A 54,463-nucleotide genomic window follows, 5' to 3' on the forward strand; every position below is an offset into this window, starting at 1 on the left:
CTTTTAAATCGAAGAAGTAACATGCAGTACAATACTAAAGAATGTCTAATAGCTTGATGGAAAGAATTTGAAGTACATAAATTGTATTAAACATCAAGTTACATCCTTATGTTTTGAGTTACTTAGTTTTTACACTAATTAAAGTATGTAAAAATCATTGCTATTCTCACACACAAGTATGACGAATGCTTAGTTGGCTCCTAAATGCCTACAAGTGTACATTTCTGGTACTTTATGAGGGCTTACGGCCCAAATCGCATATAGCCAAACCCGATTAGGAGCATCGTATTATCACACACCAAACACTTTCATGCTAATTTAGGCTAGGCATATGCTATCAGACACAAGTGACGCAGTACAGAACAGAGAAGGCAAGACAGATATAGTCCGTGAGTATGCCAGAGCAGGACAGACAATCTGCTCTGCACTTACACCTGCGTCCCAGCATTTGCCTCACCTTTTCTTCTTCACATCTACAGAAACTACCCACAGACATCCAACCGCGCCATAAACCACCATAGACAACGCACCACAGACCGCAACCTACATAATAATCTGTGGCTCCGGCACTGACAGCGCAATACTCTTGTGCGGCAGCACCTGCCCGCCGTTGACGTAAAGCTCGTCCTTAACTATGACGTCCTCGCCGAGCACCGTACAGTTCTCCATGCGCACCCAGCGGCCGACCACGGAGCGCCAGCCCACGATGCAGCCCTCGAGCCATGCGTGCTGCCGGATGGTCGCGCCGCGGAGGATCGTGCACCGCTTTATGCACGCTCCTGGGGGTTGAAATGGGGAATATCATTAGTACATATATGTATTATGTTTAACATAGTATGGACCCTCGAGACATGTATATAGATAGTAAAGCTACATCTACTTTTATCAAGTGTTATGTTGGTCCTAATGTGATAGAAATTTTGCTCTAACTTATGTACTGTAAGGGGACATGTAAAAAGGTTCCACTCGAGACAGCCACGTACAGGAACTTAACCCCCTCTAAGTAGGTATGGTCACGGTATGGTAATCTGCTTGATAAGTTTGCACAATAAGGCAATAAAGATAACTGCTACCAATATAAGTTTTCACAGAGCCATTTAAACATTTATGCAGGTACTTTGATTTTATGTAAATCTTATATGGGCTATAATAATAATGATTGTAGACCTACCTACTTTACACTGTCGTATTTTTATAGCGATTACAAATATGATTAAAGGAAATCTGCAAAGATGATTAAAGGAAATCGCTCACTGCTATATTAATCATGCAACTGTTGTAAAAACTTTTGAATATACCATTTGGATCTTTTTACAAACTCAATACATATATTGTACATTAAACTCACCATCTTCAACAACTACATCCGGTCCGATAGTGACGTTGGGTCCTATCCGGCACCCCTTGCCGAGCTTGGCGCTGGGGTCCACAATGACGTTGCCGACGACACAGGTGCCCTCGAATAGCAGAGGAGAGTTCTTCTGACGGAGACTGTTCAGGTACAGGCACATACCTGGAAGAAGGTTGGAATAAGTAAGGGCATAGAGGAAAAAAACAAATTTAAAGTTTACTGGTATTTGTTGGCACACTTTGATCCGCATTAAGTACCTAGGGTCTATCTTTCCGAAGTGCGTGGAATTGAATAGAATTAGAGATATCTAAGCGCTTAAGTACAGAAAGTGATAGGCATACCAGTGGGGTCTCGACTTAATTGTTTTAGGTATTATTGTAGATATCAATACATACCTACACCTACTACAAGGAGTTATAACTATAAATTATAATAGAGATACAATGTATGAGCGTTAACATAATCTAATCGTAAACTCGTATCAGTAAGCATGTCATAAATTAACCAGTAAATACTTCGTAAATTGATTAGTGCATTTATGTTCATTCAAATGTGTTATGCAATTTCATAGAACATTAATTCTTTTTTTTTCTTTGCTACATTCGCACATTATTAACAAAGGGACCTTAGTTTGCATTTATTACAGCTGTTAGCACAAGAATTCTGCTACATAAATACCAAGGAATCACTTAGAATTCACTTGATAGGTATCCACCATACCACCTAATTAGGTATATCACAGCTAGAATCAATGTGTAGAAGTTACGTACATGTGCAGGTTTTCACATTTTACTCTACTATAAGAGTTACTGCTAAACTCTTAATAAATTAAAATAATAAAAAAATCAAAGACACACTTACCAGTAAGGAAGTCTTTAGGCTGGCCAACATCCATCCAAAACCCTTGCAGGTCCATGGCATATAGCTCGCCATCCTTGGCCATGAAGGGGAACACCTCCTTCTCTATGGACATAGGCCTCAACTCTATCCTCTTCAGAACTGATGGGTTCAGTATGTACATACCTGTAAAGTTACAAGTTGTAGATGTTAGTTGGCTGAGAATTCATAATTGCAGATATTACACTTGTAAATTTTAAGCGCTTGTTATGAAGGGAGGGCAGGTGAAAGTGTAATTAGAAGGTAATTAAAAGGCATTTATAATACATTATGTAACAGTAATCACACACAGTTACGAAATTTTGCCTGATGATTTTTTTTTGCCTTAACAGTATTTTTCATTTTTATTTAACTTTTTCTCTGTTTAGGATTTATAGGATTTAGTTGGCCACGAAAGCCAAGCTCAATGATTCCTCAACTATGGCAAATTAGTAGTTATAGTTAGGTAGTATTAGTAGTTAGGTAGTTACCAGCATTTATTTTATTTGATATGAACTCTTGTGGTTTCTCAACAAAGTTTTCAATTTGCCCATCCTCCTTGTATATCACTACTCCATATTTAGATGGCTCTTCCACTTTAGTGACCACTATTGTCCCTTCCTGAAATAAAATTCATGTAGCATATAACACAAATATAGCAGAGGTAATAGAATAGGACAGGGTATATAAGATAACATTAAATATTTTTACATAGGTTTTTATGCATTTAAGTACATATTTAAATAATCATATCATAGTGTATGTGTGTAATATAATTCAACTATTTCCAATGTATATTTGGTATAGACTCAATTTTGAACACAAGTAAAGATACTATAAAACTCCAGACCGTAAATAATACATAAACAATAAATCTGTTTATGATTTTATTTATGAGCAATTTTACTCAGAAGACCATAAAATATGCACTACATAATCCATAATAGTTATCTATGAGCATGTACTGGTTGCAATGCATGAGCCTTAGCAATAAATGACCTCATTGTATCTTATCAGTGTTATCACAAACTATTGCCTCATACCTACAGTTATTCATTTACTTCTATACAGTTAAGCCAAGTATTAATTTCATTATTTACCTTCCCATGACTCCTGTGGTACCTGGCAAGTTCTTTGAATGGAAAATCACAAATTACATCAGAGTTAAGCACAAAGAATGGCTCCGGGCTTGCACTCAGGAGGTCTTTGGCTAGAGCCAGAGGGCCGGCCGTGCCTAGTGGCTCAGTCTCATGGGAGAAGGTCAATGACACTCCCAACTTGGAAACCTGCTCTGTTAACTCCTTCTCCATGTCTTCGGCTCTGTATGATACAGCTAAGATCACCTGAAATTTGATTAAAATAGAGTTCAACTTAAGTGTATTTTTTAAGGTCATGTAATTTTTAAAATATGCTTTTAGAAGCTACCATTTGGACTACATATTATTAGTTTTGTGTTCTAATAAGATGTTCAAATAGATTTTACCTGAGTAACTCCAGCTTCAACCAAAGCTTCAATTTGATGCAATAGTATGGGTTTGTTGGCAAACTCCACAAGCGGCTTTGGTCTACTTAAAGTTAGAGGTCTGAGACGTGTTCCATAGCCGCCTACGAGGATGAGGGCCCGTATCTCCCCTAATTTCTTATCAGTTCCGCACATTTTGAACTGAACGTAGATTTATGTTTCACAAACCGACTGCACAAAAAGAAAAAAGCTAAAAGCAAGCAATATTATCTGTCTCCACTTCAATTATGCTGGAAACTGTGCGACACTTTTTCTACACTTAGATATACACACAAATCCTTAATAAACAGTGAGCCTTTAGAAAATAAACCCAGGAAAAACAACAAATTGCAAAATCCACGTCAGTCGAATGTTTTTTGTCAATTTGACATGATTATTGACAAATGAAATGATTGCGAATCTGTGGATTTCTGACACGGGCACTCCTTTCTACATGAAATAAGTTTTTGAACGCAGCATTACGTAATATTTGAACTGTCACTGTCAGTCACAAAATTTTACTTCGTCTCCCAAAAACTGTACGATGGCTGTCTCTGTTCGGATTTTCAATCGTTTTAAAGGTATTTGGCTCTTATTTACACAGCACTGCATTATTTTTATACCCGGAGTTTGTTGGTCTATCAATTCAATCAATATCAATTCATTCCCACTGACAAAAACGGCTTAATTCGGTTCGCTGTCTGACTCATTACATGATTTTAACCTCGCATTTTCTAGGAATTAAGCCAATAATAATGCGGCAAATAAGTTCTAATATGCTTAACACTGTTTACTCCGACTTCTATGAGGCTCCCGCTGTGCAAGTTGATCTTACAATGTCGTATTCATTAGTGGAAGCAAATGCCTAATATCACCGAGACCTTCATCTAAAAATACTTACCGTGAACATAACTATTCATAGTTTTTTTATCGAATCGAAACTGAAAAATGTAATGTCTCTAAACTTCTATTAAGCTATAAACAATTGTAATGAACTTTTTTACTACAAATTTTATTGTCCTTGAATCTCATACCTATATCTGAGTATTGAAGCCAAAACTAATTAATTAAACTGATTTAAAGCGTAGGTAATTCATAAAGGTTGTTTCTATTGTTCTCATCTGCAATAGATTCATTCAGTAGTAAGAGCTCAGTTGGAACAATGTCTGCCAACACTCAGTGAACTTTGACCAGTTAATGAATGCCTTGTTGTTATCTACTGTTATTGCCAACTGTTTGTTTTGATTGGGTATTTACATTAATGTTTTATCTCCAAATTTCTCTTAAATTACTTGTCCCCAACAACTTGTCACATAATATCCATTCTTGTATAATTTTCTTGTAAACTTCTCAAAAAATATCTAAGTAAAATTATCTTTACAGATGGTTTGAAGCTAACAAATGTTAGATATCAAAGCCAGTATGCAGAGACACGCAAGAATCTGGCCATCAATGCGGAGACGAAAGTGATAGTCCAGGGGTACACTGGCAAGCAGGGCACCTTCCACAGCCAGCAGGCCCTGGACTATGGCACTAAGGTATAGCTTCTTATCATGTCTATGACTAACTGGCTGATGAAATACTGGCCAGGTATGAGAGGACTTTTGGTCAAAGACTTTATAAAACAGCCTATCTAAATAGTAAATAGGATGTGCATCTAGGAGCTGGGAGGAAAATATCAATAACCAAGTTTTTATTAACATTATGCAAGTTTGTTTTAAACATTATACAAGATTTTTTAGTTTTAGCAAAAAGTGTCCTCATTTAGTATGCAGTTTCTGCAATCAAAGATTAGGCCTGCACCCAGCAGTAAGAAGTAAAAAAACTAAAGAAACAATATAAAAAAGTTTCATACCCCTTAAAAAAATGTTCATCTCCCAATAGCTCCTGTATATTTTTTGTAAAATAAGTAACTTCAGTTGGTAAGCTATCTTATCTTTGCAGGTTGTTGGTGGAGTATCTCCCAAGAAGGCGGGCACTGAGCACCTGGGCCACCCAGTGTTTGCCTCTGTGAGGGAAGCCAAGGACAAGACCGGTGCTACAGCGTCCGTCATCTACGTCCCCCCTCCCGGTGCTGCCGCTGCCATCCTCGAGGCTGTGGAGGCTGAGATGCCACTCATTGTGTGCATTACTGAGGGGATCCCACAGCATGTATGAATTGATTGTTTTATATTGAAATTTAGTTTGAGATGTCTATTGTAGATTTAATGCTGAATAGTATGTAAAAGAATTCCTATTTGTAGTGTTGCTAAAACTTTAGTAACAATAATATACCTTTAAGGTTTTTGATACAACCAATATAACAACTATCATTTGCTTGGATACATAGAGAACGTTTCTGTAGCTACCGTGTGATAGGTATCTAATCATGAATAACAATTGACAACTAAAATGTTTATAATACTACTGATTTGGGTTTTACCTGTTATGTTACCATGCATATCTGTATAAATAAAATCAATCATAGAGCCAGATTTTACCTACAATTCTTTGGCACATCCATTATTAAGCTGAACCAATTTCTTCACAGGACATGGTTCGGGTCAAACACGCGCTGCTCAGGCAGAACAAGTCTCGTCTGGTCGGGCCCAACTGCCCCGGCATCATCGCGCCGGAGCGCTGCAAGATCGGCATCATGCCCGGCGCCGTGCACAAGAAGGGGTGCATCGGAGTGGTCTCCAGGTCTGGCACGCTGACCTACGAGGCGTGCCACCAGACCACTACCGTGAGTTGCATTCGTATACTTAACTACTTTTTAAAATTCTGGATCATCATTATACAGTTACTCATGCAAGCACTTATTCCTATCCTGTCTGCGAAAGGAACAATAGAGAAATACTAAACTATGGTTTTCACCATGGTGACAGGGCAGTTAGATAACACATAAGTGTCACTGCTAGATAATTATAAGCCCCAGGAGGGGTAGAAAACCTTCCTTGGCCAACCACTACAGGCAGTTGGCAGGTTGAAGACCCTTGCTCTATGATGAAGCTTGATTTGGTTTATAACTGTATTGGTAACGCAAAGCGCCCCAAGTTTTAGATTGCGAAGTCGATATCATAAGGCCATAGACAAATTACATTTTACAACCCCTCTCTCAACAAAAACCCTCAATTTCCAGACCGGTCTCGGCCAGACGCTCTGCGTGGGAATCGGAGGGGACCCCTTCAACGGCACAGACTTCATCGACTGCCTGGAGGTGTTCCTGAAGGACCCGGAGACCAAGGGCATCATCCTCATCGGGGAGATCGGAGGAAACGCTGAGGAGCTCGCTTCGGAGTACCTCACGCAGTACAACACTGTGAGTATTCATCTGTCTCAGGGCGGTCACATGTACACATGATACGAAGTGGCACCGCTCTCTCGCTCACTCTCATTGAACATCTGCGAGAGGGTAGATGTTTTTCTTTCCTCCTTAATGACGGGGCCTTTGTGAAATGGTGGTAGATTATGACTTCTGACAAGTAATTCTAATATTCTACGTCGATAAAAATAAACGATTTCATTTCATTTCATTTAAGACGCGATGTCGTATCGTGTTTATGTGTGGGCACCCCTACATTGTAGCGCCGTCTGTGACGGGCTTAAGTTACTATGGCTCATTGCTATGGCCACTTTAGGCATCGTTCTATTAGAAGGCGACTTCGCGATCACCGGATAGCGTGCTTTCCAGTTCTACGAATCCTGATCATACGTACGGATAATGACCTTATCGGCATTCGCGTGATGCAGTCACGTGCTATGATCTGTACTCGCGTTCTATTAGGACGATGCCTTAGACATGAAGGAGCATATTATGTTTTTGCTAATTTTAATATTCTTTTATATGATAAATATGGTTCATTTGACGGGTATATTGTTACGTCTTCAGCTATTTAAAAGACTGTTAAAATTCTGCCCTTATATATGTCTGACCGTGTTTGCGCCTTTATTTCTATGTAGAACTACAACTAAGAAAATCACTTAAAATCACGTTTCTCATAAATCCTTGAACTTGATCTGGTAATGCCTGGTAGGTGTGGCATTGCGTATTGATGTCAAATTAATGCTAATAGATTGTTAGTGCAGCATAAACATTACGTACATTCGATAGATAGATAACGTAAGATTTGCCAGACCTTGAAAAATATGTTTAAATGAAAGTTATTTGCCTTTGGTTGGTTTTGTACCGCATTACGTCAGGTGTGTGTATCTAATCTTATTGAATCATGATATTATTCTGATTCATTTGATATAAAAAATGCGGCAAATTTATTTACTTTAGTTTTGTAGTGTGTGATTGTTTAAATGCATTTTCTTATGTATCGTAGGTACTTTTCTACATTTCTAGTAAAGGCGCAAGCGGGAGATATAGATTATATTATGTATATTTTATGTTGCTCAGCCTTATTATTTTTGTTTACTTAGGAACTGATTTTATTATTTATTTTTTCAACAGTGTAAGGTAAAGCAGCACTCCATCAAAGGTTGAAATCGTAAACTTATGCTTGATTTATATTTGAATTTTGTTAATAACTTAAAAATCATTATGTATGTTACGAACAATACTGCATAGATCATATCGTAATTTTACTTCTTGATTACATTTCATGGCAAACTCACTGTTCGGCTTGTAGATGAAATCAAGTAAATACTTACTATGTATTATTCAATATCAGATCATGTATCTTCACTTTAGTGCGCTGCAAACTTTGCTAGTATATTTATTATCCTGTCTTCGTCCTTCGAGATTTAATTCTTCACTATGTAGTAGCCCTGCTACGCGCTAAGCCTATCGCACAAGTTTAAGAGGTAGAAAGAAAAAATAAAACTAGGTACTTTTTCGATTAGTTAGTCTGGCCACACTAACAACAGTCTACCTGCCAAACCGCCACCCGTTTAAATTCATTCTTGTCCGTGCGCGCGCGGCGTTCGCACAGGTACTACAATATTTAAACATGTCAAAGCGAAGTCATGAAAGTGCTACGCAAGGTGAATCTCGTGAAGAGAGATGGCTAAGGAAGTTGAAGTTATATGAAGAAAAATTGAGTGCGAAAAGAAGTCGGCTTGCTGAAAATCAGCAGATATTACCTCCAGTTGAAGGAGAAGTACAAATTGAAGGTACCTACCTATAAATTTTTTACTAAATTTCCGTTGCATTCATCGGAAATGTTAATGTGATATTTATTTTTTTTGAATCCATTGAATTCTTTGGATAATCATTTGATAGTTATAACATCACCTAATGCATTCATGGGTGATGCCATTTTAATATTTCTAAATTCCCGTTGCATTCATCGGGTCATCATATTTGGGGGTATTTTTACCTTAAATCGTGTGGACAGATTTTCAAAATTCTTAATTATTTTGTTGTGCCTGTTGTATTCATCGGGCGGTAACGGTAACAAGTTATTTGAACCTACCCACCAATATTTTTTATTTGGGTTTTTATGGAAAAAAATATCTATTCGAGTTTTTTTTTTTCGTATTCCAGAACATCCCGAATATAATGAGGGTATATTGGCCGGATCTCAACAGCCCACCCATATAGAAGTTGTGTTACCAGCAGACACCGAAAGAACGGCGCCTATAGATACTGAGGCTGCTGAGTTTAGCGAAATGACGGAAACGACAGCATGTACGAGCCCTAACTGCACTACGTGCTACGTTATTGAGGAAAATATGGACGTCAGCGATTATGATCCCGATCTGTTACGAGAATTAGGAGATGAAGAAGCAGATCCCGCTGAATTCGGAGACGACTTGCAAGCGGATGTTGCCGCAAGATTCCAACGAATATTACAAGATGGTCTTAATAAAGAGGAAAAGGATGGCCTTATTAAGAAATGCTCTTATCCTAAAAATGTCCCATTAGCCAAAAGTCCAACTCTAAACCCGGAAATAAGCGTTAACTTAGCGGAGGCGTGTAAGTTAAGAGACAAGAGACTACTTTCAAAGCAAGATCAGCTTGGTAAAGCACTTTCAGCTTTGGGAAATGCATTCACAAATCTGTTAAAAAAAACACCAGATATTCCAGACGTCATACGTACTCTGAATGACGCTGGTAAATTACTGGCAGACTCACATTATGCCGAGACTGATACTCGGCGATCGGTCTTAATACCTTTGATTGACAAATCTCTGGCAGATCCATTTAAAGACAGAAAAAGAGATACTTTTCTTTTCGGAGAAAAACTTGGGGATTTAGTAAAAGACTCACAGGGCATAAAAAAGACAGGCCAGTTCATTCACCCCGCTCCATCAACGAGTTCAAATTTAAATGCAAGAGGCCCATTGTCCCGAGGAAACCGACAGCAGCGCGGCGGCCAGTCGTACCATCCACGAGCCGGTGGGCCGAGAAATGTGCCGATGGGCCCGCCATATCAGAACCGACGGCGAGCAGCTCAGTACACAGCGCAGCAACAGCCGCCCGCACGGCGCCATGTCGCGCCGCCGCCAGGCCCACCGGCGCCGGCGCGCCGTGCCCCTCCTCCACCATACCGCCCCTCGACGAGTCGTCGAGCTTAGTGGCTCAACCTCCGCAGGTACAGGTACATTCCGGACGTTTGAAATATTTTCTTCAACAGTGGCAATCTATTACAAATGATGCATTTATATTGAAAACTGTGACTGGTTATATAATCCCCTTTAGTGAAGTACCTCATCAAAATCCAATGGATTGTCCGCGACGATCTTTTGGTAGTAATGATTTGTCAGAAGTAAAAAATGAGATTATTCATTTATTAGACATTAAAGCCATAAGGAGATGTAAAGAAACATCTGGTCAATTTGTTTCAGATATTTTCTTAATACCGAAAAGCGATGGTAGTAAACGATTTATCTTGAATTTAAAAAAACTTAATAAGTATATTTACACTGAACATTTTAAGATGGAGGATGTGAGGACTGCTACCAAGCTTATGTGTAAGGACTGCTATATGATTAATATTGATATTAAAGAGGCATATTTTTTATTGCCTATACATAAGTCTCATACAAAATTTTTACGGTTTTATTTTGAAGGGAATCTATATGAGTTTCTTGCACTACCATTTGGTTTATGTTCTGCATCATATATTTTCACGAAAATTTTACAACCGGTCTTTGCCCACCTACGATCTAACGGTCTTTTATCCGTTCGTTTCTTAGATGATTTTTTGTGCTTAGGAAAGACTGCTGAAGATTGTCTTAAAAATGCTAATATTACTATACAGCTTTTGACTAGCTTAGGTTTTGTCATAAACTTTGAGAAAAGTAATTTGACTCCTCAAACTACCTGTAAATTTCTTGGTTTTTTGTTAAATTCTAACAAAATGATAATAGAATTACCAGCGTCAAAAAGACAAAAAATCTTGCAACTAATTATTACATTGACCGAGTCAACCAGAATTCGAATTCGTGATTTTGCTCGTATCCTAGGTTCTCTTACCGCAGCATGCCCCGCGATAGTTTATGGTTGGGCTCATACAAAGTCTTTAGAAAGAGCCAAATATATAGCTTTGCTGAAGAATCATGATAATTATGACGCTTTTATGACAGTTACAGATAATTTACGTGATGACCTCCATTGGTGGAAAAACAATATTTTAATTGCTGTCAATTCGATAAGAAATCAAAATTATGACATTGAAATTTATACAGACGCCTCCACAACTGGTTGGGGAGCAGCCTGTGATAAAGAGAAAACGGGTGGCCTCTGGACGACCACTGAAAGCACCAATCACATAAATTATCTGGAACTGCTTGCAGCTTATTTTGGGCTTAAATCTTTTGCGGGTCAGTACCGAAATTGTAATATTCTTTTACGAGTGGATAATACGACGGCTATTTCGTATATAAACCGAATGGGTGGTGTGCAGTATCCTCACTTAAATCAAATATCAAGAAAAATTTGGGATTGGTGCGAAGAACGCAGAATTTTTGTATTTGCATCATATATTCCTTCTTCGTTAAATACCGAGGCCGATGGCGAATCTAGAAAAAATAATGTTGACACAGAGTGGGAGTTAAGTTCTCAGGCATTTGCAAAAATTGTTCTACTATTCGGGGAACCATGTATTGATTTATTTGCTTCACGAATAAATACAAAATGTCCCTTATATGTATCTTGGAAAAAAGACCCGTTTGCATATAATATTGACGCCTTTACGGTCGATTGGTCGCAATATTACTTCTATGCTTTTCCACCTTTTGCTTTGATTTTAAAGACGTTAAATAAAATTGTTTCTGATAAAGCAACAGGGATTGTAGTTGTCCCTCTATGGCCATCTCAGCCATGGTATCCGTTTTACATGTCTTTGTGCATCAAAACAATTGAGGTATTTTCTCCTAGTAAGAATCTGTTATCATCTCCTTTCAGGTCAACACATCCGCTATCACGCCACCTTTCCCTGGTAGCGTGTGTGTTATCCGGGAAGGGTTCCGTAAACAAAACGTTCCAGAAGAAGCTTTAGAAATAATGCTTTCTTCGATATCGGATAATACTCGATCTCAATATACTACAAGTCTTAAATTATGGTGGATATATTGTCATAAAAATAATGTAGATTTTTTTAATTTTGATTTATCATTTTTATTGAAATTTCTTTCGGATTGTTTTGAAAACGGTTCATCATATGGAACTTTAAATAACCATCGCTCTGCGATATCTTTAATATCGACTACTAGTATAAGTGATGAACCGAGACTAAAGCGATTCTTTAAGGGAATATTTAGGCGAAAACCGATATTTCCACGTTATGATTACACATGGAACCCTAGCATTGTCTTAGATTATTTGGATACTTTGAATAATGATTCAATCAGTTTAGAAAAGTTAACAAGAAAACTAGTTATGTTATTAGCATTGTCAACATGCATGCAAACTTTATCTTATATAAAAATATCGAATATGAAAACTTTTGAAGATCGCATTATCATTACGATTAAAGACATGATTAAGACTTCCAGAGTTGGGAAAGCTCAACCAGTTTTGAATTTGCCTTTCTTCCATCCTCGCCCGGGTATTTGTCCAGCCTCTACGCTGCAGAAGTATTGCTCGGTTACTGCCTCCATACGCTCAAGCTCTGAGGATCACCTAATCCTAACATATAAGAAACCTTACAGACCAGCTACTTCGCAAAGCATGGGGCGCTGGATAAAGCAGACCTTAAGCGATAGTGGTAAAGATACCTCAATTTTTAAAGCTCATAGCACAAGGCACGCATCAACATCTGCTGCTTCTAGAGCTGGCTTAAGTATTGACGTGATTAGAAAGACAGCTGGTTGGTCTGCGCAGTCAGCTGTCTTTGCTAATTTTTATAATAGACCGATTATTGATTCAAATACCAGTATACTTGATTGTTGTACCATTAATGATAATATGTGATGATTTTGTAAATAAATCTAGATTAAGATTAACCTTTTGGTTTTTTTTCTTTATCTTTTTTGCAACATTGATTATGACTTCTCTGAACATCTACATAGTGAAGAATTAAATCTCGAAGGACGAAGACAGGATAATTGAATGATCAAACGAACTTACCTAAGTGAAGTTCGATCTTAATTATCCTGTCTTCGTCGGAGAGATTTAAAGTCCCACCCTAACCCAAGGTTCAGTGATAACCCACTTTTATTCCCTTATATAATCAATGTTGTTATATGATACTCCGCCTACTTAGCTTACTCTGAAATAATGAATTTAAACGGGTGGCGGTTTGGCAGGTAGACTGTTGTTAGTGTGGCCAGACTAACTAATCGAAAAAGTACCTAGTTTTATTTTTTCTTTCTACCTCTTAAACTTGTGCGATAGGCTTAGCGCGTAGCAGGGCTACTACATAGTGAAGAATTAAATCTCGAAGGACGAAGACAGGATAATTAAGATCGAACTTCACTTAGGTAAGTTCGTTTGATCATTCAAGAAACTCCACAAACCTATATACCCATCTTTATGTACCAATCTACACTACATTCATGATCAAGCATCAATCTACATCACACTTTGGAATGTACTGAAATTGAATGTAGGGTAAAACTGCCAGTTATTGGCCAACTAAGCGGATTGGCCACTTCAAAGCTGAATTATTTCATACAGATTAAACCAAAATTGACAGATGGAATATGAATGTAATCTAGAAAAGCTACTTTTGCCTCGCAGTAAATCCATAATTTATTTAGAAAACTATAACCGATAAAAATATATATGTTATTGCAAACCTGTGTAAAATTGCAGTTATTGGCCAAAAAAATCACTTACCGGCCATCCATAGGCTGGTTATTGGCCACAGGAAATAATTTTATAAAAAAGCTTTAAACCTCTAAAAAATAGTAATAAATGTTGTCTCTTTTAATAAAAACTTTATTAAAATCAGTTGCAGAATAATATTAACCACGGCTAAACTTCAAAAACAAAAAAAAACAATCAACTTTCTAAGAATAAAATACTAGAAATATAACATTTATATACAACAAGTTTTTTGTATACATAATTATATAATTACTTAATAAACACCGTTCCTGCGTACTTTACATACAACCAATCAAGCAAAGCAAGATCTACCGACGCTGTACGTGCTTATTTTATTCATCGTCATAGAATCATCATCAGCCAATACTCATCCACTGCTGGACATAGGCCTCTACCAAACATAACACTCGGTCCTCGTCCTCGGCCTTCCTCATCCAGCCACTACCAGCTACCCGCCTAAGATCGTCGGTCCAACGGGCAGGAGAGCGTCCCACGTTGCTTTTGCCTGTTCGTGGTCTCTATACGAGAGCTCGTCTAACCCAACGCTTGTCGGTTCTTCGGCAGAATAGGGAGATATGACTGCCATTTTATCTAAGCACATTTTGACAGCTATATGTCGGTAACCTTAGTTTTTTGACAGATAGACCCTATTTCTGATACGATCTATCAGAGCAACCCCAAGCATATAGCTCTCTCCATAGCTTGTGCACTTTTAATCGGTGCACCGGTCTGCACCATACGTCATCACTGTGCAGGATGCAGTGGTTGACTAGACTTTTGTCTTCAGGCTTTGAGGGATGCCTACAGGTTGAGAAGCAGCATTCAGGCCACTTAGCATCCAGCTGAGTTCCGGCAGACATTCTGCCATATTGACGATGTCGTCTGCGCAGCAGAGGTGTGACATTGACATGTGTCCGTTCCAGTCCAACGTCTTAAAGACATCTTCTAATGCATCGGTCTTCAGTTTCTGAGATATCACATCTCCCTGTCTCACTCCTCGTTGCCTTTGGATAGGTCTTTTCTTGTGGTCCTGTACTTGGACAGTCATAGTAGCAGCATTGTATAGACATCTCAACACCCCGATATAGCGACAGTCGATTTAGCATCTCTCTAAGGAGTCCAAAACTGCCCGTCTCGATGGAGACGAAGGCTTTCTCATAATCCTCAAAGGCTAGACACAGAGGCTGATTGTACTCTTCGGTCTTCTGTATAATCTGCCTTACTGTGTAGTGTGTGTAGATCTATTGTACTAAAGTCTTTTCGAAACCCAGCTTGCTCTGGGGGCTGAAACTGGTCGAGCTTTTGGGCAAGACGGTTCGTCGATCGATATCCTTCAATAAAATATTGTTGAATTTCTGAAAACTATTTTCTATTGTCTTATGTCTTGTCTTTTATGAATTTGAAGGCTTCATTTAAGTCATCTGTCTTCGTTTAGGTGGCATCCCGTTGCTAATGGTTTGCGCACTGTAACAAAATACATCGGTCGGATATTGGCCACTTCACCACTAAATACTGGCCACCTATGCCAGTAACTGAATTTAATTGATAAAAGTACGTGATATTTTGCCACACGATACTACAACTTATAAATATTGTGAAAACAGTCGATTTTCATCTAAATAGAGTACTTACATTTTTATTTAGTTATTGGCATAGGCGGCCAGTAACACAAAATTTGCAATATATTAATTCAATTATTGGCCACCTCCATAAACTCACCTTCCCAAAGGTAATTGCATGAAACTATAATATATTAATAAAACTTACCATTAACACCATATAAATATGCTAAAGAAATCACTTAAATTGCGTTCAATCACCAATAATGTCAATTTTGAAGAAATGTGTTTCGTTAAGAAATACGTTACTCTGAAGCGTACACGCGGAAGTCCGACCGCCAACTGTCAGAAAAAGGCGGCATAGTATGGCGCTTTTTATCATAGTGGCAAAAAATTGTACTAAAATCAAAGTCAGTTAGATAACAAAGTTCTATTAAAAAACACAGATGGCAGGTGATGCCTCATTCCTTATTTTATGACTTTTAAGTTTATAGTGGCCAGTAACTAACGATGGCCAATAACTGGCAGTTTTACCCTAAATCGCAGAACTACGCTGGCATTTTGAAACTTCACAATTCACTATCATGTGGCTTTTGTTTCTTGTATCGTTTTTGTCTATGGTGAATGACGCAGTGCTTTTCACATTCCAGGGCCAGAAGGCTAAGCCTGTGGTGTCGTTCATTGCTGGTCTGACGGCGCCGCCCGGCCGGCGGATGGGCCACGCCGGGGCCATCATCTCCGGAGGCAAGGGAGGCGCCATGGACAAGATCAAGGCCCTCGAAAAGGCCAACGTCATCGTCACCCGCTCCCCAGCCAAAATGGGCGTTGAACTTCTCAAAGAAATGAAACGGCTAGAAATCGTCTAAAGACGCTTTAATCCAAGATTAATGTTCTAAACTCGTAGTTCGAACCAGTATACAAAGGATTATGTTTACTCTGTTGTATATACAAATACTTTTAGAAATATATTGGTATTATTTATTTCGATGTTAAATTGTGATTTTGTTTACTAATAAGGAAGCCACTCACTCTCGTCAGGTTAAGTCTGGCCGGTCGCTACAGTTTTTGATTTAATTTTCACAACCATGCTGTACTTTGTGGAACCATTATAGTATGAATATGAATACCGTAGTAGTTTTGCACTAAACTACTCTTAATTACTTATTAAAGATGCACGAAGATGTAGAGTCCTTCCTAGTTTTAAGTATTTCATGTTAAACGTTATGGATATGTTACTATAGTATTGACAGTTGAATATTCCTATTTGCTAAGCAATTTTTGAACACTTGTTGTGCTTGATATGACCTTGCTGCTGTATGGTTGTAAAAATTATGATACTTATAAACAAAATATAAGCATATTAAATATTCGAAATTGTTGTTTTATATTTAATGCCTCTAGATTTCTAGAATTTAGTGTAAATAATGATTAAGAAAATATCTACGGTACGTGGTAATGAATATAGGATTCAATTACTGCAACTGGACAAAGAATGGAAGCTTGTTATTTGATCTCATGTTGTAATAACTACTACATGCTACAACCAATATTTATGTCACAGATAATAATAATACTTTATGTAGGTACTACCTATTCCAACAATTTACTTAGAGAAACCTAACCCCCCTCTCATAGTAACAATGCTTCTGAGGGGGGTCAAGTTTATCTGCCCCTTACTGTAGAGGTACAGTAAGGGGCAGATAAACCTGACCCCCATCAGGTTACATTGCCTAGAAGCAGGTAGGTAAATACTTTCATAACATTAGGAAAAAGTGGATGAGTGAGGCTCAGGATCAGGACCACGGAACATGGTAGTTATTGTGTGGCTTGGTGAAGATGGAGGAGTAGGAAGCCTTTACCTACCGTGCAGTGGGTTGATTTAGGTTGATGATGATATTATTATGTAAGGACCAAAGTTATAACTATTTAGTAACTAATCAGTTACCAAGTGAGATGATGAGAGTGAGATGTCTACTTTTTTAAATCATCTAGTTGCACAAGTTCAGACCTACTTATTAAATGAAACAAAAGAAATAGAAACAAAACAAAGTGTATTCTTTTAGAACGTTATAAAAATCAACTGTTACAGCCTTATAGTAACCTATAAAAAATATGTATTCTACCACTATAATCATTTATCAGTTATTGTTATAACTGGAAGTAGTATTTACTTTCAATAGAACTTAACAATATATTCTTAGTGAGATTAATGCTATATCACAGTGTTCCATGTTAGTTTGTACCGTCATCAACTATCATGCAATACCGAAACAATCACAATTTACGATTAAATCTAGGCACTTAACCTAAAGGTAATTTATACGATAAACAATCATTAAAAAGGTGGGGTATATATTGAGATGTGGTGTGATAAATAATTATCATCACCATTTGTCCCTTCTGCCTCTGCCTCCGCCGCCGCTGCCGCCGCCATAGCCTCCTCCATCACCACCGCCATAGCTGCCGCCCCTGCCTCCACCGCCGTAGCCACCGCCGCCTCCACCGTAACCACCGCCGCCTCCACCGCCATAGCCGCCGCCGCCGCCTCCACCGCCGTATCCTCCGCCGCCGCTACCCCCGCCTCCGTAGCCGCCACCGCCTCCTCCATAGCCACCGCCGCCGCCGCCACCGTAACCACCACGACCTCGCCCTCCACGCCCCCCGCGCCCGCCGCCGTCGCGGTCACCTCGCCTCAGCTTCATAGCCTCGAACCTCTGGGCCATCTGCTCCAACTCGTCTGGAACCTCCTGATTAGCTTCCTCCATGATCTTGATGAGCTCGCGCGCGTGGGCCCAGTCGTTTCGCGCCATAAACGACAGCGCGATGCCGGTCCGGCCGGCGCGGCCCGTGCGCCCCACTCGGTGGACGTACTCCTCGATGTGGCGCGGGAAATCCATGTTCACTACATGAGTCAGATTCTTTATGTCAATGCCTCTTGATGCCACATCAGTGGCAATCAATATATTAACTGTGCCATCTACCATCTCCTCCAAGGCTGCTTCTCTATCAGACTGGTCCCTGTCACCGTGCAGGGCTTGGCAATTTATCCCCTTCAAACACAACTCAGTGTAGATGTGGGTGGCTGTGGCTTTCTTGCCACAGAATACTATTACTTTGTCATTCGGATCCATGTTCATGAGGAATTCCATGAGAGCTTCCTCTTTGTCATCCTCCTCAACAAACATCACCTGTTGAGTGACCGTGTGGACCGCTGCCAGGTCTAGGGAGCCCACATTTACTGCAATGGGATCCTTCATGTATGACTCTGCTAGTCGGCGCACTCCTGAAGGCCATGTGGCTGATGTCATGACAGTCTGGCGATCGGGCCTCACATCAAACAGAGACTTTCTAATCTGTGGCTCAAAACCCATATCCAACATCCTGTCTGCTTCATCAAGCACAATGTATGAGAAGTTTATGATACTTAAATGACGTGCCATGACTAGGTCATTGAGTCTTCCAGGAGTTGCTATGACTATATCCACCCCTTTGGCCACCACTTTGATTTGTTCTTTGCGATCTCCACCACCATACAAACACACAGACTTGATGCCTCTGTATTGATATTTGGAGCATTCTTTTTCAATCTGAAGGGCCAGTTCTCTGGTAGGGGCCATAATTAACACCGTAGGGCCTTCTCGCTGTTCCCTTGGAGTGGGCTGGCCTTCAATATGTATGAGGGCAGGCAGGAGGAATGCCAATGTTTTCCCTGTTCCTGTTTGGGCTATACCTATCAAATCTTCACCACTAAGTAAGATTGGCCATGCTTGGCTCTGAATAGGTGATGGTGTTTTGAAATCTTGCTTGTATATCTCCTCTAGAATCTCTGGATAGTCACGGAATGCTTGTTCAAAAGTTAATACTGGATTGGGTATTGGTTTCAGTCCAGGCTTATCATCAAATGTTCTCTTAACCTGTATATCATTGTTGGCAAGACGCCAACGTTTTACCTCTTCACTGGACATGTTAGCCACTTCAGGATCTTCTTTGTAGAAGTCTTTAATAATGGGTGGAAGTTTGCTCCAGCGCTCACTCTGCTGCTCATCATAGAAGGAATTGAGGCGATCCCAATCAATGACTTGCACCCCCTCTTGGTTTTCTTTGAAGAATCCTCCAGATCCAGCACTGCCAGTGCTATCATTGAGATTACCTTGTCGAGGCTCGGATTTCGGTTTGTATTCCTTAGTAAGGTCATTTATAAGATCCTCAACTTTACTTATAGCAGAATCTTCACCTATCAAAGTTATCTCAGTCTCGTCCTCGTTAGCGTCGCCAATTTTGATTTTGGCGTCGGATTCAAATTCCAAATCTCTTATTTTGGACCCTCCTTTGCCTATAATGCGGCCGACTTTCGAAGAAGGAACAGATATAACCTTCTTGTTACCGCTTTCTGGTCGGTCCCGTCGGTCGTTGTTGCCGCTGCTGGCTGGAGCCGAGTCTCGTGACCTCCAGTTAGTGTCGTTGCTGCGCCCTCGCCCTTGGAATCCTCTTCCTCTGCCAGCCGAAGGCCGGTAGACTCTGGAATCGTGGCTGGGTTGCCGGTGTTGAACTGCCACCGGTTCACTTTCCTTCCATTCGTCGTCCCAGTCAGCCATGACTGGTGCTCAGGTCGTACTTATGAATAAGGTGCAAATATATTTTATGGTACTTTTACTTGACGATAAGAAGTTAGTGAAAATTAATGAAAACTGAAAAATCTGAAATGCACGCACGCATCGCGAACGAAGCAAGCGGCAATAAGAAAAAAAATAATGTCGGAAATCTCAGAATAATAAATTTTCATGCTTAGATTAATCTGTGAATCCAAAAAGTTATGGCATGTTAGTATTCTGAGAGAGCAGGTTAGAGAAAACCGCCGTATCTCAGCCCGATCGTACTCGAATGCAATAATATAATACTTATTCGATCATAAAAGCTAGCCGCACTGTGATGTAAAGTGAGAAATAAGCCAAGATTTACCGTTTATAGTAAAAAAAAAATTGCTAAGAAAAAAAAAACTTTATTCTCGCATATTGTATACGAGCTGTGTGACCAAGCCACCAATGTGACCAAAGATGGACCAAAGCTAGACTGTTATTATCCTGAGTATAAGACAAAGTGGCAACATTGACATATGTTATCACAGAATAGTTTTTTGAATAATTATTCTGAGGGCGCGGCAGACTTTTCAAGTTTTTCAACGATTCGATCAATTTTATTGTCAAATGAAATGAAACGCGTTTGCTTGTGTTCACGGTTTTGTGTGTTGTCCATTTAATTTTTTATTCATTGTTTGTAATTTCGGTTTTTAATTTCATGACTATCATAACTTAAACAATGCCGTTCTGTGCTCCTTAGTTCTGCTAGATCAAAAAATATCGTGATCGAGTAATAATTCGTGTTGACATCAACAAGCGAGTGAAAAATGGCTTACATTCGGGAGCAGTAATTGCTGTTTAGTTGGTTATGGTCCAGTGAGTGTGTGATTGGGTGCAGCCGCTGACACGATGAGTAACTGGGCGAGGAGGATGCACCGGCGGGCGGCGACGCTGAGCAACGTCGTGACGTCGTGCGGGCACCCCAACACCCTGCCGTATCCGCGACGGCTGGAGAAAGTCAAATTCGGAGTTCCGCTGTTGGAAGTCTGCAAAGACGATATCCCTGGACCGCTGCTTGTGAGTTTTTCCTACTTTTCTAACGCCCACTTAAAAATGGTGTTTCACTTGTAAATCTGTGTTCCTGTCTCCATCTGTTGCGCCAGAACGGATGTACCGATTAGAATACGATATGATGATGAAAAGTGATATGCTGATTTGTCACAGCTCATAATGACCTATCTATCTACTTACAACCTTACAACTTGGGTTTATTGTTAAAGCCACTCCCATATAACAATGAAATCTGTCCAGGTATTAATCCTGAAGCTGAACAAGGAGGCCCCGCTGCGCCGCGACGTGTTCCGCGCGCCGGGCCACCAGGGCGCCATGAAGAAGCTCATCCACTTCCTGCAGACGGGCCGCCTGGTCAACGTGGACAACTACTCCGTGTACACCATCGCCAGTGTCCTCAAGAAATTTCTACGGTGAGTTGTTGTGGTAGCGATGTCATTTGTATGGAAAGTTGAGAGAGTCTGTTGTTGTACTGAGAAGTGTGTGCCTTCACATTCGTATTCGGTCTGTATGAAATGGCTAATGTATGGGAAAATATCTAAATACATTGCATATAACATCTGATATCTAGTATTTATAGTTAAAATCTGAATGGTAAACTGAAGGATAAACAAATCAGGTCACATTAGATTAATTTGTCATATTATAACAGAGCTTATTGAACTTTTTGTTTGGCAGAAAAATTCCTGGAGGTGTGTTTGGTCGAGAGGGAGAAATGCAGCTTTTTGCGGCTGTGGAGCTGCCGGAAGAACAACAGATTGATGAAATACGCAGGTCAGTGCAGTTCTTTGTGCATATTTTATAATGTCCATTCATAATTTATAAATTAACCCCCTTATTCATAGAGAAGTTACAAGACGTTTTAACTAATAAACTGTTTTGTCCCTCTCTGTCAAAGAACAAATTGTTCCCTGTCGGAGAGGGACAAAACAGTTTATTAGTTAAAACGTTTTGTAACTTTTCTATGAATAAGGGGGTTAGTATATAAATGCAACCATATTTCACCAATTGACTTAAGTACCTGACCATTACATAAATATGCCAAAAAAAGTAACAATATCCAGTGCAAACCACAACAAAGTAAAAATATCCAGTGCAAACCACAACAAAGTAAAAATATCCAGTGCAAACCACAACAAAGTAAAACCAAGTACAGATAGTAATAATTATGATCTATCCATCTTAGTTGTTACCAAATTTGGGCAAAGCTTTGCTTCTTATCTGTTATTGTCTCTTTAATCTTTACAACCATATTGTGAATAATTTGTCATGTTGTTTTTACAAACATGGTATTCATACTTGGTATTAACAATGCATGTTGTGACCTAATTACATAGTCATTCTGTAAAGTTGTTGTTAACTTTTTGGCAAATGACAAATTTGCTTCGTTGAAACAGAAATGTTTGTTGTTAGTCACTTACTCATCAGTACATTAGAAACAGAATTGAACTTTATAATTATGTTTACACGATCTTCAAGGACTTGTTTTTTTACAAATAAAAAGAAAATTAGCATGAAATACCTAGTTTCAGTTGCGAAATTCTGCGTAAACATCCATTAGGAATAAAAAAACAACTGCCTACATAGATTGAAACAAAACACTGTAATTTCGTTTTTATTTCCTGTTTCCTCAACCAGTCTGAAGACTACACTCGAATAATCCAATTAACATCTGCTAAGTATTGTTTAAGTGTTACTTAACATGTACACAAGAATAGGCATTTGCACGATAATACATGCGGCACGAATCAATGTACACATTTCCATATTGATTGTTTTACTAAAGCATGCTATCAAATATTACGTATTCGGTGTGCATTGTGGTTTATAAAAACTATTTAATTAAAGTATGTATTGCAACATGCAAAAGCGTTGTTGGGAGAGGCCTATGTACAGCAGTAAAACTTTCGGAGAGCTATACCGTACCTTCCTCTTTTTAACCCCGGAGGCAAAAAAGGGGTGGTATAAATCGAACGTGTCTGTGTGTTTGTGTTTCGCGAACCTCAAGTGTTCTTACCCATATTTTATCAAACGTAATGCAACTTAGTGTTGAATGACGGGGATTTTTTACTTTTTGATCATACATAATACATATTATTATGGTTAGAATATCATTGCCCGTCGCTTTATTCGCATTAGCCGCACCATGTCGCCCGCGGTAACCGTACAGAACAATGGTTAGTTTACGGTCGTGTTCGCATTATGACGCGGAAAGCGGCGGTATTGTTCGGCCGGTATGATAGCATTCTGATAGACAGTAGACACAGCGTCACATGTACACATATGGTGTAGTGGAATTGTATGCACCCGCCGACGAATTTGGCCGAGCCTAAACGAAGGAGACAATGCTTTTTCGTAAGCACTGCTACTTTGAATTTGTATTTTCAAAAGTGACCGCAAAATCCTGATTGACCTCGATAAGTTGGAATATTTTTAGCCTGAATGGTATATTTAATTAGGTATGCATTATGCGTTACTACAAAATAAAAACCGTTTATTTGTCCCTTACTATACATATCAAAGGAATACGTTTATTCGACAATGATTACAGTTGGGTCACAGATTATTAAATAATTTGATTCGATTCGGTTTCGGTTAGTTAGACGATATAAACAAGCCGTGAAAAAAACTCTGTGTGAAACTTCTGTCCTCCCTTATCAGCAGTGATGTAGTAATGACATTCACAGAAAGGCATTGAAACACTTAATTGAACCTATTCATCCGCCCTTCAACTAATGCCGTCAATTGGTGTTGCAGCGTAGCCCAATTCATGTGCCTCTTGGCCTCTCTTTATATCTGTCATCCAATTTATTGTTATTAATCCTTTATCCTCGTGCACAATGCTATGGAAACTAGTGCTACATTTGAGTTCATTCACCTTTTTACCTTAACGTTGTTAAGTTGTGTGAAGTTGTAATCAAATGTTTGTTTACTGCTTAAAAGTATTTGATCTAGTGATAGATGCGTAGATGTAAAGAGTGTGTTGTGCGGATTGACCTGGTTTCAGATCATTCACTGTACAAACTCCATCGTGTATATTATATTATTAATTATTTGTATGGCATGTAATACTAGGTATAAGTGTTCACATGCTATAGATGGGAGGGTTCTATATAAATGTGTAGATTATGATGAACATGTACATAGACAATCATAAATATCATAATCATGCCATAACAGGCACTTAGCCACTGCGCAGTATAGTATACAAATACATAACTACAGTATGTGCCCGCCAGTTTCGCTTGATCTTCAATAGTTTTCCTGTAGGAATTCAAAGATATAAGAAGATCCCAAGTTTCAATCTATGTGAATGCGATTATATGCACAACTTGTTACAATTTGTTACAATTATATGCACTGTCTATGCGTGAATGATAGACAAACAAACACACTTTCGCATTCTATAATATTACTGTGGGTAAATAATAGTATTCATGATATGAAACAGTAGTGTTCACACTTGAGTTCACAAGTCGTGAGAAATCCGAGGAAGTAATCAAATACTTTGTTTGAGATAAACACTTTTTTGTTATGTTTCTTTTTAAATTCGAATGACTGTGAATTAGTCGCGTGACTGTCGAGTATGCAAATATTGAAATGACTTGGATAAAAAAAATTGCATGTTCTTTTGTAGGTGTTTCTTTAAGTAAGGAAACCTAATCCGATCCGTACTAGATTTCCGAGGTTCAATAGGTATTACTTAACACACTCTAATTCGTAAGGTCATGGTTCCAATTCTAGAGAATGCAAATGCACTACGAAGAATTAAGGGGATTTTAATCATGAGGGGTGTTGATGTGAGGTGATTGATGTTAGGCATATCTCTTTCTTTCAGTCCGATATGAAAGTTTCTTTTTTATTTTATTATTTTACACAACACCGCAATTAAAAGTAGATGATATTTTGGTTCTAAAAAATCATCAACCCGTAATCTACTCTCTACTGTTCCATAGGCTTCACAACTGAAGCCGCACCACAACACTTTATCCTCCTCTTGTACGACGACTTTAACTTTATAAAACTCGTGTTTGCCAACAGGCTGCTGCTCTCTCTGCCGGTGTGCACGCAGCGGCTGCTGGTGCTGCTGTTCGGCACCTTCCGTGTCATGGCCTCCAACGCCGACAAAGCTGGTAAATTTATTTTTTTATTTTTATTTGAACACTTTATTGTACACAAAAACATAGTATATGTTGTATAAGATCAATGGTGGATAAAACTTTACAGGTATACTACAATTACAGGCTCAATTACAGGTACACTACAATTATTGTTCCTCAATCTTGAAGATACCTATACCTACTACTCCTACCTAAATTATTGCTATAAATAATAAATAAAAAATTGTTGCAAAAGGCTATAGTAAGCCGAAAGAAGGTCGAGTCGGGGGTTCATCTGAACCACTTTTGTTGAGTATGGCCCCCTGAATCACCGCTTCGGTTTACTGTACCACTTTTGCCACATCCTGTATAACTTAAGCTCTTCATGGGGATGCCCGTGTACGGCCGGCTAGCGTACAGTATTGTGCAAATTAATGTGAACACGAGTGAAAACTTAAAAAAAATACATTTATTAGTTCTAAAATAAAAAAAAACAGAGATATATTAATACAATTTAAGTTATTTTAATAGAAAATGTGTCCTCTCTGGCTTTTATAACTTCTTCAATACGTTTTGGCATAGAATCGACATGATTTTAACAGTTTTCTGATATTTACTGGTCTAAAAAACTTGTATGGATTACAGCCTCAATCACTTTAGTTTTTCTTGTGCAATCCGTTTTCCGAAGTCTAACTTTCATGATGGCCCACTTATTTTCAATGGGATTAAGTGCCGGTGAGTTCTCTGGCCATCCAAAGGCATGATATCTTGTTGTTCTTGAAATATTTAAGCATAATCTTAGACACGTGGCATGGAGCCGAATTTTGTTGAAAAACTTATTGACCGTTATCATCAAATTTTCTTAGTTCAACTTCTAATCTCCGTTCTAGCAAGTCACTGTATTTTAGCGAGTCCATCATCCCTTCGATGGGCACAAGTCATCCGCTACCTATATAAGAAAAACAGTCCCAAACTAAGAAAAGCTTGATGCTAATGGTCAATAAGTTTTTCAACAAAATTCGGCTCCATTCCACGTGTCCAAGATTATGCTTAAATATTTCAAGGACAACAAGATATAATGCCATTGGATGGCCAGAGAACTCACCGGCACTTAATCCCATTGAAAATAAGTGGGCCATCGTGAAAGTTAGACTTCGGAAAACGGATTGCACAAGAAAAACTAAAATGATTGAGGCTGTAATCCATACAAGTTTTTTAGACCAGTAAATATCAGAAAACTGTTAAAATCATGTCGATTCTATGCCAAAACGTATTGAAGAAGTTATAAAATCCAGGGAGGACACATTTTCTATTAAAATAACTTAAATTGTATTAATATATCTCTGTTTTTTTATTTTAGAACTAATAAATGTATTTTTTTAAGTTTTCACTCGTGTTCACATTAATTTGCACAATACTGTAGTTGTTAGTGACTCTGGCTGATATGCTGCAGGTCCTCAGCTCGATTCCTGGCCGGGGCATAAATTGGTTTAATTGGATCTTTGAGATTATGGCAATAACAATCCAGTCTTGAAAGATATGCCCTTCCCCTACCTTGACGTATCAACTGTGTATATCCTAACTATCCTAACTAATATTATAAATGCGAAAGTAACTGTGTCTGTCTGTTACTCTTTCACGCCGAAACTACTGAACGGATTTGAATGAAATTTGGTATACATATGGTCTAGACCCTGAGAAAGAACATAGGCTACTTTTTATCCCGGAATTCCCACGGAAAAATGAATGAAATTTGGTATACAGATGGTCTAGACCCTGAGAAAGAACATAGGCTACTTTTTATCCCGGAATTCCCACGGAAAAACTTTTTAAGGTGAAGCGAAGCTCGCGGGAACAGCTAGTATAGTATAGGTATAGGTCGGGAGCACCCTGGGCAGTCAGCGACTGGCATATAATCTGAATGACTAATCCTTTCACCAATATGACACACGCTAGTTCGGCTCTCTACTCTATAAAATTGTTTTAGTTTCATCATAATAATTCTATTGTGTGTGGAAGCAAGGTTACCTTGATTTTTGTCAAACTATGTTGGCGCCAAATATTGAAGCAATTTTAATAGTTATCTTTAGTTAGTCATCACGTATTTAATTTTCAACAATTAGGTACTTATTTTATACAATTTACATCATTATTGGATAGCGCTCGTCAATCATACATCTTGTATTTTTATTATTTACAAATTAAATATCGTGAAGAAATAGTAAAACAAATGACAGTGGATCTACAGGCAGAGCGTCTCAAAGCCGATGAGCCGTGGAAAGAATTCGAAATTCAAGGAATGCAGTAATGTAATTTCGTTCGGGGGCGTTGTACAGAGAATGCCCACACGGGTAATTAGAGTAATTTCGCCAATTATAAGAGCGCCGAGAGACAATTAATGTGGCACGTAGGTACTTGACCACCTACCAAGTGTGATAGTAAAATTTCACTCAGATAAAAGTCAGTATCTTAAATAATCGAACATAAGGGTCTATAATCTGGCTTTTACTATTTCTATGCCTACATCTATTGACTACTGTTTAGCTTACATAAAATATATAGCTAAAAAAATCACACTGAAGATATTTGTCATCGCGTGCTCTATGTCGTGCTTAAAAACTCTCGTATGTAACAATTGCCTTTCAAAGCTAATTACCCAGAAGTAAAAAAAAAAACACAAAGAAAAAAGGCGTTCAACCGTGAAATACAAACCTGAATGAATTGCTAATTCGGTAGTTGTGAATTATCTAGCTCAATCTTATGACTATTAATGGATTAATGAAACTGGTTTGACTCATGCGATAAATTAATTTTGTAACATGAGGTGTTTAGTTAGTTAGACAAGTGTGTTACTTAACCCCATTGTCTTCATCGGTTGAGGATTGGGGTCCATGAGATTGTATCGCTTCCTGGCTGGAAATACATATATTCCCTTTTAAAAAAAAACCCTAACGGATTGCTCACAAATGATTTCATGAGGAGGAGGGCTGAGATGGCCGCACACTGTTGTGTCGCACCATAGGAGAGCCTATGATGGACCGTTTTTGGTTGACTTCTGTTACTTGTATTTATATAGGCAGGGTGGCATTTTATTAGTAAATTTCATATTTCAAATTTCAGGATCATATACCGATCATACTCAACTAATTAATAATACCGGATATAAAAGTGATGCTCCAGAAAACTACCCAGTACATATGAAATTCCAATCAGAATAGCTGTTTATTTAAATCTCTTTTCCATCTTAAAGGCACGGGTATGACTTCAGAGGCCCTCGGCGTGTCGGTGGCGCCCTCTTTCTTCCACTCGTGCGTGTCCGACGGCAAGACCGCCACTATGGAGGATGTGCAGCGGTTCAAGGTCAGACCATAGACTATATTTACTTAGTTTATAACCTCTTTGGTTATGGCTAAAGGATAAGCAGCTAACTCTATCTTGGTATAAACTTGGTTTAATATTAATGTTTTAGAAAGAAGTAGAAAATATATACCAAATTGAAATATGTAGTATAAAACAGCAGTCATATTCTCGTTTTGGCAAAATACATAAACTTTATTTTGCTCATATCTGTAGAATCGTTAGAATTCGCTCGAACTCTCTAGTCAAGCAAAATAAAAGGCTGGGTTCCTTTGAAGCTTGTTAAAGCATTTGAATCACTGAGATAAGGGATGCTGCCTTTTGTATTGATTGATACTTTATCCTAAAAAATAAGAGAAAGATAGTGTTATTTATGTATAAAATATTCGATGTGTTGATAATAATTAAATTAGTTATATCTTATCTGAAGTACAATATCCATATTATTCAATTAAAACATAAGCACATAGGAAAAGGCTAGTGTTGTATGAGCACAACAAGATTGTTTATAACTAGCAATATAATATACTTTGGCTGTAAAACAATTGATAGCTCAATCAACTCATCAGGCAAACAATACAAATGTAAAATTGAACTTTTATCTTGCTTATCAGATTTTAATTACAATATTAGGTACATAGTAAGCTAGCTAAATTTTCATGTGGGATGCATTTTGTGACATCAGGCGTTCCTTTATGGCATTGGACCGACAACATTTAACATAGAGGAGTGCCGTGGAGAGAATTTCAACAATTCTTGGGAGGGCCTTATGTCTATCCTTATGAAGTGGACGAAGTCGGTTGGCTGATAATGATGCGTTTAACAATGACATCATAAATACTTGTATTGATTTGTTTAAGCAAATATTAAGTACATTTCATTTAACGAAGATGTAAATAAACATGTGTAGAAGACTATAATAAACTGTAAATAGCTTGACTATATTTACTGAAATTGTCAAAAACATGCGGCACCAGGCTGAAGTGTGTGTAAGTATATAGTTTTTGCAGCAAGCAATACATAATTTAGCGTACGTAGCCGCTTTTTATACCAATATTGCCTTTGCTGTAGATTATAAAATATTATTTTTTTTACAGCTAAAATGCGACATAGTCGTTGAAACAATCACTGACTGTTTTGATTGAGTATAAAATATTATAAACAATTGATACATACCTACTATTGTTCTTTACAATAATTACTGTGTATTTATGAGGTTAAAATCATCTTTGTAGATGCGTTAGTTATTGTTATGGCAAGCCTATGAACGTACTATTTGCGGTTTCCATAATATAATTAAATGATTCCCAACTACTTACGAATGCACAACATACAAGGGTGTATCTGAATTATGAGAAAAAACTAACCGTTATTTAATGACACAAGTGTAATCATACTTATCATTTGAAAAAGAATCATAAAGTGATAAAATGATTCATCCACATCCACCTAATTTGATAACAACTGATAACAGTGACTCAAATTCATATTACAGTTTACTATTACTCACTCCTCATTAACTACAGTCTAATAGAAAAATAGAATTGTTTAGTTTTATCAGACATTTAACATTATTACGACACACACTTACTCAATCTCAAGCCTATCAAAGTGTACCTGTAATTTTTTGTAATATTAATATTTAGCTTTTTTTACTGACTTGCAACCTGCAAGGCATTTTTTCCGAATTCGCTGTACAAATATTGCAAAGCCATTCATTCGCTTTGTACGCAAGCTTATTATTATCATAGTAAGTTTACAAACGGACTTCAATACACAATTTTATGAGACCATATTATTTCCTGCATAATACCATGTAGTTATTGAAAGTAGACACTTCCTTTATTTCAAATTTGTCTTTATTTTCCGTTTTGAAGTTTGTATTTTGAGAGAAATTGAATTTAGCTGTAGTTAAGTACACCTAGTTGTAGGTATAAGTAGCAAACTAGCAACTGTAAAAAAGCACCGTTCCTGTAGAATTTTTTTATCAGTTCTAATATTTCACAGATTCACACACACACAGACTTACACTTACTTACTAATATCAAAGTATTAAATTAATTAAATATGGTAAATAGCGTACAGTATTGAACTCGATACAATAGATTTTTTTTCCAAATAAAAGTACTGGATTGCTTAAAGCATATTACTACAGATGGCGCCACTGCTACAACGCATTTTTGTCTGCCAGTGCTAAAGACACGCAATTTCACCTTTCTAATATCGCCTTCTATGTGATGTGAATGACCAACATCTAAATAAACATGCCAATATACTGGTCACAGCACAGTTTGTTATAGAGGACGCCACTGCAAAACGCCACACTCGTGCGACAGTGCTGCCAAAGTTTCGCAATTCCGCCACTACACCCCACTAAGCAATGTCTAACAACCCCAACAGGTGGCGACACGGATCATGCGCCAACTCATAGAGCAGTTCAGCGCGGGGGACCTATTCGGGCGCGCGAACTATGAGTATTACGCTCGAGTGACGGGGCGTATTCTGCGTGTTAGGGACGAGTGGATCTGCTCGTTTCGCGAGCCGCCGCCGCCGAGGCACCGCCGTGATCAGGACGCTTATGCGCGTGAGTTATGATGTAGCTTTTATTGTCTTACCCCCTTAATATTGAACTGTTTTGTCCCTTTCTGTCAAGGAACAAAGGCAATAGCTAAAACGTCCTATAACTTTTTTATTAATGAGGGTTTCAGAGACTTTACGCCCTACTACAATAGAACAGGCTGTACTTACATCTGCCACCAATATTAATATTGAGGTCTGAATGAACAATAAGACAGCAAGAAATCTGCAGTGATCATTGGCATGTTGACTATTGGTGGTCCACATTTAAAAAAATGCAGTGCTCGAATATCGATGATAATTTTGTAGGATAAAGGATATTAGGATGAATTATCTTGCCTTTGGGGTTAGTTTTGGATATTATAGTATGTTTGTTTTGTGGAAGCTTAATAAATAACTATTATTATTTCGTTTCCAGGTCAACTGTCACTGGAAGCTGAGAAGACGTGGCTCCAGTGTGAATGCGACCGCTGGTGCAACAAATTCAATTTGGAAGGTATGTTACAACTCTGTCATAACAAAATAATGCTAAGGATGTCTCCGGAACGTTTCATTATTATCTTTATAATATGAAATGCTAAATTTTGACTGCCTGAGGAGATGAGTTTTTTTTGCAGGGTAGATTACTCAAACATGTGTATAGTACTCTAAATTATTTACATTGTAACAATTGGTTTCCACAGGTCCTTTGAATGACACTCAAAAAAGTTGTTAAATAACTCTACAAAATGTACAAAACCATAGCCCTTTATCAAAATTATTGGTGAGTCTTATGATTTGAGGTCACGAATCATGGTAAATCATTCACCGATCAGTTTCAAATAATATTTGGTGACAGTCCTTTTCATTGTAGGTGTAATGTACAACAACACTATTATGTGATCACTATTTGTATGTTAATTGTAGGGGTAATGGTGGCACTAATTTACTGTAACACATATCAATGAATCATGCTGTATTATCATCAGATTCTTCAAAATAACAATCAGTCATCCATTTGTTGCGTTCAGTTACTAAAACAAATTATGACTTATTATAATGTTTATTATTTTAAGAACGCACATTTATAATAAAACAAATTGAATATGCAAACATTTAGATATAGCACTTCCTTTTTATAGTAGATTTATTTTTGACGTCCATTCATTAAATCTTTTGATTGAGTACTGTAATGAATACCGTAGTCATTGATAAATCCACAAAGTAACATGCTTTTGCATAAAGAGTACGCTCAGGTAAATATTTTTCCCAAGTCCAGTCATGGCATAGATTTGCAAAGCTGTACTATGAGTTTACCACCCAAAGCTTTTCACGAGAAGGGTCATCTGTGGATAGCTGTGAGTATTCGGATCACATGTTTACACTCGGCCAGAGCTGCTTCTTCGTAAGCTAATGTAAAGTTTTCAAAGCCCAAACCCCGAAGAAATTAACCGCAATAGTACTTTTGAGAAAACCCTAAGGGCTCCCACACACAGACACCCGATAAGACGCCTCTTCATGTCATTATTTCGCTCTCTTCCATTGAACACTGACGACTGACGAGTGGGTAGGAGGGGAAGAGTGAGAGAAGTGGTTTTGATGCGCGATGTCGTTTCGTATTTATGTGTTAATGCCCTACCGTGATGTCCGTACACCCAGCAGGTCTAGCCAAGTCGGAGGAGTGCCAGTCGATGCCGGCGCTGGGCGGCGGCGCGGCGGGCGCGGCCGGCGGCGCGCTGGGCATCATCCCCGAGCACAGCCTGCTCGACTCGTGCACGCGCCTGTCCATATCGCTCGAGGAGAGCGTGTTCAAGGTGAGTGCTGCTGGAGTATCGTACTTAAGGTCACGGCACACATAAACGTAACGTAAACAGATGGGTGGCATTCGCGAGATTGTCCCGAGGCGAGGTGATTATTACGTTACAATTTCCATTACTGTGCGTTGCAGTAGCGAATTTCACACCACGAATACTGAACGGCCCGAGTTCATACAGACAATTAAATTAACGTCTGTCCTGTAACGCATTTGCTGTCATAAACATGATTATCTATCGTCCATGATTCTACATTAAGCTTTCACCGCCTTGCTATAGCCATAACACTGGACGATGCCCGTAAGGTCAATATCAGAACAAATAGCAGTGCTGGAAATAGTCTTATTTCATGTTTTCAACTGTTTCCATACTCATGTACAGTCTTAACCATATTACTCATAATAAACTTTTTCACAAAACCAAACAATACGAACTCTATTACAGGTGTCAGTGAGTTCATCCTCGCAATCGTCTCGCAGCAACTCCAGCCCGCACATGACTCTGGAGGAGCTGCGAGCCATCAACAAGTACGCCGAGAGCACTAAGAGCCTCTCCTACTTGCCACAGGTGAGGTATAGCATGGAATATATACAGGGTGTTTGGTGCGCAAACACCCTGTATTATGTATAGCTGGTAGTGGAGGTTGTAGGGTGAATGGACCGTCGTTTACTAAAATATTATAATATGTAGCGGTATAAACTCGATTAATGAACGTGCGCCGTGCCGACGCAGTGTCGGTTTATCTATGTCGATAATGGTGCTGAATAACTAGTTACGAGGGCGGGTCAATAAGTCCGTGACTTTTATAATTTCCCGCCACTTAACTGAAAGAACAACATTGCTCCTGTCAACAAGCATCTGTCAGTAGACATCTGTCAAAATTTGCACAAGTTACGTCACTTGGTTTGTGTTTTACACCCGTTCTTAGCAACTACCGCGTGGTTTAAAAACATATTGGAAAAAACTGAATTTCGTGTGCTCACTAAGCATGATTTTTTTACGGAAAAAAATCATCACTGAAACCAAGGCTAAGCTTGATAAAGATTATGGGGACTCTGCACCATCAATATCTATGGTAAAAAGTGGTTTACTGAATTCCGTTGTAGCCGTACAAGTACGGAAGATGCCGGACGTTCATGGCACCCAGTTGAGGTCTCTACACCTGAAATGATTGAAAAAAATCACGACATGGTGTTGGCCGATCGGAGATTGAAAGTGAAAGGGATAGTGGAAGCCACAGGGATATCACGTGGGTCAGTGGTTTCAATTTTGAATGATCACTTGGGTATGAAAAAGCTTTCCGCAAGATGGGTGCCGCGTTTGCTCACAAACGCAATCGAATGACAACTTCGCAGAGGAGTGTTTGGCGTTGTTAAACCGAAATTCGGACGTGTTTTTGGGCCGTTTTGTATCCTTGGACGAAACGTGGATCCACCACAACACACCAGAGACCAAACATTAGTCTAAACGGTGGGTTTCTCGGGGTGAATCGGCGCCAAAGAAGGCTAAGGTGGGTATTTTGATGACCTCGAGAAACCTCATTTTTTGGAAGGGATAAAAAAATTGCAGAAACTTTGGACAAAGTGTATAGAGCTCAAAGGAGACTACGTTGAAAAATAAAAAATAAAAATATCCAAAAACCAGTATTTTCTTTAAAAAGTCACGGACTTATTGACCCGCCCTCGTATTAGTCGATGGGGTTCTAGACTTCCACCTGTCAGAATTTGCAGTTCGAGAGCCGACGTTGTAGCTAATGGGGATCATTACATTATCAAATCGGTTCAGAATTAATTTTTAGTAGATGATGGTCCTTTGTCAATGAAAGATCTTAATAGGTTTGGAGAATAGAATATTATGGTATTTATAAATATTTTTAAATAAATATAGCCTGCGTAATCTATGACAATTTACTAACAATATTATTAAACCTTTTCTAGCCAAGGATAGGTTATCAATCTACAGGGAACATGTTGTATTCCATAGTGTGAAGTGAAGTAGTGTTTTCCAAGTGTGTGTTGAATAAAGTGCAAATTGTTTGGATTCTAGCGCTCACGTAAAGGACATGAGTTTCTATAGAGCGACGCAGATGAGTTAACTCCCTGTAGTTCTACAATAAGAACGACATCTTGTCTCTTCAATAGCTCGTGTGCCAGTAGTAAATTTGTTAACATTGGAGTATAATTTAAAAGTTAATATCATCATATTGAAAGAAAAATTTGCAATGTGTGGCCAGTCACACATTTGATTTTTGTTATTTTCAGGGCAGGCTATTGATATTAAAAATACCTCGAATTTATATATCACCTTATTGATTTAAAAATAACAGCATAACATTTGCATTTTGTTGTGTTCTTTTTTCAAACACATTTACTACTGGCCAGGGTTTTGTTAAAGCATGTTGGATTTAAATGTGGAAGGTAATTCAGGTAGGGTTGTGACTGTCCCGTTTTCCCCTTGTTATTAAATCATGTGTTTCATGTTCTGAGGATTTGTAGGGTTGTACACACTGGGCTTTAAATACTTTGTGGTGTCCCATATTCACACATACTTGTTCTATGCCTCCTTCATTGAAGTTTATAGATCCTATGTGATTAATTAATTAATTTATTAAAGTGTTTATAAATGTAACTTTGTCCCAATGAAGAAGGCCTAATGTGTGCTTGAATATCACCAGCTTTGTGCAGCACTTGGGTTTTAAAAGTGATATAAATATATTTATGTATGTCTATTGAAATTTACTTTTTGTACTTTTGAACCTAAACGAATTTACGGTAATCACTTATCAAGTATTTTATTCTGTATAATTAAATTTACTATATTTAATTTATTTTAAAACTATTTACCTAAAAGAAAGTTTGTCCTTTATGTAGAAGTGAAGTGAACAAAGAACTAATATAATATAATTAACCCTAAAATGTATTAATCTGTAGTTAAATATCTTAGTAAACTAATCCATTTAGAACTAACACGTAAGATTACTTTTATCAACAGTAAGTAATGTTAAAATATAAATTATATGTGTCCCTAAGTGTTTGTATATGATGTCACTAAATGGTACCTACATTACTAGATGCATTTCAGTTATATTATAAATGTTAAAACTTGTACTTATATGTTTTGGAGTTTGGACATCATACACAAAACTTTTATTCATCTGTGTATGGTTTTGTTGTAAAATCTGGAAAAAAGTAAAGATTGTTAATAATAACGATAAATGATTTACCAAGCCATACGCAGAATTTCCCTTCCCTACCCAAAGACTTAATTCGGCAACTAAGGTCTACCGATTTTTTGACAATTAGAAATTAATTATAAAGTAAAAAAATATTACAACTCGATTACACCGTTTCATGGTTAAGCTGACAGTACTGTAGCAATAACGACGATGGGAAAACGAAAATACAAAATAATAACTTTATTGCAACAAACAATTAAAAACAATACCTAAAAGCGTGTACGCTAGAAAGCGCTCCGAGTTACTAAAATAATGCGAATTTTAAAATCATTTTACACTGGCCAGCCAGTACAAAAACTATTAATTATAACCTAAACCTCCATGCCTTTTCTTAAAAAAAAAACAAAACTGTCAAAAAGTCGGTACCCCAACCAGCCAGTGACAGTGTCGCGGTGCGCAGGTGCACGAGCGGCAGCGCGCGCGCATGCGCTCCCGCTCGGAGTGGTTCCTGCAGGCGGAGGAGCCGCCGCGGCTGCGCGCCGGTACGCCCCCCCGCGACCACTACGCGCTATTCGCCCTGATCGCCTGCCTAGAGTTCTTGTTCTGAGATCACGCCGCCGGTATACCGTTGTTCTGTGTGTTCGCGGCGCGGGACTAATGACGGTTCGGTTGCGTTCTGTTCGGTTTTTGAACTTTTGGCCGTGTGATGTGAAGTTGTTTTTTTTTTAATGTTGAATATGCCAGTTTTCAAGAAATACATGGCTTCCAGTGCCAAGGCATTATCAGTATTATAGCTGATGCCAACATTAAGTACACTGAGATTAAAACTTTCTCAAAAAAATGGCGCTTTCACTGAGTAAATTTCTATATAAATTAAAAAATAAATCGTCGGAATTTCAAAATCCGGAAAAAAACTAAAATTTGAACCTGTTGGCGTTACTTTTATATAATAATAAAATCAATGTGAAATATAAAAGTGAAGTCCGAACAGAATGTAACCTCGCCCGCAAAACTAACACAAGGTTCGGTGCCTCGCTTGTCGCTTCTGCCAGAGTACGCATGTCCCAATGTACATCACATCATAAATAACATTAGCATGCGTGTGTGTGTGTGTGTGTGTGTTGCATGACCTGTCATGTGTACAAATTGAATGTCATTGGATGTTGTGACCCATAAATATTAAGCTATTTTTATAATTATGTACCTTTAAAGATAGTTGTAGTATATTTTTATTTATTTAAAGTTTTTATATTAACTAGCCTTGATTCAAAAGTAAATAGACTATCAGGCATAGTCTTGATTATTATGTATACTATTTTTATTTATATTAAATGTAATATGACAGCTACGAGTCTACATTGAGACTAGTCCAGGGAACTAGCTTACTTGAGTTTCCTAGCATATTTGGCTGTACCAATTTTAACAATTGTAGACCGGTATGTTACACATGTACATCTTAAAATCCAATTAGGTACATAGAAACTGTAGATATTTAGATTTATTTATTCTTTATTATGAATCAGTTAGGCGTTTTCTGCAGCTGAGGCCAATGTGATTTTACTGTATGTTGTGTATCAAAAGATTGGTCAATCAATTAATGAATCTGTAATGTGATTGGCGGAATAGGTACAACTGTCATTTTACCGGCTCTTCCGCCAATCAAAACTCCGCATTTCATCCAAAAGTGACAGTTCGATTCTGTTATACGTGCTAGTTTATCGTGACAAACGATTGTGACACTCAAGAACATCATTAGCACCTTATTAATAAAAATAATACTTCACATCATTGTGTGATAGACTTACCAAAGTTAAGTCAGAGAGAGATAAGAAATTGACTTGATGAACTGGATGACAATAGAGAGACAAGACCATAGGTACATTAAGTAAATTACCTTTGTTTTTTCTTTTTCAATGTGTAAGGTTGCCGTTATATTTATGTGTTTTCCCCAAAACCATACCTACCCATCTCTTTCTGATTTAGCTATTAAGCAATATAGCTTTCGATGTACGAAGCATGAATGCTCAGAATAATTACAGCTCCAAACATCACTATTACTGATGTACACGCTTCACTAGGTATAATATTTATTTTTGCAATGTTACATAGCTTATTCAGTCATAAATTACAATTAGAAATGATTAAGTTTGCCTGTTGAATAGCATTCAATAGCTTTCCGGTTCAGAATGCATACTTATATCTATCATATGTTAATATTTTGGTAAAGGTCTGGTATACAATAACAGGATATGAATGTATCTGAATCGGTTGGTCATTTTTTATAAACACAATACGAAATGGTAAAGGTTTTACTGTTCCGTATGACCAGATAAAATAAAAATAACTCATAACATTCACTTATTTAAAATGCATTTTGGTATGTTGCATTTTATTTACTATCTTGCATTTTTTTTCCAATTTAGGTGGTTACGGTATGGTGTTGGTTTGAATACAAGTAATTTATTATTATTTGTATAACGGGCATTATAATGGCTACATAAGTATATCTTAGTCTTCAGAAACATCTAAACGTGGTATATTTCTCAGACACCATCACCGTAAGCTACCTAATATGCAATGTAAAGCCATCATCCACCAAAGGATAACGATACTATATGAACAATATCTCGTCTACGTATTTGCAACTTTGGTGGAATATGGCCCGTAGACCCTAAGGGCAGCCAATGAAATGTGAACCTTAACACAGGCGGCGAACGTCGGAGCTCGCGGCGTCGGTCCCGGCGCGTTAAGGCGCTGTGCGGGAACGGTGCCTCGTGCCGTCACCTCACACACTCTGACACTGAAGTCCCGCTCTCTATCCAGCCTCGTCAAGTGACCGCCTGACAGACCCCCAACGAGGTGTACTAGAAACTACTAGAACATTCGACGGTAAATTGCATCCATGTTTAGTACGAGTTTCTCCCGATAGATGGCGTTGAAAGCGAAATTTCTGTTTAGGTTCAGTATTACTATAGTAGATTCGTTCTAATACTTCACATTGGGAGATATAAATTCGACGGTAATGCACGCATGTCTTAACCAATGGGGAAGAAAACCAAGTGAAACGTTGGCAGCACTATCGGGTAAGCCTTTCAGGTTCTGACCAATTATATTATTGGGGAGAAAAATGGCCACTGAACCAACCAGTTAGAACTGGGGAATCGGGCCTGCACGACAGTGGCGACATCTGAAATAAGCTTTGAGTTTTCCTCCCCATTTGATGTTTAGTACGAGTTGCTCGCGATAGATGACGTTGAAAACGAAATTTCTGTTTAGGTTCAGTATTACTATAGTAGATTCGTTCTAATACTTCACATTGGCAGCTAAACTAGATGTAACTTATAAATTAACGTGGTTTTGACAGCTGTCAAGTGTGACCTATTGGATTGAGTCTACTACTTATACTACATTTTATCTTAACTATGTACTGTCGCTGTAGTAAAGTTTCTCAGATATAGTGTGAGTACTTTATTCATGTAAGTAATTAAAGATTAATCTCAGAAGTTTACAATAGATGGCGCTGAACCATCGATCGTTCAATCGCAACCTCAATACCTATCAGTTTCCAACGAATTTTATCGCATACAGTTAAATTGGTGTTGATTCGTGTTAAACTAGGTTTTAGATAGGTAGATTGTTCTAAACATGTATTATTGGTGTATTAGCTAAATAATTATCGATTATAAAACAAAAAATGGAGTTAAAATTGGGATAAAATATTTCGGAGAGCATAGCATTTGAAATTGAAACACGCACATCCGATATTTTAAATAATTGTACGGTGTAAATTGTTAATGAATTTAGTTACTAAATTAGTTAAAACAATACCATCTCTCAGCTCTCTAATAATCCGAATTAATGCGATCAAAATGTTTGTTATATCTCGGAAGGATTAAGTATGGTGCCTTTTGTCATTGATTTATATTAACAAGGCACCAGCTTCCTTAGTTAACACACTATCAGCATTTCATTACAATGATTAGATTGGGATAAATGTGCCATGGTTGAAAAACCGAGAAATTGCCAGCACACACTTTTATAACATAACGGCTACTAGTGCCTAATACGCACATAACTAGTAAATAAGTTATTAAACATTCCCGTATTGATGTTATTTTAATATTTAGCACGTTTATTATCTAAGGTAGTTGCTCCCTTATTCATAAATACCTCTTGCTTATTAGTGCGTATAGTTTGGTATCTTTTTATTGGGAATGGAACAAAGATTTCTGCACTGAGCTAATGATGTTATATATAATCTATTTATGAGGGTAGGGGGTAGTTTGTATAGTACGTATGTTTTAAATAAGTCTCAAATCATTGAGGGTTTTTTTTTAATTTGACTGATCTATCACCAAGCATTTCGATTTCACTACCTCAATTGATTCCATGTAACTTTGAAACATTTCATCGGCATTTTAGTATTTTTGGGAGGACATACAAGTATTATCACCTTCAAATCTTATAACGTCGTTAATTAATTGAAACAAGAGGTACGTATCTACTTTTGACACTGACTTCTAAAGCCAAAATATGTAGCCAGGTTTTACATAAAGACTGAATTATCTTTTTATAGTAATTTTAGCAAAGAAACTTACGAAACAACCTGAAACGAATATTTGCGATGGTAATTTGGAATCTATTTATCATAGTACAAATAATTTTTGCTAGAGCTTATGTGTAATCGTTGTCTTATTATTGGTTGCTTTAGAGGACAACTTTGATTGGTCTGTGAGAACTTACGGTGGAAATGTTTATCATTGTTTGAAAACTGCACCTTTAAGAGTGTATTCCTTTTTCTTTGCAATACGTAACCAAAATGAGTAACTAGGTACAAAAATGTGAAAGTAAATAAATATAAATTGCTTATGTTTTTTTAATATACAGAATATTGCAATAGTGGATTAGAAAGCCGAAAGGGTTCAGAGTGTGTTCATTTGAACAACTTTAACTTTCAGCCCCTAAGGGTCGGTTTAGCACAGTCCGGCTCTCCTCTCCAACAGGTCTGTGTGAGTATACCTTATGTCACGCCTTTTGACTTACTATACTACTTTTGCCCCTGTATACTCTAGAATAACTTATTAATATGGTGTACAAATAAAAAGTTATTTAAAACTTTTCTGCCTCTTTCAACCTTATACCAAAAGGTGAGGGAGCTAGATTTGAAAAAAAAACCATAGGTGCTAGTTTCATTAACGAGTCTCTTATGAAATCTCTTGTAAAATATTACACTTCTCTTTATAATTTTTATATTGGCTATATTGACGAAAACTATAACTAAACCTATTTCTTCCTGTTTGTTACATTTGTATTTGTAGTTATAAAATTAGTAATTATATGAAAATATTTACATACATAGGTATTATATTCGTTTATTTATGTAAATGGTGAATTGATGTAACGTTTAATATCGTCAATTGTTATGCACATCGGTTTCGCACATTGTTTTTCATATACTTATTGTTAGGTTTGTTAAGACTGTTACTTTACATTATTTAACCAATCGAATGCAAGTCATGTATTTGTACTAGAAATAATTATTAAATTATTGTTGAGGGCGGAATGCTGCTCAGTATTTATTAGTATGCATATTGTCATTAATGTTGATAGAGAAATACCTTAAAAATAAGATGATAGGGATACGAAGTTACCAACAACTTGATGATTCCCAGTGCTCTATAATAAATTTATTGAAAACTACTATATCACTATGAATACTATAATTCATAGTTTTGAACGTTGTGGATACGATTTCGGGTACAGGGGCTGCATTAAATGACCATAAGTAATCGCCGCGTGTTTTGAAACTATACAAGGCCAGAACGCACCCATAGTGTACTAGCACTGTATAGTTTCAAGTGAAAAAAATAAATATTTTACTTGAAAATATACACGATTTGTGCGTACTAATCGCGTATACTTTCAAGTTGGGATTTACTGAATCGTACTTGAAAATATACATTGCTATTACGCATATTGCTTGATTGGCGTACTTGTCGCATATAATTTATACCTACATGCTGATTCTAATTTACTTAACTACTTCGGTAAATGTAAATGACTACAATTGACTTGTTCTGCCTGTCATACCTATAAAATGATAATAAATGAAGATGAACAAGCTCTAATTTGATTGATAAATTGATATTTATAGCAATCATACTTGCAAGTAAGCATACCTACTAATATCTTATTATTTAAATGAATTAAGAGTAATACCTACTACACTCCTGATCCTGAACGGATAAGACTAGCTTAATGACGCCGTCGGCGATATTAAAGTGCATTTAACAGCGCATCAAAATATTATTATAACCAACTAAAATAGTAAATTTTGATCAAATTTTAAATTTAATGGTTTAAAAAAATTAGGGTCATTTGGTGTTGACTTTTTGCTACTTGGACTCATTGCTCGTGAGTGTAGTAGGTATTACCCTATAGACCTATTATAGACATATTTTTCATCAAGTTTTGAATTCACCGTAATTGTCTTTTATTAATTGTTCTACACCCTCTCATGAGATAATTTTTACTATTAACAACAGTTCTACAGTTTAATATCAATTTACTTTTTAACTTACGGTGTAAACAAAAAACACGTTACGAAATTAATGCCTAGTGCGGAATGATGATGCAATGTTTAGAAAGCAATAGACTTATTACTATTTCGCATGAAAGAAAGAGAGAGCAACAATTCAAAAGGGCTACGTGGTAACTAATCACGTATAGTTTCAAGTGCTCGCATTGCCGCTTGGCGCTTGAAAATATACACGATTAGTACGCAGTGGTAACTGCTGCAGTATATTTTCAAGCCATAATTTTGGCCCAACTTACTTGAAAATATACGCGATTAGTGCGTAATGGCCTTGTATACTTTCAAGTAAATCATGGCACCATTTTAATTTGAAAATATACGCGAGCAGTCCCAACCTCTGCGTTCTGGCCTTGTATAATTTCAAAACACGCGTAATCGCCCTTCGCTCCCGTACATAGAATAGGGTATGCTTATGATATATAAAGTATATAAAGGTGTTTTAACGAATTTGGCTTGCATTTCTTGGACGAAGTGTCCAAGTCAGCACTGTGTTCATTTCTTATTACTAGGGTGTAAATGAAAATTAATTAAATTAGCTGACGAGAATTCCATGTTTCGTTCTTTGTATGACAGAAAATTATATATATTTTAATGTTAAAATATATAACGTAGTTTTAATATTGTATCTTCATCTGTATACAAATTGCAAACGTCCTAATTTTACTAAAAAGGTAACTAGTGTTTTTAAAGTTTAACATTTATTACTCTGAATACTAAATACCTTTTTGTACAATATTGTAAGATAGATAACCTAACCCTAGCTAGAATAATAATTTGTTTTATAAGACTGTTTTATGTTATTCGTTAATTTATAGATATCGTTTTAGTTAGTTTAATATAATTTTAATTCACTGTATTCTGAGATTTGCTCACAGAATAAATAAATATCCAGGGCATACTTTCTAGATTTATTGAACCATATACTTTATACTGTATTTCTGTAATGTAACGATTTAATATTATTTACGGCCCATGCATAACCTTTATATTAATGTAATAAAAGTATGCCCATATCCTTAATCTCAGAATATTTAATCATTCCACCGATTCAAGTATTAAGTTGATTCAATACCAGTTGGATTATAGTATTATGTTGCTTCTTTCTCACATTGTTTTTTTAAGCTATTTATAGTAAAAATCACATTGTTTAATATTTGATGCTAAATTCATTTTGGCCATGTTGTTTTTTTGCTATTTTACATCTACCAGTATATAATTATACGTTTATATTAGCTAGGTAGTCATTTTGTATTCGTTTCAATAATGCAAGATTAATATAAAAATAGATATTGCGCATTTAAAGTATGTTTCAAAAGATCTCAGCTTTAATTAATTGATCAAATTGACATAAAAGCAATGGGCAAAGTTGAATAATTATCCTTGTTTTAATTTGTCAAGTGACTCAAAAAAAAATTACTTACGTCATTTGTTTAGGTTCATAGAGGAGTTAATATTTATTAACAATTAATTCCTTAAATTATTAGGTGTATTTGCTTAAATTATGTTTTATTATTGTCACATAAGTTGCACATTTAAACACAAAAATTATAAACAATTTCACGAAAATAAAATTTATTAAAATAACTTTGGCTTTTATTTATCTAAATATGTATATTGAATATAATCTGTCCTTATTTGTTAAGTATAAAAATAGGTTGTTACAGGCTATGTTTTACTTCAACACCTTTTATGTACACTTTTTCAATGTTTCGATCGTCTCCCAGATAGATAAATTTCTGCAACATGCTTTCGCCCACTTCCGTTTCCGTTGTGTCCACAGAGTAGTCGTGACAGTCTATTGGCCCGCCATCTTTATATACGTTTATCAGCAATGCATCAAATTCTTTGCCCACTTCGAAACTGCCTATTTTATCCGCAAGAGATAGAGCTGAAAACAATATTAAAAATCAATATTAATTAGAAATAAGTACGGTGGCTTGCGCCTAAAAGTATACAGGCGGAGTTTTTAAAATAGCGATCTCAAGCTCACATGCTGCTCAAGCAAATCCACATAAACACCACTGCTACACACATCACACACAACACGTCCCCGGATTTATAACAGATGTACCTGGTCCCTTCATCATCAGGGATCGCTATTTTAAAAACTCCGCATGTATACTTTTAGGCGCAGGCCACCGTACCTACCTATGTAAAAATGTTCAATTATAAAATGTTTGTCATGTAGGGATGGGCGGGGTACCCAGTAACACAGGTTTGTCACCTAGTACAGGGGCCCTTGCAACTTGTACGATTGATATGTAACTGAACAATAAACAATTTTGAATTTGATTTTTTTTTTAATATTGTTGTATGTTACTTAGGGATATGAGGCCAAATTACAAAATCTTACCGATTAGTAGTCGTGGAGACTGAAAATTAAAATTAAAACCCAATAACAAGGTGTACCATACCTTTAGCGCCACCTAGTGTCGCAAGATAGAAAGCTTCCCTCCAAGAAATTGCCGCGTCTGCTTCTCCCTGCAACTGCAGATGTTGAGAAACGTCCATGGCTCGTCGCATGGCGTCTAAAATGGACGCACTGTCGCCACCGGACACATCTGAAACACGTGGATGTGAGTAGATAAGTGCATAATCATACAATGATAGTTCACTGCTGGACCTAATTGTTTATTATTGTTATAATAAAATCTGAGTGTACTAAAAATCATGAATATTTTTAAGAATTCTAACTATCTGTTAGCGTATTTTAACCCTCACCTCTAATGAGATGGGACCTAAAATTGGTCAAGTGGATTGTTGATTGTTGGAGGCGGCGCAATGACAACGCCATCTAGTGCCCGCTCTCTGCGCCTAGTGACTCTATACTACTAACACGTCGGTAGCTACCTGTCCCCAAGCCCACGTTGATGCCACTGGCCAGGATCCTCCGCAGTGGACACAGGCCCGACATGAGCCGCGTGTTAGAGGCGGCGCAGTGCGCCACGGAGACCCCGCGACGTGATAGCAACGCCATCTCTTGGCTGCTCAGGTGAACTGCGTGCGCCATTATACACTGAAACAATGTACTGGGTGTTGGGAAATTCGTTTTGGAAGTCGAAAGCAAGTGAATCAGGGGGATTTATATAACCTCCTGACCCCGAGAGGTATAAATGTATACATTGTTAATACATTTTTAAAAAATTAAAAAAAATACTACTGAACTGTTTTGTCACTTTGTCAAAGAACAAATTGTTTAAGGGATAGGTACTTTATAAAACTCTAAAGGAATAACAGGGATACTCCATAAAACTTAGGTTAATATAGGTTAATATAGGTATTTTTAAACTATATATTATATTTTTTTTCAATGTCCTACTCATAGCACGCCAGGTGTCAGGAGGATAAATGCAAGATGAAGGGTACACCACGATAATGTTGGTTGTTATTGCTCTACACTTAAAATCTTTGAAGGTTATCGGTTCTTCGGTGTGTTGATATATCCTGACCCGCCAACTGATAGCTAGTACATACTGAAGTTTTTGAGAGGCATATTGGGACGATAAATAATTATGTATACCTTGTTATTTAAAATGTTGCTTTTGTCGTACACTTCAGAGTAGCTTTGTGAGTCTGGATTAGTCTCCAATACATATTGTATCTCGCCTTTATTCTCTGATATGTGGCTCTGTAAAAATGAAGAAAAAAATATTAATTTAAAGAAAAAAATTAAACCTCTCCATGTAAAGAGTATAGCTATAGGTTATGTACCTGGATCAAGCAGTCATATTTCTGTGCGATTTTTGATAGATTAGTCATGAGTTCTTCATCACAGCTTACAGCAAACCTTGGAGTTATAGCTGGCTGCACTAGGTCATTCTGGAAAAAAGCCATTAAATTTGCTATTATATCTGAGCACAAAATAGGAGACATTTTAAATTTGTAACTCACATGATGTGCTATACCTACAGCAAACAACTTAGTGTAAAAGGTAAAATAAGTGTAGAAAATATCTTAAACATCTCACCTTAGCTTCCAAAACTTTTCTGACAAATATTTCCACCTCCTTGATTTCAGTTTCAGTAGTGTTGTAGTATCCTGCATCATTGTGTAGGTTCATGCTGACTTTGCCTACTAGCGCCCTCTGTCGGTGAGCTATGACACTCTGCACTAACTCTAGGGTGCCTTGCAGGCTTAGCGAGCCAAAGTAACAAGCTGTGGTTGTACCATTGTTGAGCAGTCTTCTCTGTAATAAGTTTTTTTTTAATTCTCTGAGAAATTCATAAAAGTCATATGTCTCTAATACTGAATGTTTTATATAAATTAGAACTCACCACAACTTTGCCATAAACAGCAGCAGCAAACTGTGTGTCACTGTACTTCTTTTCCAATGGGAACGTGTACTTGTCAAGCCACTCGAGCAGTGGTCGGTCCAGACCGAGCCCTATGTTGGGGAACTGTGGGGCGTGGGTGTGGCAGTCCACCAGCCCCGGCATCAGAAACTGACCTGGACGCAGCTGCACTATATTGTATCCATTTAATCTGTTCGAGTGACGTAATTGGTTTAGTTCCGATGTGGTTCCTATTTGTTTAATCTGTAAATAGGTCAGTCAATTAAGTTTGATTAGAAGCATTCTGTCTGAGTTAAGTAATACAAGTATGTTGGATTTCTGGAGTAGATTTCCTCACAAGAAGTAATTTATAGGTTACCTAAAACTTGTGAGGAATAGTTACAATGTCTTAATGAAACTTTTGAAACTTACTTTTCCATCTTCAACAGTAATGAACCCATTGAAGATATTAATTTGTGTCAATGAAGTGGATGTTGCTATTAATCCGGAGTAAATAGTTTCAGAAGCCATTGCACACGTTATAGTCAGCTAGCAACAAAATTATTAGTTATCAATAAGTAAGTAGGTAATCAGTATTAGAGAGAGAAGCTAAAATTAAACTTTTGTATAAATTGCTTGATAAACATAAACTTTTAACAACAGTATATTTTGGCCCTTATGCTCCTATCAATACAGGTCAAAATTTAAAATAGAATGACTAGATTGCCTTATTGGTCAGCTGATTTTTGACGCTTAGTCGCGTTTTGTTTTTCGAACCGATGCGATCTAACAATTTATAATGCCTAACAATCATAATAATAATACGATTAGTAATATTTTATTTAAAAAATATTTTTAAATATCTAACACTGAATAGATACTTACTTAAATATTTATAAACTTGAGTAAATTGCTACCTGAAATAAAATTGAAGCCATTATTGCGTTTCGTTTACCTTTATTGGCGGGAAGTTGTAAGTTTGTACATGAGTTCATGCCAAGATGTTTTAGCTTTTTCAGCGCCAGCCTGCCATCCCATGAAGCGTCCACTTCTAGCATTTTGCAGCCAAAGACATGGACCATGATTCGATGCTGCTACTGCTGTGGCTTCCTCCATTCGGTTATGGCTTTTGCGGGCTTCTTCCAGCGCCTGTAAAGAGAAAGTCGTCAAAAGCACGTCCCTGTGAGTACCTACCTACTTGCTATTGGATATTGATATTCGTATGGTACAATACTCAATACATGATATCTTTACGCAATTGGTCAGCTTCTTATGTAGTTTTACACTATTGTACCTTGTCAAGCTAACAAACTGTGTTTGAATGAATAAAAGGGGCTTTGTAACTAATGTGAGTGTCACAAAGTACCAAAGTGTGTCAAAAAAACTGTAACTTACCAAAGTACCACACTTTATAAAATGTAGCTAGCTATAAGATGAATGATCCTTGAACCTGGGCAAAACAAGCAGCCGCTTGAGACTTCCTCCCGGATAGGTGGTAGCAGTTGGCCCGGATCAGCAGCCAGCGCGGGTAGACGGCCTTGCACCGCCGGGCGTCCGGTTCTAGGACGCTCAGCTCCCGGTCAGCCAGTGATCGCAGTTCCATTAGGTCTACCACCTAAAAGACATTTAAATTAAAATAAAATAAATTCTTTTTTTCCAGATGAAAGCAACAAGTTGAGGCGAGAGCAAACATTGGGGTGCAATGGGTGAGTTGATTAATGAAGATTGTATTCAGAATTGTAAGATGCTAACGTAGGTTAGTAGTGTTATTTTTCCTCTGTGGATGATACTTCCTGGATTCATAGAGAGTGAATGAGTGATGTAGCTATGTAGGTACCTTTTTCAGATCTTCAACTTTGTGAGCCAAGCTCTCTATCATTGCTTCAGCAAGTCTCAAAGAGCTTATCAATGTGGTCAGAGAATCTCTACATTCATCGTCAGATTTAGCGGCATACTCCAGGGCTTTAGTCTCGAAACGTTTGGCGAGACGGTCCGATTGCGCGCGCAGCCAATACGTCCACAGCCCCGTGATCAAACGCTGCTGCCCGCTGCGGTTGCCCCCATCGCTGATTGTATACTCCGCGAATCGACTTATTTCCTGAGGAGATTCCAACTGGAAACCAGCATCCAATACCAAATCTATGCAAAGCGCGTAATACCAAGTTTCAAAAGCAACATCGTTCCGTTTTTTGCCGAATGAAAAACAATCTTTGGCGAGTGTAACAGCCTCTAGAATGTGGCGTCGTGCTAGCAGTATGTAGAATAGATCTGGTAATATTTCCATGCTTATGACGTCAGCTATGAGGAATCGACTTAAACAAATTGCTTTATATCCAGCATACATCGCCAATGTCAGCTGTGCCCGAGCTATCCTTGCGCGGAATACCCCTAGGAGCAGTTTACCTAGCGAATAAAGTTCGTTGGCTGCAACAGCGTTTGGAAGATTTTTTAAAACGTTTAAAATTACACGATCTAATTCAGCGGTCGCTTCAGGACATCCCCGTTCCATTTCCACTAGAAGCGCATTTGTGAGTGCATCAAATAACTCAATGTTGCCACAATCTTTCTGTATTATGAGATGTATAGCTCTCTGAGAAGCTGTTCTGGCTATCGTTTCTTCATTTAAATTCAGATATACTGAACTTGCTACGTTAAGATAAAACACTGCATCTGAAGTGATTGCATCGGCACTGGAGTGATATCTACTATTTCTGATTGCGCTAATAACTCGAATGAAATCAGTAACTTTGTGTAAATTATAGCCATAGAGCTTTGCGGCATGGTCTGTATAATATTTAGCAGAAGACAGGTTGTTATCCATTAAAGAAGCGGCTGCTTTAAGAGCGTATATTTTCCCCAAAAACCTGCGTTTTCCATATTTTGTTAGATCAGATTTTATCTCGTAAAATATGGCTTCAGCCTCGTTTAGTATTGGGAATGCACTATCAGAAGTGTTATGAATTATATTCAGTTGGGAATATTTTATTAGAAATTTTAATGCCTTTTTCTTGAGATCTGCATTTTTAGCATGGAAAATTAACTGTTCGTGAATTAAAATATTTAATTCAGTGCATGTGCACATACTAAAATTAGTAAGCGAGACATTTTTTTCTAGTTTAACGTTTATTAATTCTAGTTTATCATTATTATCAGTGTTTAAAATACTGTCTTTGAGGCCCAAGGCTTCCCACTCTTGTAAACGTGAAGCTTCTGTTAGCACTCGCACTTGATCATAAATGTGGATGATATCTCTAGAGTCATCATTACGAAAGGAATCTTGAATATTTATTTCATCGGTATTAGGGTTTATTTCCGTGTCTACTAGTGTAACTCTTTTAGTGGACCTCCTTTTAACCTCTCTTAAGCTAAAATCTTCACTGATTGACTTAAGTATAGAACAATTTATATCCGGTTTAGTATTTGGGTTTAAACCTCTAGTCTCAGACCTTGTTTGCATTACATCTGTCCCTCCAGTTTCTGATTGCGAATACCTGTAATTGTCATCGTTGATACTCGTGTATGACGCACTTTCATTATAGTAATCTTCGTTCTCATTGAAAACTGAATATCGATCTCCGTCTGCCTCTGATGAGTAGTAAATCATATATTGGGCCACCACAATTGACCCACCGCAAGGTAGACATTTGTGTTTGCTATTTTCTAGGTAATTTACTATACGAGCATGGAATTCTTTCTTTTGATTAATTGGCAAAAGTTCGTAGCATGTTCTTCTTAAATTTTTGCTTTTAAACTTTATAATTTTACAATACGCATATTTAGGCAAATTGTTATTTTCTACAGGATCATACTCAAAGGGACAGTTACAGTTCAATGTCTCATCTAGATTTCCATTTTTGTTTGGTACAACTTGTGTTATGTTAGCGCAAGTTATGATTCGCATTGAGAATAATCTTTTTATTGCTCTAGCGGTTGTTACAGAGTCATTTTCGTACATTATGTTTTCTAATAGATCACGGGAAAATACGTCACCTATAACAGAAGCTATTTTTAACAACAACTGTTGATATGGAGTTAACGAGTCGATCTGTATCATAATTATAGCATCATTATTTTGCATGTTTATATTGGTATTTAACTCTTCTTTATCTATTATTGTACAAACTTTGTACTCTTCTGTATAGTCCTCTTCTAAATATTGGTCAAGAGCTTTTTGATATGTTGCCAAAAGAGCTTGAGGATGCAATAGAGCATGATCCGGAAACTGAATCATATCTGTGCCCATAATTTGCTCTAGTTCTGGTTTCATCATTTTCTGCAATTCCAGAGCCCCACAAGAAAATAAATGTACAATAAAACTTTCTACAAGTCCTGGCATCCCTTTACATTTTGTTTTTAATGCACTACATAGGTCGTTCGGAACAGCATTCACATCTAGTAGCTGACATGCAAGGGGTGGAATCCACTTCGAATCGAGAGGGCCAAGTCGGATCTTTTTTATGTTTTCACTCATGAACACAGCAAACATCCATCGATGGACCTCAGTAAACATACGATGCGTTAAAGTGAATATTGTGAAAATTCTTGGAGATTTTAGCATAATAGATATGTATTCCCAGGAATTCATATCTAAATTATGTAAATCATCCAACAGTATTACTTGTGGATCATTTAGGCAATTGATGAATTTGTTAAAAATTCTCTTGGTTTTTGTCTGTCGTTGTTCATCGGTTAGACCATGCATGCCTTCATAATAGGCAAATCTTACTTTCAGTATGTTGTTTAAGAAACACAAGTCCTCATCGTAAGCCTGAAGTAAATTTACAATCTTTTCTTCTTTTAGAAAGTTTGTAAATGGTTCTTTAATATTCAGTATTTTGTTTATGATTTGGCTCAAACCTAAATATGGAGTTGCTGAGTGAATGGAAGTGAGAGCAATATAGCAAACGTTATAAACATCATTCCTCGCGTATCGAGCCATCCATTCCAATAGCCTAGTTTTTCCTATCCTGGATTCTCCAATAAAAAGAATGGCATCAAACTGTCTTACACTATTATCCATGTTCGATTTCACTAGCCAATCTGTAAAAACTTTCATTTCCTCAAATCGATCCAGAAGTGGTGGTATCACACCAATATTATACAACTCTTTTACTCTTATTTCCTCTGTGTATTCAAATATTTTTCCAGGTTGGCTGATGCCTCTGAGCTCTGGTTGCGGTTGTAAAGTGAAGGCATTTGTTGACATTTTACTTTTTACATACGTTGTTTCATCGCAAGTAATTTTATTTCTAAAGTAGCACATAAGCCTCGCAGCTTTGTTGACAACTGATCCGATGATAGTAAACTCACGTCGGAGGGGGTGTCCCACTACTCCGCAGTACACCTGGCCAGTCGTCACTCCTATGGAAACTTCTATAACGCCATCTAGAGCTGATACGGACTTTTTAATGCTGTAGGCACATTTAATTGCTACTTGCGCTTCAGAGTCGTGTTTAAAACCTCTTAGTCCAAAAACAACAAGAATCATAACATCTTTATCGAACAGAATTATTTTGTTAACACACCCCATCGACTTGTAGACAATGTCACAGGTTATTTGATAAGAGTTGTTGACTACAGTTACAAGTTGGGGAAAGGGACACTGCTTGGGTTTTAACGTTATGAACACGACTGAAACAATTCGCATTTCAGTCAAATACTCCAGCGGCTGATGAGCGTCAATTTGAGTAAGCACAGGACGTATCATAAAATTTCGAATACTTCCACCAATGTTACTTTTTTCAGCGTGAAGAATGCTCTTACGAAGACTGAGTGATTCGCATTTTTTTAACTGATCCACAGCGTTCAATTTATGTGATGCATCCCAATAAGATTCTGGTAGGTTCTCAACTGCTGTAAAATGTTTTTTTATCGGTCTTCTTAACGATCCTACCGCTAGGAATGGTTTGGAAACATCGTTATCGCGTGGGTCGTACAGGATAGCCCTAATTGTAACATTTCCATCGCTGTGTACGACATAGTCATAGTTTCTCGAGTAACAATGTGCCCAAGCTGTAGCAGCTAACATTACTTCACCCGAAGTGCACACACTTTCAGCTTGCTTCGCTTCTAACACTGGAAGCCCATACACAATATAATTCATGTCGATGCCCGTGCCTATTGGAGCAAACAGAAGATTTCCAGCAGAAATGGCTAATTTAACTTTCAGGTTGACTTTAGCGTCCGTTTCGTACGAAGCGTAGGATTTTTGTATGACGAGAGCACACATGAGAACTTGGTGGATGGTGTGAGAGAGGAAGGTCTTCTTGTCGGTCTTCCAGAGTGCCAGGAAGGCGTCTCCGGCGAACTTTAAGACATCTCCGCCGTGGTCGTAGATGAGCTCGATAAGTGCGCCCAAGTAGGTGTTGAGAGTAACCGTGAGGCGGTAGGTGCCCGCTTTACCGAGACTGCTGTAACGTTCGGACAGAGCGGTATATCCAGAAACATCCGCCATCAATAGTACTCCTACGAAACGCCTCGTTTCCGTCGAGGTGAAACTAGAAAGACAAAGATTCCATGTAGGTAAATTCGTATCTTTGTTTAGGTAATGATAATATTATGTAAGTCAAAAATTTACTTATGAAGTCACTGACTTCTGCGTGAACAGAATCTCATCAGGTAGCAAAGTGGATAGAATAATGGTCTGTTTTCTGGTTAACTTCACTTCCATATCTTGGTCTGAGATGGTGTCAGTCAGATCTTCGCTTGCATGAAACAGTTCTTGTTCCCACGAATTCTCTATATCAGGTTGATCTAGTTCTGTCTCTTCTTCTTCATCATCAGATGAGTCGTTTAGAAAACTGGGACCTTTCCGCGAAGGTCTGGATATAGTGCCTCGCCATTTTTCAGTTCCTGAATAACTTATGCTGTATCGGCGTGTCGAACGATGTCTCGATTTACGGAAATTCATGTTTTAGTTTAGTTTAGTTTCACTAGTAATTTTGTTCACCTTCGAAGCCAAATGTGTGTTTGTGTGTTGTAAGTTTTTGTTTAATATCTAGTTGGTTTGGGTAGATAGAATTTGATAATTGAAAGACCCGCAAATATCTTTTGCCCGTACAGCACATTTTTCAAGTCGGTTGTAGATAAGTGTGACAGATCCTTGTTAGGTCCATAGAATAAGGAGTACAGTAGATTTGCTAAGGAGATTGTAATTCTATAATAGTACTCATATAATTCTATGGTTAGGACTAAGTACTTATGGCACAAAAAATGGTCAAGTAAAAACAATAAGTACGAGTATACTTTATTTTTATGGAAAATAACGTCTTCATTTGTTGTTATTACAATTTTTCCTAATTACCTCGTTAGATAAGATATTAGGACGTTAGATGTCGTATTGAACAATTTGAATATAAACAACACTTTTGTGTGTCAATAATGTTATTGAGAAGAGGTAGGTAGGTATATACTTGACTGGCATAAATAAGGAATACTTTTTTATTTCCTGGAAGTT

General features: G+C 37.5%; 6 protein-coding genes across 12 annotated transcripts; 3 read left to right on the plus strand and 3 right to left on the minus strand.

The window, feature by feature from the left end:
• Positions 1-252: 252 nt before the first annotated feature.
• On the minus strand, positions 253-4,096 carry LOC105391904 (mannose-1-phosphate guanyltransferase beta). Its single transcript, XM_011563468.3, has 6 exons — positions 3,711-4,096; positions 3,328-3,570; positions 2,719-2,848; positions 2,213-2,374; positions 1,349-1,513; positions 253-779 (listed from the first exon to the last, which is right to left on the minus strand). The coding sequence occupies exons 1-6, from the start codon at positions 3,882-3,884 to the stop codon at positions 544-546; spliced, it is 1,110 nt and encodes a 369-aa protein (XP_011561770.1). The 5' UTR covers positions 3,885-4,096; the 3' UTR covers positions 253-543.
• Positions 4,097-4,152: 56 nt separating this feature from the next.
• On the plus strand, positions 4,153-16,865 carry LOC105391905 (succinate--CoA ligase [ADP/GDP-forming] subunit alpha, mitochondrial). 2 transcript variants are annotated; one of them, XM_011563469.3, is made up of 7 exons: positions 4,153-4,309; positions 5,112-5,266; positions 5,673-5,879; positions 6,259-6,453; positions 6,850-7,029; positions 8,167-8,172; positions 16,142-16,865. In XM_011563469.3, exons 1-7 carry the CDS (start codon positions 4,273-4,275, stop codon positions 16,355-16,357), a joined length of 996 nt encoding a protein of 331 aa, XP_011561771.1. In that variant the 5' UTR covers positions 4,153-4,272; the 3' UTR covers positions 16,358-16,865. The 2 variants fall into 2 exon arrangements, with proteins under 2 accessions (XP_011561771.1, XP_011561773.1); XM_011563471.3 differs by lacking the exon at positions 8,167-8,172 and having other exon boundaries at positions 4,154-4,309.
• On the plus strand, positions 8,637-10,435 carry LOC125488546. Its single transcript, XM_048622002.1, has 2 exons — positions 8,637-8,828; positions 9,202-10,435. The coding sequence occupies exons 1-2, from the start codon at positions 8,666-8,668 to the stop codon at positions 10,233-10,235; spliced, it is 1,197 nt and encodes a 398-aa protein (XP_048477959.1). The 5' UTR covers positions 8,637-8,665; the 3' UTR covers positions 10,236-10,435.
• A 660-nt stretch (positions 16,866-17,525) lies between the features above and the next one.
• Positions 17,526-20,223, minus strand: LOC105391912 (probable ATP-dependent RNA helicase DDX43). The gene has a single exon (XM_038106559.2). The coding sequence runs from the start codon at positions 20,084-20,086 to the stop codon at positions 17,876-17,878; it is 2,211 nt and encodes a 736-aa protein (XP_037962487.2). The 5' UTR covers positions 20,087-20,223; the 3' UTR covers positions 17,526-17,875.
• A 434-nt stretch (positions 20,224-20,657) lies between these two features.
• Positions 20,658-40,964, plus strand: LOC105391906. 6 transcript variants are annotated; one of them, XM_038106562.2, is made up of 12 exons: positions 20,658-21,145; positions 21,380-21,552; positions 21,818-21,913; positions 25,181-25,272; positions 28,490-28,599; positions 29,574-29,585; positions 30,997-31,180; positions 31,592-31,669; positions 32,815-32,966; positions 33,411-33,533; positions 36,602-36,683; positions 38,849-40,964. In XM_038106562.2, the coding sequence occupies exons 1-12, from the start codon at positions 20,978-20,980 to the stop codon at positions 38,983-38,985; spliced, it is 1,407 nt and encodes a 468-aa protein (XP_037962490.1). In that variant the 5' UTR covers positions 20,658-20,977; the 3' UTR covers positions 38,986-40,964. The 6 variants fall into 6 exon arrangements, with proteins under 6 accessions (XP_037962490.1, XP_037962489.1, XP_037962492.1 ...); XM_038106561.2 differs by having other exon boundaries at positions 20,659-21,145; positions 32,812-32,966; XM_038106564.2 differs by having other exon boundaries at positions 20,659-21,145; positions 32,812-32,966; positions 36,602-36,761; positions 38,849-38,986.
• Positions 40,965-44,291: 3,327 nt separating this feature from the next.
• LOC105383952 (guanine deaminase) lies at positions 44,292-48,101 on the minus strand. The gene is made up of 9 exons (XM_038106567.2): positions 47,963-48,101; positions 47,440-47,556; positions 47,011-47,271; positions 46,704-46,922; positions 46,448-46,555; positions 46,257-46,364; positions 45,587-45,752; positions 45,151-45,297; positions 44,292-44,624 (listed from the first exon to the last, which is right to left on the minus strand). Exons 2-9 carry the CDS (start codon positions 47,536-47,538, stop codon positions 44,395-44,397), a joined length of 1,338 nt encoding a protein of 445 aa, XP_037962495.2. The 5' UTR covers positions 47,539-47,556; positions 47,963-48,101; the 3' UTR covers positions 44,292-44,394.
• Between the last annotated feature and the right edge of the window lie 6,362 nt (positions 48,102-54,463).

Source organism: Plutella xylostella, chromosome 7 (genome assembly GCF_932276165.1).
Source record: "Plutella xylostella chromosome 7, ilPluXylo3.1, whole genome shotgun sequence".
NCBI lineage: Eukaryota > Metazoa > Arthropoda > Insecta > Lepidoptera > Plutellidae > Plutella > Plutella xylostella.

Bases quoted from the DNA above. Each gene is read 5' to 3' on its own strand.
- LOC105391904 (XM_011563468.3), bottom strand. From the start codon at position 3,884: ATGTGCGGAACTGATAAGAAATTAGGGGAGATACGGGCCCTCATCCTC. The intron at 2,375-2,718 runs GTAACTACCTAA...GTAACTTTACAG, and splicing joins ATCAAATAAAATAAATGCTG to GTATGTACATACTGAACCCA. The intron at 780-1,348 runs GTGAGTTTAATG...TTCAACCCCCAG, and splicing joins GGATGTAGTTGTTGAAGATG to GAGCGTGCATAAAGCGGTGC.
- LOC105391905 (XM_011563469.3), top strand. From the start codon at position 4,273: ATGGCTGTCTCTGTTCGGATTTTCAATCGTTTTAAAG. The intron at 4,310-5,111 runs GTATTTGGCTCT...TTATCTTTACAG, and splicing joins GATTTTCAATCGTTTTAAAG to ATGGTTTGAAGCTAACAAAT. The intron at 6,454-6,849 runs GTGAGTTGCATT...CTCAATTTCCAG, and splicing joins CGTGCCACCAGACCACTACC to ACCGGTCTCGGCCAGACGCT.
- LOC125488546 (XM_048622002.1), top strand. From the start codon at position 8,666: ATGTCAAAGCGAAGTCATGAAAGTGCTACGCAAGGTGAATCTCGTGAA. The intron at 8,829-9,201 runs GTACCTACCTAT...TTCGTATTCCAG, and splicing joins AGGAGAAGTACAAATTGAAG to AACATCCCGAATATAATGAG.
- LOC105391912 (XM_038106559.2), bottom strand. From the start codon at position 20,086: ATGGCTGACTGGGACGACGAATGGAAGGAAAGTGAACCGGTGGCAGTT.
- LOC105391906 (XM_038106561.2), top strand. From the start codon at position 20,978: ATGAGTAACTGGGCGAGGAGGATGCACCGGCGGGCGGCGACGCTGAGC. The intron at 31,181-31,591 runs GTGAGTTATGAT...TTTCGTTTCCAG, and splicing joins TGATCAGGACGCTTATGCGC to GTCAACTGTCACTGGAAGCT. The intron at 36,684-38,848 runs GTACGCCCCCCC...ACCTTAACACAG, and splicing joins GCCGCCGCGGCTGCGCGCCG to GCGGCGAACGTCGGAGCTCG.
- LOC105383952 (XM_038106567.2), bottom strand. From the start codon at position 47,538: ATGGCTTCTGAAACTATTTACTCCGGATTAATAGCAACATCCACTTCA. The intron at 45,298-45,586 runs GTAGCTACCGAC...CACGTGTTTCAG, and splicing joins CAACGTGGGCTTGGGGACAG to ATGTGTCCGGTGGCGACAGT. The intron at 44,625-45,150 runs GTATGGTACACC...TATTGTTTTCAG, and splicing joins GACACTAGGTGGCGCTAAAG to CTCTATCTCTTGCGGATAAA.